The sequence below is a fragment of the Crocodylus siamensis genome, chromosome 6, assembly GCF_052110815.1.
Source record: "Crocodylus siamensis isolate JL-2025a chromosome 6, ASM5211081v1, whole genome shotgun sequence".
Taxonomy (NCBI): domain Eukaryota; kingdom Metazoa; phylum Chordata; order Crocodylia; family Crocodylidae; genus Crocodylus; species Crocodylus siamensis.
Window position 1 is genome coordinate 44,550,630 of NC_143400.1, and position 71,328 is coordinate 44,621,957.

Here is a 71,328-nt window from a genome sequence, read left to right on the forward strand (position 1 = left end):
TGTATCTATAGACCTTTGAGTAATCTATAAAACAGGCTCAAGAATGGACTCATATGAGGGGGGACGGGAGAAGCGGGCTCAGAGCCGATGTGGAGGAGCTGGGGTGGGGGAGGAGTGGGACTGACAGGGGAAGGCAGCTCACTTCTTCCCTTCTCCTGCAGCTGCTGTGTTGAGCTGGGCCCAGTCGGGCCACGCTCGCTGTCTCCCCCTCACTGGCTTTCCCCCCAGTTGGGCCTGCCTCCTCCTGCATGTTGGGCCTGGATCCTCTCCGCCCCCTGCGTTGGGCCTGGACCCTCCCCCCACCCCATTGGCCCCAGGCCCATGCTCCCCTCCCACATTGGGCCTGGGCCCGCTCCCCCGCCCCCTGCATTGAGTCCAGGCCCACTCTCCCCCCCTGCATTACCTGCAGGGAGCAGGGCGGGGGAGGTGGGGGGAGACCAGCTGTGCTATATCCCCTGGGTCCCCACCATCATGGTGGCAGGCTGCTTTCTGCCAGAATGCTTCTTTGCGCTCTGATTGGCTGCTTGTCAGCCAATCAGAACATGTATAAAGCGTTATGGACAGACATATTCGGGCTTTTATAATATTAGAATATATATAATGGGTGTCAGCTGTGGGCCAAGGCACTGAACAGAAAGAACAAAATACATGGAATTGCACCAAGATGGTGCCAGTCTAAGAAGTGAGAAGACTAGTCCATACCAACAGAAAGGAGAGTGGAAGAAAACAATGAGACAATACTGGGCATTTTGATAGGCCTCAACGCATCAGTTGCCTCACTGTGAATAATAACATTTGGTTAGCTTCATAAGAAGTATGTGGCAATGCACCTTTGGGGCCTGCCACTTTAAGGGTAGGAGCAGGCAGCTGCCAGGTGCCTGATGAGGGCGGCCATTTTCAAACATAGGCCAGAGGGGCAGCAGTCTGTGCTGAGCAGCCAAGGAGGCAACATCAGGCTGCGCTCCTCCTGGAACGCCTTGGAGGTAAGAGTGAGGCTATGGGGGTGGAGGATGCTTCAGTGGTCCTGGACATGATCTGAAACTCTACCCCGCTGGCATAAGGAGGCCTAGTGGGTCTGCCAGTGGTGTGACAGCCCCACTTAAATACCAGGACCGTGAACCTCCCCAGTGTAAGGTGGACCAGGGCACCTAAACCCCAGCCCCCACCCTTGGGTGGGTTACTAAGAGGGAGGAGTGGGGCTACGCATGGCTGCAGCCACCTGAGGCTGCAGGGGTGAAAGACCCCAGAGGCCCCAGAGAAGGGGCAGTTGTAGAGTCCTAGAGGAGGAGGCAGTTGAGAGATCCTGAGAGAGCAGGGGTGTTGGTGGGCCCTCCCAGAGTAGGGGATGTCTTCATGACCTGAAGGACTGGGTGTAATTCAGGGTTGAGTAGGGCTGAAGGGAGGGTCTGAAAAGCAGCCCCAGGGGATATGTTGAGTAGGGCTGAAGGATGGCCAGAAGGGCAGCACGTGGGCCAGCCCTCCGCAGTATCATGGTGTTGTGTATAAGGAGCCCAGTGAGGGATCAGGGTGAAGTTGACCCTCAATCTGGTGAAATGGCTGGCCCTACTCACTAAGAGTCATGAGAGAGGCCCAAGAAACTGCTTGTTAGCAGCCAAGGTATAATTTGATAAGCCTGATGGCTAGAAAAATCACTTCAGGAGACAGCAGGGCAGAGTAGAGGGGGCACAGTATGGTGTGGCGAGCAAGAGCTCCTTTGAGAGGGGATAGAGTGCAAGCTGCCCTTGTGAAATGGGGGCGGAATGAATGTGTGCACGTGCGTGTGTGTGCGTGAGAGAGAGAGAGAGAGAGACCTGGTGGAGGACTAGGTTTGTTCTGGCTTGTGGCTGGGATTCTGATAACAGCTTGGATGCCGACTGCAAGGCATGGGCCACAGTGTAGGAAAGGTATGAAACCATGGATAGTGCCCCCTGGTACCAGAGCATAGAATGGTCAGCCTCCCGCATTTATCACCAGTTTTATTGTAATAGCAAAGTTGTAGCAGAAAAGACTGGGTGGACTGCCTTACATAGACAGGTGGGTGGGCCAACTTGAGACTCGGCCCTCAGCTTGCCCTGTCACAAAGTGGAATATGAAACTGGTATTGGAAGGAGGACAATGGTGGGTGGCTTTCTGGAAGGATTTGGAACATCCACAGTTCACCTATAATGACTAATTGAATTTTATTTTTTAATGTTTTATACTTTTCTCTTTCAGTTGAAATGAAAATTAAGTTAGTTGAAAACGTGTTATTGAAGGAGGGGCAGAATTTCAGTTAAAACCAGACCAATTATTTCTTTCTGTTTGGTTTATTCATTTGGTTGTTTTACTTTGGTTTTGATCAGGCAGTTAATGAAAAGACTCCATTATTTATCCAAGTGTAGCAATTACTCATTCATAAAACAAAACAAAACACTTTCTCTTGAACCCCCAGCCTTCTCTTTAGCGTCCAGTGTCTCCAACCTCATATTGGGACAGCAGAGTTAGCAAAGAGTCACAACAGGGAGCTTCCCTACCAACTTAGTCTGACCAGCACAGGAGTTACATAGAACATAGTTCCTACATAGTGCAGTTAACTTGTAGAACTTGTTGCCCCAGGAGGTTGGAGAGGCAGAGTAAAACCAGGACAGGTGCATGGGGGATAGGGCTATCAGGAACTATTAAATAAAGTAATATGGCTGTTTTCTCTAGCATCCCTAAACCCAATGATGTGTGATGCTGAGGAGGTATGGCCAGGGAATGGTCACACTAGACATGCTCTGTTCATATATTCTTCCTCTGAAGCATCGGATGCTTGCCATGTTCAGAGGCAGCATATGGAACACTAATCTGACCCAGGATGGCGTGGCTTATGTTCCCCAGAGTGAACTAGGATGTGATACTTATATTAAGTTTGTAGGCAGAATGTCTTAAAAGAAGAAGATACTTATTTAACTTTTTGTTTTCACCAGAAACTTATTATATCCTCTTAGATTTTTCTAGATATTTTAATCTCCCAGGGTGGCTGTGGAGCAAAGTAGGTACACCCTACCATTATAAAAGACAGAGTGAGTGAAGAGAAGACCTTTCTTTCCTGAGGACAGAGAGACAGTCTGGCTGATGTGAAGCCATGCTTTTACGCTGTTCTTTTCAGGATGACAGTGCTCAAGCCTTAATTGAAGGAAAAAGGTAATTATGAGAAGACTATGCATAAACTACAGATAAAGTTTGAAATTGTGTATGCCAGGGGCAAGTGGAGATGGTTAGGGACAGAGGAAGTATTTTCTCTAGAGGAGAAAGGGAAAAAAAAAGAAATATAGTAAGAAAAATGCTGTTATTGTTGGAAAAAAATTGATTTGCATTTTGTTTGAACAAATCTGCTTTTGCACAGCGACAAAATACCAACTATCAGGTAACAATTACCTCATTGCGGATGTACAATGCAAATGGCTCAGGACTGAGGGATGGAGATGGTTCCATCTCAAATTGCTTTATTTGGGGGCTAAAATTCCCATTCAGTTTCCTCATGCATGTGTAAGCATTCTCATCAGCTAACCATAACTATGATGTCTTTGATCATGTTTCTATTCACAAGGTCTCCTAAGCTCTTCACATTTAAGTCTTTTGCAAAGACCCATTTATGCTTTTCTGCTGTTAAAAATGTGCTCATCAAATCCTTAAACCCCTAGGCTGAGATTTTCAGAGACACCAAAGAAATGTAGTGGACCAAATCAATGAGAAATAGGGAAACAATTTCTTGAAGTACCTATGAAAATCCTGCCATTTTCCTGTCTCATAGAACAATATTTCTCATTGTCCGTGCCTTGCCATACTACGAATTTATCCTGTATCCTGAGACCATCACTGGACACATCTCCAATCAAGTGTGGAGGTAGCTGAGAAATATCACTGACATGGTTGTCATCACCACCACCCCTGAGTCACTTACAGTCTCACACAGGTAGTCTGTGGTAATGTAAGAGTGATGCTATAGCTATGATGATCTACAAATAAAGTGAGAGTCAAGGATTTCTTAGGGTGGTATCTTTTATCGGACCAACTATGCAGCTGGGATATAATCAGACAAGCTTTTGAATGAAAGAATTCTGTGTCAGGTTACCTCCATTGTAAGTGATGAATTTTGATATCTTCCATGTTACGGTAGTGTAAGAGTGATGTTGTAGCTATATCTATTGTGGACAAGAGAATGGATCGAAATTTCACAAATCCTTAAATAATGTTCTGGCCACTTCCTTTCTTCTTTGGAAGGGCAAGGTCATTTTACTGGAAACATAGGAAAGGTTGGGGAGTAGAGAAGATATTGTATTAAGACTTGTATAATCATGGTTAAATTCCTCTGCTGCCTTGTGGGGTCAGGCCAACACTCAGGATCTCAATATTGTGCTGTTAGAAAGGAGGGCATGGTGTACAATTGCGCACACACACACACAAATCAATTAGGTGTAGGCATACACCCCGAGCAGGCATGCACACACACACTACCAAATCAAGCCTGTGTACATCCCAAATTACCAGCCTAGGCACATGCATATCTATCACCAATGCAAGCGCATACACACTCTAATGATAATGACATGAAATCATATACAATACATATATACATACAGGTTAAATACTGACTCAGGTCACAGTGTGTGTGTGTGTTTGCCTGTGGTACTGATGCTTGGGGTGCTTGGTAACTAAAGAGCAAGTGGCAGAGATCAGGGGAAAATGAAGTGGGGATGGGGCAATAGCAGTGGCAGAGATCAGGGGAAAAGGCAGTGGAGATGGGGCAATAGCAAAGAAACAGTGGTTTGCAGGGAGGAAGGAGCTCAGGATGGCTGGAGCCACAGGAGCATGGGACAGGTGTTGGAGGTGGCAGAGAGCCAGAAGCAGAAGATGGAGAAATGAGACAGAAGTTAGAGGGGCGAGGAGTGGACATGGGAGCAGGGCCGGAACTGTAGTACAGCAAAACGCAACTCAGGGGTCCAAATAACAGTTTTATTAAATGAACACTGTACTGTACAGCTTGGCTCCCTCACACACTCACACAATGGTAGCAGAAGAAAAAGACTCAGTGGAAGGGCTGGAGTCCAGGTAGGGGAGAGAAACAGTGTCCAAGTCCTTGGTTAAAGAGAGGGTGGGGGGATAGCTGCCTATCCAGACTGGGAGGGGGTCATCAACTGTCAGCTGGAGTCTTTCTCCAGCAGGTGTTGTCCAGAGGGGGGTCGCCAGCAGGGCCTCTAGGTGGAGAGGTGGTGTGGTATGGTGCTGGTCCAGATGGAGAGGGTGTCCTACTGGGTCTGTATGCACAGATTTGAGCAGGACTGAGCCCCTTGAAGCAGAAGTGTTGTGGGAAAGTCTGGATTGGAAATGGTGAACCCTCTTACGGCTCTTGTCCCTACTGCAATTGGGAAAGCAGAGCTTGCTGCGCAGGCTGAAAATAGATGGGATTGTACCAAAGAAATGCCTGACTTACATAATCAATTTAGAAACAGTCCGTCAAACCCACACAATTTAGCTAACAACTCAGGCTATAGGTACAAACTTTGCTTGGCTGCTCTGAGGATATTCACTGCTGGCAAATTCTCTCTGTTATATCACAGGCCAGATCCATGGAAGTTTCTGTGTTCTTATAGGAACTCAGCAATATTCAAATAGTTTGAGGACACTTTAGTGATCTTCAGGATATTTTGTCATTCAGAATTCAGTGAGACCAGGATCAGGTAAATACCAAGGCGTTATGCTTGGTGTGTATGAGAGACAGGGAAAGCACAAGAAAACAGTTTTATTTAGGAATCTGCTGTGCCTGTGCTGGACCTTCGAACTTATTGTTGTTATATAGAGAACAACAGACGAAACAAAAAACAAAGCACAATGAAACAGCAAGGATAGAAATCCATTATACTACACTAGCCTCTGTACTTCTATTTAGCCTGACATAGGGAGCAAAATATCATTCTAATGGTACCTAATTCTGTCTCTCAAGGATTCACAACAGTAAACTGGAACCTAGCAAAAGCAGTGGCCAAACAACACCTGTCATGGTCACTAGACCAGACTTCCTGAAGAATATGGACAACTGTTTAAAGTGCTGGGGATTGTGGTAAAGACTTATTTTTTCATTGTTATTGTTTCTACAGGGAAAACTGAACTCATCAATGGAGGGAACAAATGAAACCGTTGTGTCTGAGTTCATTCTGCTGGGGCTTTCCATCATTGACGACCACCTGCAGGCATTCATCTTTCTCCTCCTTTTTTTCATGTACTTGGTTACACTCCTGGGCAACGCACTGGTCATTTTCATAGTGTGGGTGGATCACAGGCTTCACACACCCATGCATTTCTTCTTCAGTAACTTCTCCTTCCTGGAGATCTTGTTCACATCTGTTACAAATCCCAAGATGCTGCTGAACTTCATCACAGGCAGAAGAACCATCAGTTTCCCCATGTGCATGGCCCAGTCCTACTTCTACTTTGCTGTTGGGGCAATAGAATTTGCCATCCTTGCAGTCATGTCCTCTGATCACTATGTTGCTATCTGCTGCCCCTTACAATATGTCACCATCATGAGGCCAAGCCTCTGTGTCCAGCGTGTCCTTGGCTCCTGGGTGGGAGGTTTCTCAGTGATCAGCCTACACATGATCCTGATCTCCAAGCTGAGGTTCTCTGGACCCAGTGTGATCCACCATTTCTTTTGTGACAGCACACCATTATTCCAGCTCTCATTTGTGGACATCCACCTTATTAAGAACGTGGATGCTATGCTGCTGTCCACCATTGTGTTTAGCTCAATGCGTTTAACCATGGTCTCATATTTTTGCATTCTGTTTTCCATGCTGAGGATCCCATCAAGTCCGGAGAGGAAGAAGGCCTTTGCCACTTGCACTTCCCATCTCACTGTAGTCATGCTAACATTTGGTGGCTGTATTTTCATGTATGCCAGGCCAGTCCCTGGTCATACCTCGGATCTCAACAAAGGGATGGCAGTGCTGAACACCATATTGACCCTTTTCTTGAACCCTTTCATTTACACCTTCCAAAACAAGAAAGTTAAGCTCACCCTCAGAGATGCCATTTCACAGAATTGCAAAGCTGTCTCCTATATTCTGACTTGCATTGTTTTTCATGCAGAGACAAGGAGAAGTCAGGAGTAGACTGTCAAAAAGAGTGAGCCAGCCTGTCAACATGTAGCCTACTCAAGTGAAATGGTTGCTTTTCATTTTTTGTTTGTTTGTTTTATAAATGTTCTTGAAATCTGCTTTTTAGGAAAAGGATCAAAGATTCAGCTTCCCCAAATGTGTTGGACCATGCAACCAATGGGTAAACAAAATAAGTAAAAGTCATTCCAAACTGAATAGCCCATTGAGCTAGGGTGCTAGACAAAGGCACAAAGGGTGAGATGGACCTAGAGGCACAGTTACGCCATAAAACAGGTTGCAAAAATAAAGTGAATCAATCGTGGTGGTATGTCTCCTGCCGCTGCTAATCTACTTCATTGGGTGGAATGTGATCTGAGTGCCCAATCCTGCAGGACAACGGGCAAGCATTCCTTGCTTACAGAAATGCACCTCAAATTCCCTAGGGCACATCTCTAAGCAGGAAAAGCCAGGTTCCACGCCTAGAGATGTGTTTTGGTGCAAGGCATGTGTGTAAGTGTTGAATCCCAGCCTTCCCTGCTTACAGAGATGCCCTGGACACATCTCTATACAAGGGGAAAGTGAGCCAGGGGCACAATCCTCTATGGGAATTTCTGGAGTGTATAGGAGCACGCTGCTCAAAACATGGCACTCCCTGCCTGGGGCAGCTGGAGATTGTGGGTAGCTCTGACTGTTTGTGCTCTCACATCATAAAGCAAACAGACAAGTAGCATGATCAGAGATTATTACCACCTTTGTCACAGCCACAATCGTTGAGCATTTGTAGTGCGACAAGGGCAAGGCCAACTATTTGCTTAGCTTTTTGTGCTACCATAAAAATGTGAAGGTGACACAAAGATGATGCCTGTTTGCACCTTAGCCATCCTGAGCTAAAATGACCAGGTAAGCTAGTTATATGCAATCTTAGCCATGAGTCCAAACCAGAGCCCAAGCATACATCTCTCATGGATCTTAACAGAATTCTTCAACTGAAGTGGCACCATCTCGCAGCCCAGACCCTTTTCCTTCTTACACTACAGCACCCTTCATTGCTGTACTGAGGCACGGTGGTCAGTGCAGACTGGTAAGAGTGAAAAATCTCCATTGAGACTCCCCCCTGTCTCCTCCTGCTTCCTGCTCCACTGCCAGCTCCAGCTTTTTAAAAAATTGCCTAAGAGGTTTGAGAACCTGAATCCTATTTTTGGATTTTGTCTTTGGAGACCACCACCCCTAACCCCTGTAAAAATCTGTGCCCAAATTTGAGTTTAGTTGGCTTAGTTGTTTTATAATGTGATATGGGCTGCTCTAGCTATGTTAGGTCCCAGGTGTTTTACAGTGATCAGGCTCTTCCCAACACTTATTTATAGAGTCAGTGAAGATGAGATTTATTTGGAGGAAATGCAAAAATAAATGAAGACAGTGGGTTGTAGATAAGAAGAATCCACAACCTGTGGGTTGAACCTGTAGGCTTAATAAGCCCATAAATGATAAAGTATGAAGACATAGTTTGGACCATATGCAGTCCATGACTCCTCAGCTGCAGAATTAGCTCAGAATTAATTAAATCAACTTATTATAGGAAGAGGGAAATTTATGCATGTGTCTGGAGGTTATCCTTTTCCTATAATGGGGGCGGGTGTGGCACTTAGGCACCCATAGAAGATAATAGAATTGCTCCTAGTCTTTAGATTTATAACTCAACCTCTAGCTGCATTTTGGTTATCCACTAGATGAAATACATTTCTGGCCCTGTTTGATATGTGATGCATTCTCCATCACTTCAGATCTTTATCAAGACCAAAAATCTTGCTAAAAGACCTGCTATACCCCAAACACATGGTGGGCTTTAATGGGCTGGTTGATTGCCATAACCCAGTCACATCTTCAGACTCACAAGTCTATTCAAATTCTCTGCTCTTATTTTTACTTATTCCTTCTACAACCCACACCAGAATTGGGCATGGACCAAACGAATGAAACTGCTGTGGTTGAATTCATCATCATTGGCTTCCCTGGTCTCAGTCATAAGCTGTAGATTGTCCTTTTCCTGGTTCATTAACTCCTCTATTTGACTACACTGGTGCGTAACATGTTAATCATTTCCATAGTCTGCATGGACCACTGCCTTCACAGTCCCATGTGTTTCTTCATTAGCAATTTGTCCTTGAAGAACTGGTTTGCCTCCTCTATCAGCCCAAACTGATGGTGAATTTCATCTCGGGAAGGAAAACCATTTCACTCCATGGCTTCATGGCCCAGTCCTACTTCTACTTTATTCTGGAGATTACAGACGTCACTCTCCTGATGGTCATGTCCTTCAATCACTATGTTGTGCTATGCGACACTTTGCCATATGCCACCGTCATGAAGGACCTATGTCTGCCTCCAACTCTTTTTGGTTCCTGGTTGATTGGTTTAATGTCACAGCAGAGGTTCTGTGGGCCTGACATAATTAACCAATTCTATTTGCAATAACTCACCTCTTTTCCTTCACTGACTGACACTAGCCACCTGCAGAGGACGGATTCCATTTTGATATAGATTATGGGGTTGAGGTCCTTGTGCTTAATGGTGATCTCGTACATATGCATTTTCTCCTCCATCCTAAGAATGTGAATGGGTGTGGGGAAGCAGAAGGCTGTTTCCACTTGTGCCTCTCATCTCCTGATACTAGCAATATCCTATCAAAGTGGCACGTTTTGTATGCCCGGCCTACTAGAAGCATCTCCTTGCATCTCAATAAAATGGGGGCATTGCTGACCAGTGTCATATAACCATTCCCGAACCCCTTCATCTACAGCATCTGCAACCAGATGGTGAAGATGGCCCTGAGAGATGTCATTAGCTGAGGAACTACAAAATATTTACTCAGGTGTGATGAGAAAGGGAGCTGTTTAAGGATACAAAGTGCATGAGTAGTTTTTGGCACCTAGATCAGGCTTGATTTGGATTACCTTATTTGTGAAATGTATTTATTTATTTAAGTTACTTTGGCAACTAAATTCCATCTAGTTACCTTTTAGAGGCACTGCCAAGCGAGGTTTGGATGTGGCCCAAAAATCAACATCCAAAGGTGAAGAGAGCCTTTCAATGGGCTGGAACTGAGGTCTAGATTCCTCTTGACTGCAAAGGAGCATAACCATGATACAGGCAGACAGGGAAAACTAAATTGAAGTCATTCAGGAGTTGAAAGGCCACTTAAGCTCTAGGTTTGTTAGGTGCCTCCATTTTGGCCTAACAAATGTGTAAGCTCCTAGAGCTGAGCCTGAACAGAAATGGCCAAGAGCAGATATCCTATTCACATAAACCTTATCTAAAACCCTGTGTAAGCCAAATCTCTGGTTCCCTGGGCAAGTGTGTCTACCAGTGGATTATTTGGCAGTGGGTGAATGCCCTCATAAAGTTCTCCTCATGTGCCAGACAGGAAATCTAGGTTTCTAACCTATTTATCTGGGGTCATCTTCATGAGACAAGGGTGTAAGTGATACATCTTTGAAATCTGCCTTAAATAACTGAGGTACTTCTTCCTTCAAATGGACCCTGCCTATCAACCTTAAGTACATACTGAGAAGGCCTTGCATTTCCACATCTTTTGAGTGAAAGTGGAAATGTGGTGAATTTGGGGTCTTTTGGAGAAGATGCCTATCTGTTACAGTTTATAGTGTGTGATAACTGATCTATGCAGATATTTTTAGGAAATGAAAACATCATTCATGGAAGGACAAGTTAGTGACAATAAATCTAAAAAAATAAACATCATTAATTTTCTTTATTACTTTTTTATCCTTTCACCTGCAGGGTATGGATATATTATTTAATTTAGGAAAGTGATTCCCAAACTGTGACAGATTGCACACCACTAATTTAAAATGGTATGCCCTGAAGTACCAGCAGCAAATGTTTGTCATATCAAGTAATATAATAAATCTGTTAATATGTACTACTGACAGGTTGTCTGCATATCAGTGGTGGTACCCGTAACACAGATTGGGAACTGTAGATTTAGAAAATTATTTTTACAGCAGCATACTGTTAAACAGAAATGTCTAAGAATTTGCAAATAATGATTAGATTATGTTAAATATACTTTTCTAGTAAATGTGCTGTTACTAAATAAATAAAGTTTGTTGTGGGAGGTGGAGTTCAAAGTTCCAAGACATTTCCTAGTGCAGTGGCATGCATTGTTATTTGCTAAAACACAGAAGTCTTATTAGTCATCACCTGGGAATTAACTGGGGAAACTCCAGAGACAAACGTCCCAGAGATGTTGAGAAATCTCTGTCTCTCTCTCTCAACAATAAGTATTTTGAAAAAATAAACCAGGCCTCAAATAGAGCAGCCAAAATATCATAATCAACACACTCTACTATCATTCCAAGGCACTGGTCATACCACCTCCGTCTCACTGTTTCAATTCTCTGGTGCTGATAGCATCACAAATTCTCAATTTTATGGAGAAAGGGTGCTCTCATTGGCTTTGGGTAGACATTTCAAGAGATTTAAATTTACAAAATGGAGTTTAAAATGTTAAGGGTATAATATGCTTTATTTTTGGTAAGGAGACTCCCATGTAGTCTTCAAAAGGCAGACACTTATATTTTGTATTACGTGATTGGGCATTCCCACTTCTTTTCACTTACTGAAGGAATTGCCTCTTCATCCTCCAGTGAAAGGGTGTCCACTTGTCTTCTTATTTTTTTCTAATTTGCCTTCTATGAAGACCTAAATGTCTGCTATCTTTATAGTTTCCTATGTAGCAACTCTAACGATATCCAAACATTACCTCTGCTCACACTATATTCCTTTTTATCTCCTGATACTCAGAGGCGGGAGACATGGGGGTGGTTTTCTCCCCCCGCCCTTTTTTTTTTTTCTAAATGTGTGATTTTGTGAGGTTTCTGTAGAGCAAAAGAAGTAGGACTTACAATTTTGGAAGGCTCTGGATTCTGTGGCCACCTTGACCAATTCCAGGGGTCATTTACCAGTTGCTTAAGGACCAGTTTTCTACCCCTGAACATCTCAAAAGTGAGGCTGCATGTTTCCAAACTGTGGTGAGTAAAATGATGCATATTCTTAGGAACTGTGGGGGCAGGTTAAACATTGTCTTGTTACTGTGGTGAGACACAGCAAACAAAATACACAGACTGATGATTTATAAGTGTTTCGATACCAGTGTGATAATAAGCAACTGGAAGTTACAAAAAAATCAGATGCTGGTTTGCTTATGGTTTTGCATTAACTGGCAAACATGTTCCCCTGCTTCCCGTACAATTTAAAAATGGGATCACTGTTCCTGTGTTATAAGCCGACTGTTTTGCTTTTTGCAACTTCAGTGATGAGTACAAAACACACATCCATCTTACCTAGGGGGTTTGCTGAGTGGAAAGTACTTGCCTTGCTTTTGTAGACCATGGGAAACTACTATGATAGATCCCCATCGTAATACAAGAGATCTGTCTCTAGTTGGCTCTTTGGCAGGGCTGGACACAGGCATGGGTGAACCGGGCAGCTGCCTGGGGCCCGGACAAAAAGGGGGCCTGAAAATGGTAATTTTAATTATTATTATTATCATTATCTCTGTCAAAGAGTGGCCTGATACTAAAACATTACCTGGGGCTGCCAGGAGTCTAGGTAGGGTGCTACTCTTTGGGATTTTTTTTTAATTTTTTTTTATTTGTTTTCTGTGTGCCTGATATACCATTATGCCTAAGGTGGGAGTCAGAAATCTATCCAGTTTGTTCCCAACTCTCTTTCACTGGAAGTTTGACTCCTGTTCCATTTACCCATCAATGAGATGATTTTATTATCCTCAAATAATTAGAAGACTAGGCAAGAAGTAATGGCTTCCAGCTGCATGAAGGGAGAGTTATACTAGATATTAGGAAGAACATCCTAAATGGTTAAGCACTATGTAAAACAAATAGAGAGGTTATAAAATCCCTCTTTATGGAAATTTTAATTCCGGTTAGACAGAGACTTTTCTGGGATTGTTTAGGAAGAGATGATCCTGGCTTGAGCTGGACATTGGACTAGATGACCTTCCAAGGTTCCTTCAAACCCCATTTTATTATGATAGTATGGTTTTATTCAAGGAATTATCTTTTAGAAGAAATAAAAGGTTCCTATAACTGATAAAACCTCATAGATTTAAGACCCAATCAGATCAGTCTGGAGACTAATATAACTCTAATCACCATAGCACCTAATTGTCTGCCTTCCCTCCCCCAAACATTAACAACACTTAAAATCCATTGAATATAGAGGTAGTAAAGCCTGACCTTTGGTGGCATGATTGATAAGTAGGCAGGTAAATAGATTGGATAGGGATATAGGGATATGATATAAATAAAAGAATTCTCAAAAAGTGGGTTTTCTACAGGAGTGGTTATGCATATCTGTTCATTCATGTATCCAGAGGTACAGAAAATAGCTGAGTAACTATTCCCTTATCTATTTAGCTAACAAGGAAAAGACACATTAATAAATGAATACTGTAATGGAAACATTGAGCTTTTTTTGCTGATTTTTTCATGTATTAAAGTCCTAAATCTTTGTCTTCCCATGTCTCTGTCTAGATAAATATATATTTATCCAGACACCTGTTGGTCCATCCAGGATGTATGGATGGATAGATAGCTGGGACTGAATGAAAAGCTCCTGTGATAAGACCCTAATCTTTTTTCTGACTCTGGATTTATAAGGTACAAGCTAATCTTTTGTCACTCTTGCTCTTCCTGTAGCTCCAATGTGGGAGGGAAGAGAGAAGCCATGGTCATGAAGAATAACACAGTGTTGACTGAATTCATCCTTCTGGGCTTTCCAGTGCTTCAAGGTCTGCACATTGTGTTCTTCTCAGTTGTTCTGCTCGTGTACATCCTAACCATCCTAGGTAATGGCCTCATTGTTTTTATTGTGAGAGCCAACCACAAGCTTCACACACCCATGTACTACTTCCTGAGCAACCTCTCCTTCCTGGAGATCTGGTACACCACGACTGTGGTGCCCAAAATGCTAGAGACCTTTGTGGTCACGAAGACAAAAATCTGTGTCTACTGCTGCCTGGTCCAGGCATTTTTCTACTTCTTCCTGGGCAGCACAGAGTTTTTAATCCTAACAGTGATGTCCTTTGACCGTTATTTAGCCATATGCAAGCCCCTACAGTATGCCACCCTCATGACCAACAGGGTCTGTTTCCAGTTGGCCCTTGGGGCTTGGTTTGGTGGTTTCATGGCCATCTTGTTCCCAACTATTCTGGTCCTCCAGCTGTCCTTCTGTGACTCCAACATCATCAACCATTTCTACTGTGACATCGGACCAATCTTAAAAATAGCCTGCACAGATACGCACCTCATTGAGCTGCTAGGGTTTCTTGCTGCCATCACGGTCATCCTCTGCTCCTTGATTTTCACTGTAGTGTCTTACATCTATATCATTGCCACCATCCTAGCCATCCCTTCTTCTGTAGGGCGCCGAAAGGCCTTCTCTACCTGTGCATCCCATCTGACTGTGGTCTCTATACTGTACGGGGCTGTTCTTTTCATGTACCTGAGGCCCAATGTTCATTCCTCCTTGGGTTTCAACAAGATGGTGTCTGTGCTAAACACAGTCTTGACCCCTCTTCTGAATCCTTTCATTTACACAATAAGGAACAAGGAAGTGAAAGAGGCCTTCAGAAATGTACTGAGCAGAAAAAGGATGTAGGTGAGCCATGAGAGTTTTTCTGGCATGAAAAATAGTGGTTTCCAAGGCTGCCACTGTCTGAGGTGCATAAGGGGTGTGACACCTTATGCGCATGGTAATAGACTGTCTACCTCCATTGGGATGCATGGAATTTCCACTAGATACATATCAAGGGGACCAAGATGTCTCCAAGCTGTTCATAGCAGACAAGAGTCCACACTCTCTGCAGAGGGACAGCAATCATAAATTATTGCCAACTGATGCTTTTCTCTACATACCTGGAGTTGCTTTGTTTCAGGGACCATAGGCAGTATGGATATGTTGGCAAGGGATATGGGGTAGTGGAATCCCTGGAGAGTCTACATGCGCTGGTAGAAGTCCCTAATGTAAACACCTCTATTCTACAAATCTGAGCTTCTATCAAGAGCCGTTTCACTCATAGGGGTGGTTATACTCTCCCATTGCATCTCCATTCACTCTTGTATTCCTTTGCCCAAGATACTAAAAGTCCTCATATAGTGATGTTCAGAGGACTAGCAACCAAATAGAGTGCATGGAACAGGGGGGTTCCCCAGGAGTGGGAGAAGCACCGTTTGACTTGCCTCCCAAGATGCACTATATGGTGCAGCACTGCACTGCCTGAGTCCTGTAGCTGGACAGGAGCATTGAAGGGCTTCCCCCACCACAACAAAGGCTTGTGGGGAAGGAGGGGGAGGGAGAAAGGGGATGAAGAAGATCCCCCCATCCCCACTGCCAGGAGTCTTTGCAGCCATGGGATCATAATGGGGATGGCAATGACAGAAACAGTGTTGCAGACAATGAGCAAGGAGCACAGATCCACACAGGAGACTATATTTTGGTGCTTGTCACTCCCACAATGCACTGCACAAAGCACTTGACTGCGGGTTTCCACCACAGAGATCGCATAACGGTGAAATTACCTCACATAAGAATGTTTTGGTATAAAAAGGGTCATTGCATAAAAGCAAATTCGCACATACAGAATTCACATAAAGCAAGGGAAACCTGTTCTGCCCAAGTGCAGTGGGTAACTGTTATAGTGAATAATTGTTGACGGCACAGCCAGCTCTGTACCAGACGTGCTCTGAGCATCACTAAGATTTGACTCCCCTCAGCCCTCCTTCACCTCCAGCTGCTCAGGAAAAAGGCCTAAGCCCTGTTTTGTACCCATTTCCTTCTCAGCAGTCAGGGCTAACCCGGTTTTGCATTTGGCATGTGTAGGAGTTTAAGTTATGCTAGGCCATAGTTATGCTATGTCTTAGTTAAGACACTGCAAAGGGCCTCCAAGCAGCCTGAACACCAAGAGCAACAGCAGGGGGGTGGTTGGTGGGGAAACCTCCCAAATCCCTGAACACCTCAAACAACATCATGTTTTTGGTGTGCTGGATGTATTGAGCTTGAGGTCAGAGGGAAGCAGTGGACATATTTTCTGCTCTCTAGGATGACACATGCCCAGATGGGCAGCACTAGAGTGGCCAGACCAGTTCCTCTTGCTGAAATTCCTAGCATGTTTGCAATTAATTAAGAATTGGATGAAATGTGGAAACAACTCTGTGGGCAGGGTCCAGGGCCAAGGGGGAGGCTCTTGGCCTCTGGGGGACCCCTCCCCCTACCCCCCTCAGGGATCTGGTTCCCCTCCAGACTTGGGAGGCACCAGACTTGGGACCACACAGTAGACATTCCTCTTCAGTTATTTTCCAGACCAACAACTCTTCACTGTCTAGCGGTCCAGCTTCGATCAGAGGTCTTGGGGTGTATTGGCAGAATCCAATAGTCAATCCATTTAAATATTTGAAGGACAATTCTCACCTCTCCCCCACTACCAACATAAGTGTCATCTTTGGCACTTACCCACATTTTTCACCTCTCTAAATCCCTACTGTGGGGTAAACAAAGCTATTGAGCATAAGCATGAGGTTACATACATACTGGGCAGGAACACTGCAACTTGTAGGTGTATTCTTGTTTTGGATAGATCACAGCATTATTCCTGTAAAAGCCTTGCACCTGCAAAAGCCTCGCACCCAGCATGTGCCAGACAGAGGAGAGGGGCTGGGAATATATTATTAGATTCTGAGTAGAGAAGAGAACAAAATCCCATATTGCCCCTGGGTGGCCCTGCTGCAGAAATGGTCTGGCAGGGCTGAAGTGGAAGCACAGCTGTGACTGCACTGTGACTGTGACTGTGACTGTGACTGACTACACTCCAAGAGTTCTTGCACGGCTGTGAATAACATCCTGCCCACTGTGCCTGTAGCACAGTAATACATGGCAGTGTCTCCGGGTGACAGGCGGCTGAGTTGCAGGTACACGGTGCTGATGGAATTGCTGGTGGTGATGGCGATTCTGCCTTTCAGTATTTCTGCATAACTGGTGTTACCATTTGTTGGGTCAGCATCTCCAACACACACTGGGCCTTTCCTTGGAGCCTGCTGGACCCAGTGCATGTAGGTACTAGTGAGTGTGAACCCAGAGGCTTTACAGGATATCCTCACAGTCTCCCCAGGCTTCTTCACCATGGCTTCAGAATGAACCAGTTCCACGGCTGACTGCACCCCTGTGGAGAAGACACAATCGTTTCTGACACTGCAGACTTCTTCTCACTGATTTAGCTGGTGACTCTGAAGGCAAAGGCTCACTGGCTACCTTGACACAGGCCTACCATAGGACACATGATATCTATCAAAGATAAACTATTAAGAAGAAAGTCAAGAAGAGTGTCCACTGCTTCAGATGTCTAATCACCTGTACATGAGGACTGCCAAGCCAGCAGGCCAAATGCTGAACTGAAGACAGGGGCCAACATGACTGTATCATGGCTGTTTATGTGTGACTCTGGTGAATAAAGAGAAAATTGGGCTCAGCCCAGTGTATAGCAGAGAGAGTTGCCCCACAAAGGATTTCTCCCTTCTTTCCTGGGGAGGGTGAATGCTGGGATTTCTAGGAGCTGACCCAGAGCTAGCAGGGGCGTTGTAGGGGTTGGGGGAGTATGGTCAAGACCAGCCAGCTCTGCAGAATAGAGGTGTACTGGGGAGAACCAAGTGTTGACGCTCCCCAGGCCTCCTTTATCTTCAGCTTCTGGGTGAGAAGATGTAAGCCCTGATTTGTCCCCACTCCCTTGTCAGCAGACAGGCCTAAGCCCCTTCCTCATTTGGTACGTGTAGGAGTTTCAGTTACTGTAGGCCTTAATAATGCTAAACCATGGTTAGGCGAAGACAGCGCAAAGGGATTTGAGAGAAAAGAGGCTTACTGACTGTTGGCAGACTGATGAAAGGTACAGTGAGCATAAACAGTAGTTCAAAGTCAGAAACAGCAGTTAAACAAGTTAAGGAGTAAAAGGTGAGAACTTGCTAGTAAAGAAGTGATAACAAGAATTGAGCTGAACTCAGCAGGTGTGAGCTGAACTGAGCTAAAGAGACTCAAAATCAACAGGGAATGAGCTGGGGAAGCCCAAACTTAGCAGGGCGTGAGGTCTAGATGCTTGATCTTGGAAGTGGGGTGCTGCACTTGGCAAGGAATGAGCTGCAAGCTGCAGGTGTTTGGACTCAGCAAAGAGACAAGTTAAAAGGGCCATCTCTACAGAGCAAGATAAGAGTTGGCTTGGAGTGGGGCATCTTGGTTATAAATGTAAGGGTTGTGAGAGATACGCTGTTGTAGTAACTTCGGGGTTGCCCATGAATATGGTGTGTCATTACCACTATCGGGAAAGTTTTGCTGAGCTGAAGGGACTTCTGTGCAGACCCATAGCTACTGCTCTAAAAGACAATAAATCTTTCGGAGCTTTGATCACAAACATGAAGTTGAGCCAGGAGGCTGGTTACTGAAAGCATTGCAACCCAGGAGTCACAGCAGGCAGGAGACTAGTGAGGACTCTCCCAAATCCCCAAGGACTTCAAACAGCAGCATGTATTCTGTCTCCTGGATGTATCAAGTCTGGGGCCAGAGGGCTTCAGTTGGCATATTTTTCACTCTCTAGTGTGACACACGCACAGATGGGGAGCACTAGAGTGAGGAGACAAATTTCATTTCCTTTCAGTTACATCAGGAATGAATGACAAGTGCAGACAACTCTGTAGACAGGGGCCAGAGGCAAGGGACTCCCTTCCAGGCAGTGAGACAACAAAGCACCGATTTGATTAATTTCCTGTCCAAAGACTCTTGACTGATTAGCTGTCCATCTTCAAACAGCAGCCTTGGGGCATACTGGCAGAAACCAATTGCCATTTACACCTCTGAATCAAGTCCCGCCTCTATAAAATCAGTGTGATTTGTGGCCCTTACAGGTTTTCACTTCTATAAACCCCAACCATGGGGTACACGCAGCTGTTGAGCATAAGCAGGAGGTTACCCACCTACTGCACAGGTCCATTGAAACCTCTGACTCTATTCTGGGCTTTGCTAGGTCACAGTAGTATTGCTGTAAAAGCCTCGCTCCCTCCATGTGTAAAACAGAGGAGGAGTGGGGCTGGGAATATATTTTCAGATTCTGAGGAGTAGAGAAGGGAACACAATCCCGCACTGCCCTTCGGTGGCCTTGCTGCAGAAATGGTCTGGCAGGGCTGAAGTGGAAGCACAGCTGTGTCTGCACTGGCTGCAGACCAAGAGTTTTTGTGTGGCTGTGAATGACATCCTGCCCACTGTGCCTGGTGCACAGTAATACATGGATGTGTCTCCAGGTGACAGGCGGCTGAGTTGCAGGTACACGGTGCTGATGGAATTGTCCGTGGTGATGGAGATTCTGCCTTTCAGTGTTTCTGTATAATTGGGGCAACCATCTTCAGGGTCAATATGTCCAACCCACACCAGGCCTTTCCCGGGAGCCTGCTACACCCAGTGCATTAAGTACTCAGTGAGTGTGAACCAGGAGGCTTTACAGGATATCGTCAGTCTCCCCAGGCTTCCTTACCACAGCACCAGACTGGACCAGTTGCACTGCCAACTGCAGCCCATGGAGAAGACACAATCATTTCTGACGCTGTAGACTTCTCACTGATTTATTATCCCACTACTCCTGAATATCACCAATTTACCTAGTTTCCTTGTTGGTAGTGTTGGAAGGCACCTGAGCAGATCATCGAGACCGAAACCCTGCCACAGCAGGAAAGAGTACGGGGGTCAAACTGTGGTGGGCCAGTAGGGGGTGCTCCTGCTTTTAGCCACCCATCTCACTGCGCCCGACCACCTTCTAGGCTCCAAGTGCCTCACTAGGTGCCTCGCGTCCGGCTGACCCCCTTCCTGGAGCACACTCGCTAGCCTGGGGGTAACGTAAGCTGCCACCACATGTGGAGTGCCCCCTACTGGCCCGTCACACAAATGACACCGGGAAGGTGTTCATCCAGCCTCCTCATAAAGACCCATGTAGTAGGAGCCAACACCACTTCCTTGGAAGTTGGTTCCAAATCCTAGCCGTCCTGACAGTGAAGTAGTGCCTCCTGATGTCTAGTCTGAATCTACCCTCTGCCAGCTGGTGGCCATTATTTCTTGTCATCCTGGGTAGCGTTTGGGGGAACAGGGACCCCCAATGCCTGCTGGTCCCCCCTGACTGGTTTGCAAATGGCCACTAGATCCCCCCTCAGCCTTCTTTTGTGGAGTTGAACAGGTTCAGGTCCCGTAGCCTCTTCTCATAGTTCCTGCCTTGCTGCCCCCAATCATGTGAGTGGCCTCCTCTGGACCCTCTCCATGTTGTCCACATCCCTCTTGAAGTGCAGCACCCAGAACTGGATGCAGTACTCCAGTTGCGGCCTGACCAGTGCTGCATAGAGGGGAGGATCACCTTCTTGGATCTACTTGAGATGCATCTGTGGATGCATGACAAGGTGCGGTTGGCCTTCCTGTTTGAATCCCCACACTGCTGGCCCATGTTCATTTTGGCAGCAATAATGACTCCAAGATCCTTTTCTGCCTCTGCACTGATGAGAAGGGAGTTCCCCAGCCTGTAGGTACGCTGCTGGTTCTTCCTCCCCAGAAGCATCACCTTGCACTTGTCTGTGTTGAAACCCATCCTCTTCTCATCCGCCCACCCCTGTAACCTGTCTAGGTCCAATTGCAGCCTATTCCTCCCTTCTAGCATACCCACTTCTCCCCACATCTTAGTGATGTCTGCGAATTTGAACAGGGTGCTTTTTACCCCATCGTCCAAGTCGCTGATGAAGATGTTGAACAGTGCAGGCCCAAGGACCGAGCCCTGCAGAACCCCACTGCCCACATCCCTCCAGTCTGAAAATGACTGGTCCACCACCACTCTCTGGGTGTGGCCCTCCAGCCAACTAGTGACCCATTTGCCTGTGTAGGTGTCGACAGCCCAGTCTCCCAGTTTTTTAATGAGAATGGGATGAGGGACAGTGTTGAAGGTCTTCCGAAAATCCAGAAATACTATATCCACCCCGACACCTGCATCTAAGGATGTGGTGATTTGGTTATAGAAGGCTACCAGGTTGGTCTGACAGGACCTGCCTCTAATGAACCCATGTTGGTTGCCCCTAAGCATAATCTCCCCTACTGGACCCTTGCAGACATGCGCCAGAATAATTCTCTCAAAAAGCTTACCCAGGACCAAGGTAAGACTGACTGGCCTATAGTTTCCTGGGTCCTCCTTCCTCCCTTTTTTGAAAATGGGAACCACATTGGCCCTTTTCCAGTCCTCTGGCACCGTGCCTGTTGTGCCTAGGAGAGGAGGCTGGCTTTTACCCTGAGTGCTTACACAACCACTTTGCATAGTTCCCTGCCCAGCTAGGTGCAGCCAAAGATAAAAAGGAGCAACAGACTTCTGCCCCAGGCCGGTTCTGCTTCCTCTTGGGTTGGGCCATTCAGTCCCCAGTTGGTGACTCTAAAGGCAATGGCTTACATACTGCCTTAGGCACAGCCCTGATCTATACTGGTCCAAGAAGTCCCTGTGTCTCAGGGACATTCCTGTTTATCAGAGTTTCCTTTTCCAATGGAACAGCTGCCCAGTAATGTTGGTGAAAGCATTCCCTTTATTTAAAATTACAGTTAGGCTGCAGCTGTACCACTGAACAGCACCATACGTGGACTGGTGCCTGGGATGCTGCTCTAGGAAGTTGTAAAGACCCAGGTTCACACCCTCTGCATAAGGGGTGTTCTACAATGTGGGTCTTTTGCTTTGTGGGGAAGGAAAGAAAACTCTAAAAGTCGTATACAGGTCCCCCCCAACCCCCTCCGCAGAAAACCTTCTCCCAGCTGAAATTGTGGACAACACCTGCAGACAAATATCTGAATATCTAACAGAATGGAATAGGATGATAGATAGGTATTTTATTCTGCAATGACCCTCATGGATTTTCCATTGAAAAGATGCTGGCTTTTCCAGGGTTTTTTTAATGTCTATTATTCTGAGCTATGCTCATAACTTTTTTTATTACTATGGCACCATTTCTTTTAACTGGGTATGTCTACACAAGACATTTACTGCTCAATTGATTAATTAACTGTGCAGTAAAGATTGTGCATCTACATGTCCTCCCCTTTTAGGCTGGAGTAAACTAATTTATTCTTCAGCAGGACCATAATTGTAAATACTATCCTGAAGATGCTTGTAAATACTGCCTGCTGGCTAGCCCTGCACTGAAGCCACCGTGTTCCCTAGCCAGTCCCTCCACAGCATGTTGATCAGGCGGGGAGCAGTCCTGGCCTGGCAGGCTGTCCCCCTAGGCTCCCTGCCACTGAAGCTTCTCCGACCCAGCTCTATAGCACATGAATAAATTCAAGGGCTTGTCCTGAAACCTGCAAAATCCATCCCATATAATAGTGAATGTGCATTCTGAGGTTTTATAGGACATCTTCACAGACTGTCCAGGATTCTTAGCTATTGCACCTAACTGGATAAACTGAACATGTCAAATGACACCTGTAGAAAAAAGTATAATGAATGCTTGCTGTTCCAGACTTCACAAATTTCATAGATTTCACAGAGGTTATGGCTGGAAGGGACCTCAAAACTCATCAAGTCCAACCCCCTGCCCCAGGGGCAGGAAGTCAGCTAGGGTCAAAGGACCCCAGCAAGATAAGCATCAAAGCATTTCTTGAAAGAGTCCAGAGTAGGGGCTGCACCACTTCTGGAGGGAGTCAATTCCAGGTCTTTGGGGCTCAGACAGTAAAGAAATGTTTTCTTATCTCCAGACTAAAACAGTCTTGGAGGAGTTTATGACCATTGGTCCTTGTTTTCCCTTGGGGTGCTATGGTGAAAAGACATTCTCCCAGATCCTGATACACACCCTTTATGTACTTATAGGCAGCCAGCAGGTCCCCCGCTGAGCCCCAAGTCTCTTTCAGCAGTGGTGCTAGCAAGCATAATGCTGCCGAGCCGACAAGTATGCTGCAGGGTTTTTCCCCCGGGTGGAGTACCTTATATTTATTGGTATTGAATGTTATCAGGTTTCTATCTGCCCACTTACTAAGTTTATCCAAGTCAGCCTGGATCACTAGCCTGTCTTCAGGTGTGGACGCTTCAGGTATGCCCCAAAGTTTAGTGTCATCAGCAAATTTAACCAGTGTGATTCTAACACCAATGTCCACATTGTTTATAAAGATGTTAAAAAGAACCGATCCAAGCACAGAGCCTTGGGGGACACCACTGGTCATGGAGCACCATGATGATTCAATTACCATCAACCACGACTCTCTGGGTCCGACCTCAGAGCCACTTTCCCAGCCATTGGACTGCGGTGTAGCCGAGGCCACAAGTTGACCAGTTTTTCCATGAGGAGGTCATGGGACACTAGATCAAAGGTTTTTTTAAAGTCCAAATACATGACGTCAGTCTCTTCTCCCTTGTCCAGGTGATATTTCACCTGGTCATAGGGGGAGATGAGATTGGTCAGGCAAGACTTACTCACAACAAACCCCTGCTGGCTATCCCTCAGGATGTTGCCCTCAGCCAGCTTATCCAGAAGGGTCTCCTTGATAATTATCTCCATTATCTTGCCAGGGATTGATGTCAATCTGATTGGCCTGTAATTCCCAGAATCTACTTTCCACCCTTTCTTGAAGATGCAGACCACATTGGCCTTCTTCCAGTCTTCAGGCACTTCACCTGAGTGCCATGGGTTTTCAAATATTTTTGTCAATGGTTGGACTATGAAACCTGCCAGCTCCTTGAGTACTCCAGGGTGTAATCTGTCAGGACCAGCTGACTTGAAGGTTTCCAGCTTTTCGAGGTGATCCTGTACTAGATCAACACCGATGCTGGGTATATATACGCCCTCACTCTGGCCATCCTGTGTCTTACTAGGCAGGGCAATCCCATTGGACTGATGAAAGACTGATGCAAAGTACCCATTAACCAGATTGACCTTTTCCTGGGTGTCAGATATCAGCTGTTCCATTTGGTTCAGCAGGGGTCCAATGTTACCCTTGATTTTTTTCCAACCCCATACATAACTGAAAAAAAACTTTTTGTTATCCTTGATATGTGAAGCCAGATGGAGTACGGTTGCAGCCTTGGCTTTGCTGATCCACTCCCTGCATGGACCAGTGCTGAGTACTTCTTCTTGGTGGTGCTTCCAGCCTTCCAGCCTTTGTAAGTCTCTCTTTTGAGGTGTAGGAGGTCCTCAAGTTCCCTGCTGAGCCAAGGCGGTTGCTGTGCCCTTTTGATACCCTTCCTCCAAGATGGGATGGCCATCCCTTGTACTGTCAGGATCACTCCCTTGTGGAGCAACCACTCCTCTTGGACTACTCTTCCTGTTGAGCCATGGTCTCTTAGGTCCTCAACGAGACTCCTGAGCTTGTGAAAATCAGGTTTCCTGAAGTTGAGGAATTCTGTATTGCTGAGTGACTTGCCAGCTATGCAATGACTAGTAAAGGTGATCAGCCCATGGTCACCATCACCCAGCTTTCTGTTGATTCTTAGGACACCGACTAGATCAACCCCTTTGGCCAGTACCAGGTCTGGCAATGCTTTACCTCTTGTCACCTTTATTCCTGTTCCTCCAGTATCTTAGTAACTCTTTATGTTTTCAATTTGCCAGGACATATTGCCATTTAGCAAAGTTAAATTAGCATCTGTCACACAATTTTTATTCTCTGAAACTGAACCAAACACAACAAGATCACTTCTGTGACAGTTAATGAATGCTATTCTGTTTGAAGAGAGAAAAGAAAGTGTCCAGGTTTTAAATAAGGAGTTTCGACATTGAGTCTGCATAAACTTTCAGTCCAGTTAGAAGAAGTGGACTTAAGTGTCAAGGTCCTAAGAAGAAAAATTTGTGTGCTTTCTAGAGCAATAGGATCCTGAATGATCAGGAGATTTTAGGTGCTAAAATGAAGCCAGATTTTTTAAAATTAACCTCAATGGTGATGCATGCAGCCCTGCAGAGTAAACAGTGGTCTGCGTTAACTTGCTTTGAAATAAGAACCATGTGTTATAATCTGTAGGATGGAATTCACCATTAATTGAGATCTGTATACATGTAAGCAATTAAAAAGAGTGGACTGACTTAAAGATGTTTAGTAGAGTGCTGGTGTGTTTGACTCGCTCTTTCCCCTGGTAATAGTATGGGTAATTCCCTTAGAGACCGAGTCTTTCAGACCTTCAGGATAACCCTACAATAATTATTTCTAGGCAAGGAAAAAATGTTTGGGACTCATTCTGAAGCCTTCTGAAGTAAACCAGACCATTTCTCTTGACTGCAGAGCCTTCAGCCTTCAACAAGGTATGTTAGGCATCTCTTAACTTCCATGCCAGTTTACTTATGAATGGTACAACACACCACTGTCTGAGCAGAACAACTGATTTGTCTTTGTGTTCTTCCATGAACCATCCCTGAGGAGTTGAAGAAGAGGCAGTGGTACCTTTCAGGTCTTTCACAAAAAAAAGATTTTCTACTTAATACAGTTCACAAAGGATAAATATTATGCTGAAAGCATCATAGCTTAGAAAGTCTTTTTTGTTTTACCAGAACCTGCTGAACAATTGCCTTTGACTAACACAGTTTATTAAATTACAGCTACTTAAATTTAGGAAAGTTACTGCAATGGTTTATGTATATATTTCCAAGCACATGGGAGCAGGAATGCAACTGAAGGATATCAGAAATCATTGCAGTAACTTTTCTAAATTTATACACACACACACGCGCGCGCGCGCGCGCGCGCCCTTATATTTTTCATCCAGAACCCTACAAGTGAGCATTTTTTAGTATCTATCTATTATTTGCCTGAAACACCTATTGCACTGGGGTTTCACTTCAGACAGAAAAAAAGCCAGCTGCTGCAGTGATGGGGATACAGAAGTGGGTGGATTAATGGATAAAGTGATAGATACACGGATAAATAGATTGATAAAACCGGAAAAAATAGTATTTAATTTGCTACAAAATAAATTGTAATACCCCTACCAGTGACCAGTAACTTATTCAAGAAATGAAGTCTCTGTCATCCCAGATCTTCAACAATGAAAGGAAACCCATTCACTGCTTGCTTCTGTTTCTCTGTCTGGTTTTTTGGGCTTGGTTTTGGTTTTGGTTTTGTTTGTTTGTTTGACTGATTGTTTGTTTTTACTGGTCTATGTATGGCCCTCACTATACAGCATCACAAATTCACTACTACATTTTAAAACACAAGCAGAGGTAATTAATGGAGTGACTGCGTACAATCAGTTGAAAATGTTGTGGAAAATGTTACTAAATCTTAATTATTCTCTTTTTGAACTTCACAGAAATATTGCACAATGAATTTATTTCTTCATCTATCCAAAATGCATGGAGTGTACAGGGACTGGATAGACAAATAGGGTCATGTACCAGTGTCCCTGAAGTGACATTTTGGAAAATTTGCCCCTAACTCTGTTGCCATCCAAGTCAATGGAAATTGGACCACAATTTCATTGACCAGTCAATAAAATGACTTGATTTAATTACATTTACAAAGGATGTAGCAAGAAGAAGTGTGTTTCAGTTGCATTAAAGGAGTTGAGTGTTACATATTTGGAAGAATGTCCTGATTGTGAACATGGTTAAGCACTGTTAAATGTTATCTGAAAAGATTATAGAAACAATCTCTATGGGAGTTTTTTAAGTGCAGGTTAGACAAACATTTATCTGGAGTGCTTCAAATAGGAATGTTCCTAACTTGCTCAGGACCTTGCAGTATGTAAGGTTTAGCAGTCACTTCCAGCCCTATCTTTGTATGATTTATTTCAAAAAGGTTTGTTCTTGTATTGGAAACATCTGGGTCAATTAACAGATAAGACTTCCATAGATTTAAGATCCTGTAAAATCTATCTGAGTAATAGCCTGGCTTCCATCACTGAAGAACCTGATTGTCACAAAAACGATCAACAATCCTGAAAATACACTAAATTCTAGTGAAGTGTCATAGAATCATAGGGAAATAGGGCTGGAAGGGACCGTACAAGGTCATCTAATCTAACCCCCTAATGAAGGCAAAACCATTCCTGACTAAACCATCCCAGTAAAATGTCTGTTTAACCTCATCTCAAACTTTGAGGCTATCACAGTAGGCAAAATCAATCTCTAAACACCTCTTCTCTACTTCTCAGAAGGATGGATAAGGAGAATAGAACATCTGTGACCGAGTTCATCCTGCTGGGCTTCCCAAATCTGCGGATGTGGCACAAGGTCCTATTTGTTTTTATCCTCTTCATATACATCCTCACACTGGCAGGGAATGGCCTTATCATTGCTATTGTGAGAACTGACCAGCAGCTGCAAACTCCCATGTACTTTTTCCTGAGCAATCTCTCCTTTCTGGAGATCTGGTACACCACCACCGTCGTCCCGAAGATGCTGGAGACCTTCCTGGTGGCCAGAACCTCCATCTGCCTCTACTGCTGCCTGGTCCAGTCCTTCTTCCATTTCTTCCTGGGCATCACTGAGTTTCTGATCCTGACTGTCATGTCCTTTGACCGCTACATCGCAATCTGCAAGCCGCTGCACTACACTTCCATTATGACCCATCAGATCTGCTCCCTGCTGGTCATGGGAGCATGGACACTGGGTTTTGTGGTCATCTTTTCCCAGGCAGTACTGCTCCTACAGGTCCCATTCTGTGCCAGAAATGTCATCAACCACTTCTACTGCGACATTGGACCAATCCTGAAGCTGGCTTGTGCAGACACACGCAACATTGAATTGCTGGGTTTCCTGGGCTCCATCACCATCATCCCCAGCACCCTGCTCTTCACAGTGGTATCCTATTTCTATATCATCACTACCATTGTGCGCATCCCCTCTGCTGGTAGGCGCCAGAAGGCCTTCTCCACCTGCGCCTCCCACTTCACCGTGGTCTCCATCCTCTACGGAGCTGTTGTCTTCATGTACCTGAAGCCCACAGCTCACTCCTCCTTTAGTCTCAACAAGGTGGTATCAGTCCTGAACACACTCCTGACCCCCTTACTGAGCCCATTCATATACACCATAAGGAACAAGGAGGTGAAGGCTGCCTTGAGGAAAGCTGTGAGCAAGTAAGAGCCTATTTCAGGATGTCCACAGTCCCTCAAAGGTGCAATAACTGAACTCAAGTCCTGGGTTTGCCCTGAGCAAATTGTGGGCCGAGGCCAAGGCTTTGATGCAAAATAAGAGATGTATTTTTATAGTGAAGTGACTGTATTGGTATAAAAAATCGAATGAGGGAAAAGAAGGTGGTTTCACTTTATCTCAGTTTTGTTTGAGGGTAGAGGGTAGCTGCACTGTAATAAAAGCTACCTGACACTTCCCTCCACTACACCATTATGTCAAGGTAGTATTATATTTTGAAAAAGCTATATATAAAAACTTGCCATTTTTATAATCAAGGCAAAGCCAAGGTGGAGGGCAGATTTTCAAATGCAAAGATCAGAGATAGGGGCTTATCCTCCACTGGTTTTCAAAAAGTCAGTCACTTAAGTACTCTTTCTGCTTTCAGATCCTGAGAAGAAGTCCCCATACAAGACAATGAAGTCCTTGCCATTGATTCAAATAGATATGGGTTTTCACTGCACTCAGAAGCAGTGGGGAAGAGAGTGGCTTTGTAAGGCAGTGATTCAGAAGGTTTGTTTTTGATGCTATGCTACACTCCTGAGTCTGAATACAAGGCCCTTGAATTGGGATTTCAAAATGTGTGACCTGCGGGACAGTGACAGAACAGTTGACATATTGTACTACAGCTCTCCAGCTTTGAGTTTGAACTGTAACCCAAATTTATGTTAAAGACTGCCCCAGAGAAGTGCAGGAGTAGGTTGGTATGAGTTTTTTTGGACTTGGGGTCAAAAGGTGGCCAGCTGTGATGCCAACCATATCACTTTTATATGTCACCGGCTGTAATCACACCATTCTAGCCCACTTGAGGCATTGATCTGGCCCTTGATGAAACCCATATGGTTTAAAATGAGCTTTGCACCAGAGTTCTATGTTGTTTTACATGCTTAAATGACATCTGCATGCTTAAATGACATAAGATCATAGAAAAGTTAGGCTGGATGAGACCTACAAGGTCATCTAGTCCAGCCCCCTGCTCAAGGCAGGATTATCCCTGACTAAACCATCCAAACTAAGTGTTTGTGAAACCTATTTTTGAAAATTTCACAGGATGGAGATTCCACCACTTCCCTAGGTGGCCTGTTCCAATGTTTGACCACCCTCATAGTCAGGAAGTTCCTACTAATCTGCAGCCTAAATCTGTCCTGCTGCAGCTTGAGACCATTGCTTCTAGTTCTGATCCCTACGGACACAGTGAAAAGCCCATCCCAGAGGAGGTGAAGGCATATGTGTAGCCATGTAACTGCTGTCCATGGAACTCAAGCATTATTTCAGTTTCCATTCCACCCTGCTGAAAACTAGGTGTGACCTGATTTTTAGGCACGTCATGTAAAATGGGATTCTGCCCAAGGTGTTCTTTAAAGCCTCTGGCTGCAACGTTTGTTCCATTGGTTTGTGTCTGTGAAACACGCACATGTGGAAGACAATTAAATTTTCAGAAATCTGACACACTGTCTATTGGCAGATACACTGATCAGTGGCACAGATGAGGCCAGGCCCTTGATTGGTGTGCACCAGCAAATTCCCCAGGAAACTGGTGAAGTGGTACAGCATAAGACTAATGAATAAGCCAGATTTACTAGGATCAGAGGTTGCAGGCATGAAAATACAGATTTTTTTGCCAGGGGAAATTATTAAATAAATAGAGGACTACAGCAGATTATATTTATGATCTAAAATACATAAATATGAAAGAATATAAAAATGTTGCACTGTTGTTGTCATCTGAAGGGAAAGGAAAATAAAATAATACTTCTGTGTTTGTGCTGCTCATCACTGGTGGTTGTACTATTTATGTACTTGCATTCTTCAAGCCATTCCAGGTTTAGAGCTAACATTTTGGTGCACATTGTCACCACCATCCTGATTCCAGGTTTGTGCTCTTTCAGCTACCCCATCAGAAGCAAGGCATTCAAAGGGGCAGTGAGCAAAATGTTGAACAGAAGAACCCTGCCTCAAATTCCATATTTTAGGGTCCTCAAAACCAGAGGCTTAAGTCAAGATAATCTGGGGCTTTAAAAGATAAACTTTATATGTATACAGGCTTACTGTTCCTGTTACCCCAGCATATAAGCTATCTAGCCATACTCGTCCCAAGTCCCAGGCTACACTGGTTGCAGTTCCACACCCTTACTCAACCCATTTCTGGCTAACTGACCAGGTCATATTGGTCCAAGTGATCCAGCTATACTAGTCCCAGTTATGGAGGCTGCATCTTTGCATCCCACAACCCTGGCACTGGTCAAGAGGCTTTTGAGCCCATTGGAGAGCAGCAGTATCGGGGGAAAAAAAATTTCAGCTCACAAAACCTGCACATCCAGGTTAAAGCTGAAGCAAATACATCCAGCCTTGAACTCGTAGCCTTCAGGTCCTGAGCACTAGGCCTGTGCAAACAGGGAACTATTTGCTTCAGATTCAGCTTATTTGGAGGCCACTAATTCAATTCGGAGATTTGGATTGCTGTTCCAAACCTATTCGGCCAAATCAGCTTTGGAAGATTTGGCGCCGATATGGAGAGATTCAGAGATTCGGCCAAAAACTATAATGGGGAAACAATGAAATACCTATAACTTTGTCATTTTTTTTCCTAATTCAGATTAAACCTGAAGGGATGATAGACCCTTCTGAGCAAATGAAGCTTTCCAAGGTTCAAGGAGATAGATGCCAGGGGTTCTGGGAAACTGCACCTGAAAGTCTTGAAAACAAAACTCACGTCAAGTGTATGCATTAAGTCACAGTGAGGTGAAAACTGCACAGGTGGTGGCTTCTGATGAGAGCATGAAGCTTACCAAGTTTCAATGAGATAGGTGCAGGGGTTTCTGGGAAACTGCACCTCAAGCTGCCAACAAGCAAAACTCATGACATGGGTGACGCTATGTGTGCATGTTAAGCCATAGCATGGTGAAAACTGCAGGGATGCTGGCCCCTGCTGAGGCCATGAAGCCTGCCAAGTTACAAGGAGATAGGTGCAGCGGGTTCTGGCTTCTGGGGCCCTGCACCTCTGGCTGCTGACAGGTAAAACGTTTCACAGCCGGCCCTATGAACTTCACTTCTTCAGCCTCCTCGCCTAGGTACATAAATTCATGGACTTGGTAAAGATTAGACAGTGGTATTCTGACACACTGCAACCTCCCAGACTTCTGACTCCCCCCGTACCTCTGCATTTTTACCAGCGCTGCTACATCTCCCTTACCCGCCCCCCCAGCCTGTCCCTCACCCCCTGATGCCTCCATTTCCATTTTCACTGACTGGCTTTCTTGTCTGCATTATGTACCAGGCCAGCCTCTGGCTTCTTTCCTATTCTTTCCATCCAGGACCAACAGACACACAAACTGCAGGTGCTTACTCAGCCTGATAAAGGGTTTTTCAACACAAAAGCTGGTATCCCAGGCAGCTAAGCTGAGCTCACCTGGAGACTCACAACTCCACTGTAACTAGCAAGCCTCAGGCCTGTCAAAGACGTGACAGGTTTGGGCTTTCCCCATCCAGGACTGTGTGCATGCATGAATTATCTGGAGGTTATGGTGCCTTTCACCAGGGGATCCTTGGTCCTGGTATTTATGGGCTGCTGCACCACAAGAAGTCCTACCAGGCCTCCCTTACCATGGCAGAGTGCATTTTTAGTGGTCATTCCCAGGACCTGGGGCCTCCTCCTTCCCTACAGCCCCCGTACATACCTCCAAGTTCATCCTGACACGAGAGCTCAGCAGGAACATGTTCTTCTCTTGCTGGCTGGTGATGCAGTGAGTGCCACCTCCAGCTCTGAGAGCAGGGCAGTAACAGTAACTGGTGTAAAAAAATCAAATGGAAATAGGTCCAGACAGAGTGAGGAGGGTGGCACTCAGTCTGTCTGCAGGTGAAGCTTGGGGAACCCCGGCAGTGGGAGATTCACTCTGAAGAACACCAGCTGCTCCACCAAACCAGGCTCCAAGCAGGTGCGGTGGGGTGTCACAAGATCCCCAGCAATGCTGAACACCCTCTCACTTGGAACACTGGTTGGTGGACAAAACAGGGGTTGCTGGGCAACTGTGGCCAGATCCTGACACATCTGGCTGCAGCTTGCCAAGTAGGCCAAGGGGTCACAGTCCAGCGGCTCCATGTCCCCAGTGACACAGGTAGGCACCGAAGCCTCAGCGATACCTGCCTGAGGCTGGGGTCTGGTGTGTTTGGACCCCAGCATTGAAGCCATGCCCTTGGCCCACATTGGCAGTGACTGGTGTGAAAGAGACTGACTGGTGCTGGTGCTGGTGCTGGTGCTGGTGCTGGTAGTGCTGTCATGGGAAAGTGGATCCCCCTCTTCCACATTGCCTTACCTCTGCCCTTCCGCCTCCCTGACTCCATTGACCAGCACCTGCGTCCAGTGATTGAGGATTTTGGTGCTGAGAGTGCACATGCTCCCCTTCACCCTTAGGTTGCACATGCCCACCAGCATGTGGACCATACTGGAGCACAAGGGATCCAGCCATCTCCTGACGCCCTCCTTCAGCCACCTCACCAGTGCCTGCATGTCTGGTGACAGCAGCTCGCCCCAGCCAGGAACATGGATCCCCTGGAACTTCTCCATTCAGTTCTCCAGTTCCCTCACTATGGATCTCACCTGGTTAAGGAGGTCATTTCTGGCACTGAGGGTCTTGGCGTCCTCAAGGAACAGCTCAAAGACCACCAAGATCTGGGAGATAGTATTCCACTCCACTTTGTTAAGGGGGCCACTGATCCCAATCTTCCTGAGCCAGGCCATCTCATGGATGGCTTTCTGTTGCTCCACCAGCCTTTCCAGTATCAGGTATGTGGAGTTCCACCGAGTCTCCACATCCTGCACAATTTTGTGCTGTGGGATGCTCAGATCTGCCTGTTTCTCCCACAGCATCTTGCTCCCTTTGACGCTGCAGTGGAAGTAACCTGCCACTTTCCTGCATTTTGAAATGAGCTGGGTGGTAGTGGTAGCACCATCACTGGCAGCCCTGTTCCCCTCCAAGGTGTCCCTGGCTATGAGGTCTGTGTGCCACACAGTGGATGCCAACAAAGCTGGCCCCATTGGCCCCGTTGTTGCTGACCATGAACCTGCGGGAGAGCTTGGCCTACCCAATGAGCCACTCCTGTACCATGTGGTCCATAGCCACCAGGATCTCCCTTGCCATGTGGGATTCATCCAGCACCTCAGCTTGGAAGAGAGCCCACTGATGGCCTGACTGTTTGTATCAGTGACCTGTGACAGAGAGGTAGGCATGATCGCCACCCTGACTGCTCCAGATGTCAAAGGTGAAGTGCAAGGCTACCCTGCCTTGCGCAACTCCTCCCTCAAGTGCTCCCTGCATGCCTCATACAGGGAGGGCACCACCATCCTGAAAAAGGTGGTGCATGCAGGCACTTGGTAAGATGCATCCACAAGTGCCATAAGCCGCCCGAACCCTGGCTGCTCAACTATGGGGAAGGGCTGGCTATTCAGAACAAGCATCTCCCCAATGCTCTGGGTGATCTCGCTCGCTCCTGCAATGTGCTCCCGCCCTCTCTGTCTGCAGCTTTTCTCCACCACTCCAGGATGGCCTGCTTCTACTTTGGGGTGATGGGGGCTTTGGAGAAAGTGGGGGACTTCCCTTTGGGCATGCTCGCACTGGTGCCAGGCTGAGCAGGAGGAAGGGCAAGGGAGTGCTGCCTCCTGAGATGCAGCAGCATCGCTGTGGTGGTGAAGTGTTTTACCTCCTTGCCCCAGCTGATCTGCCTTCGGCAGTGCTGGCAGACAGCAAACCTGGGATCAGCTACCACTTCAAAATGATCCCGTACTACACTGCTCCCCCGCTTCTGGGCTGAGGCTGGGGATCCTGCCTTATCCCCCTCCTCAGGATTTTGAGGCACAACAACAGGAAGGGCTGACTCAGCTGAGCCACTTGCCTCCACAGCCTCAACCTCAACATTCAGCTGCCTTGAAAACCTTAATGCCCTTCTCCCTGTGTCTGCTGTGGAAAGTGGGAAAGGGCTTCTGTATTACAGATGGGAGGCCTAAGGCACAGAAAAATTAAAAGTCTCCTTTTCAAAGATGAGTTTAGGAATCTTTAGATACATACAGACACCTCCTGAGACGGAGCATGTTCAGACATCTCATTGCCTTTCAAATTCAGCCCCAGATAAAGAAATCAATCTGTCATGGAGCTCTCCAGTGCAGACAGCCAAATCTAAGTCTCCAGTGTACTGCACTCCTGCCATAAACACTGGGCTGTCCTTCTGTAGGTGCCCATCTTCAGCCATGTCTACTGTTTACATAGCTTCAGCACTGTTCTCCGTGCACTTTGCACACACCTACAAAAGTTAGCCTTCCTGCCTTCCCCAAACCAGGGCTGACTATGGATGTAAGATATGTGAAAAATGAGAGCTTCTTGATGCTCCATATCTGCTGGATGGTACCATGGGCCAAGAAGGGGTTTCCCAGCTCATCATATCCAGCCTCCTGCTATCACTGGCTGGCATATCACACCATGCGTTGAAAATAAACACACTGCGTTCTACCTTACAACTAGGTTTCTTGCTCCCACCAACTTTATTGGAAGCATGATCCAGATACCCAGTGCTCTCATGGTTAGAAGTCCTTCTAGAATGGGCTGGATTGATCCCAAAAGTCTTTCTTTTCTTGTTCTTAATGGTTTACCTTTTCACTCTCTCTCTCTCTCCTTGTACTCTGTCCCCTGGAAAACTGTTCTCTGCCTGCCTCAGAGTGTCTTTCAAGACATCTCGGACTTTCTTATTCCTCAGAGTATATATGAATGGGTTCAGCAAAGGTGTCACCACTGTGTGCAGAAAAGCCACCACCTTGTAGAACCACGATGCATGACTCTTTTCTGGTAGTATGTACATGAATATTGAACAGCCATAGAAGATGGAAGCCACTGTGATATGGGCTACACAGGTAGAAAATGCCTTCTGGCGGCCTGTGGCTGATGGGATGTGCAGAATGGTGGTGATGATATAGACATAAGACACTGTTGTTAAGAGCAGAGAGCCCAGAACAACAATAGAAGAGGATACAAAGCTCAGCATTTCCAGGAGGACTGTGTCAGTACAGGCCAGCTTCAAGACTGGAATGATATCACAGAAGAAATGGTTAATGACATTGGGGCCACAGAAAGGTAACTGGAAGAACACAATTGCTGGGTAGAGGACAGAAAGGAATGCCCCAATCCATGTCCCCAAGGCTAGCTGGAAGGTAAACCAACCGTCCATGATGACAGAATACCGCAGAGGGTTGCAGATGGCCACATACCGATCAAAGGACATCACTGCCACCAGGATATAATCTGAGGTTCCCAGGAAGAAATAGAAGTAGGTCTGCATCAAACATCCAAAGAAAGAAATAGTTTTGGTGCCCAATAGGATATTTAGCATCATCTTTGGGACGATGACAGTGGTAAACCATATGCCTGAGAAGGACAAGTTACAGAGGAACCAGTACATTGGCATGTGCAGGCGGTAATCATTCCACACCAGAGTAATGATTAAGATGTTCCCCATTAATGTTAGCATGTAGGTCAGGAACAGAGTGAGGAAGATGAAGACTTTTATCTCACAGATGCCGGAGAATCCCAGTAAGATGAATTCCTTCACCATGGTTTGGTTTTCAGATCTCATGGCTTCCATTGCAACATGCCTGAATGAACACAAGAGAGACACCATGCAAAAAGACTCTCTCTCATGGAGGTGGATATAGGTCCCTAACTGTGTTCCTATTCCACCCTGCCTAAATCCTGAAAATAGATATTACCTCACCTGCTGTTTTAACATGCCATCACCTTAGCCTGAAGCTGAAGTTGCAAAAGCAATAATGAGGACACGTCCAGACCTTGCACTACCTGGTTTTTCAGAGACTTGAACCAGGTGAAATAGAATCACACTTAGGTGCTGAATAGGTAAAGTGATCTCCCATAATTGTGAACTAAATTAAGATTAACTCTGCAAGCAGTGAAAGGGACAATTCTCCTGTATGCTTTGTGATATAATTCCCCTGAAGTGACAGGGTCCAGTTCAGCTAGTCCAAACTGGTCCACAAAAATTGGGTTGCAGCTCATTGTAGTTACACCCATGGAAATCAGGAGTAGCTTCAGAAAAGGTTGATCCTCTTCTCACTCAGGGTGGAAGGAGGAGTGATTCCACTAGATTAAACCAAAAGGGTGTTCTGCTCATTTATCCTTGCATATTATTAGCAACTCCTCTGAGTTTCATGCACGTACAAATGAGGGGAGATTCTGGCAAGGAAAGTGCTCACTTGATTTATTTTTCTTCCAAGCTTGATAATTTGGGTGAGCTGGACTAAAGGAAGACATGCACCCTCATCCATTATCAGAATCACGCAGTAATAGGGTTGAAGTATGGAGTGCTATCTAGTCCAGCCCCATGGACAGATGCCATATTTGCTGTTGTTAGACTGTCAGACAGAAAACCTCCAGTGAAGGAGATTACAAAACTTCCCTGGGAAGCTTCTCCTATTTTCCTCCTGTTCTTACAGGTTGACAGTTTGCTTGTTTTGTTTTTATGTTATTTTTAATGTTCCCCCTTGAGTGTGAATCTAAACAGCTTTCCTGAAGTTTAAGCCCCTTGCCTTGTCCTCTGTCCTCTATGACAAGGGAGAACAATTTCTCATCACATTTTTAGGGCAGCCTCTCAGAGGCCTCTCTTTCAACTCCCCTTTTGCCATTCCCTTTCTTAGGTTCTTCAACCACTTATAAAGAACCTTCACTACATCAAATGTTATCACTGCTCTGTAGACAGCCAGCTAAGTGGTGCAATGATCCAGGTGTTAGGGACACATACTGGGAATCAGAATATTTGGGTTCCTGTTCTAGCATTGCTAGCGACCATGAGCCCAACTCTGCTGGGTTTTTCTAAGAAGCCTGAAGACATTGGGTTCCAGTCTTTATTGAAATTCCCTGAAGGCATTGGTATCCTTATTCCCTGAAATACGTTTGAAAACCTGGTCTTTATCTTTCTCTGCCTTTTTTTCCTCCAACTGTACAAAAACAGTGATCTTTGCCTCCCCCTGAAAGGTGCTTTAGTCTCTGTTGGTAAGGATCAGAATTCACCATTATTACCAGTTTAATTCTGTCCCCTAACAAGCAAATTTATTATTTATAACACCCTGCAAAACATCAGATCTCTATGGAAGCAATTCTTACAATTTTTTTTAAAGTTATCCTGCCCCTCACTTTACCCTTTCCTAATTTATACTCCTTGGTATATAGGCACATAATGAAAAATATTATCCATTTATCCTTGGAAAACAAATAGCAGTAATGTGTTTCAAAAGCATTTAATGGGTCAAAAGTTCCAAGGGAGCTTCAGCGTTTGAGTCATGTATGTATACTTGAAAAATATAGGCTATGTCTTTAAAGGGTTTTTTAGTATTTTCCTGCTTTGAACACAAGGAACTCAAGAGAAAATATAACCATGCCCCACACCTCTCTCTCTCTACCTTAATTTTAATGTGCACTGCAAATCATGTTCCAGATCTTCTGCTGACACAGCTATTTCCTGCCTAGTCTGCCTACACTGACCTCTGGAGAACTTACAATTTAGTATACATTGTTAAAACACCCGTAGATCTGTTGCAAATGTGATGCCATCCTATAATATTAATACATACATATCATACTTACATAAACAGAAGTTTTCAGCCTGCATTCCCAGGGCTGTGTTGCAGAACAGCTAGTTTGTGGCTACAGTCGAGCACCATAAAATAAAATGCATCAACAATATTAGTATTAACATTAACATACAGTCACAAAGTGAGTAACTACACTCCTGGTTTAGCACCTTTTCCAGAGCAGTGAACTGCTCTCCCCCTCATTGTACTAGACAAAGAACAAAACTAATAGTACTTCCCCAAGAGATTATTCTCAAATGCTGAAGGATTTTTAATATTATTATTATGTAGAAAATAAACTCAGTTTACTAAGGAAGTAGCTGACTTGGTGAGATCTAATAACCCAGAAATCAGGTTAAGGAAAAGCTGTTCCTCTGGGTAACCTTCATGCCGTATGGAACATCCTCAGAGAGAATATTCATTTAAGGAACTACATTTTAAATGAAAGGAGGGAAATCCAGAGATTTAGTAGAAAATCACAGAATCATCGGGAAACAGAGCATTCATGGCTCTTCAGCACTTTGGACTGATGCATGCATGTTTATATTGTTGCTCATTATATATTTCTGGCACCAGGTGGAGTTTGCATGAGCTCAGACAGAGGTGCCAAACATCACTAAGGAATTTCAGTTCTTAATTGGCTGTATTTCCCAGGTGGGGCACCAGCACCTTACTCTGGCTACATGTTGGGGCAACTCCTTAGGAATCAAGAGTTACATCTGTGCAAAAGGCAGAGTGAATGGTGAGTCTACTTAGATAGACTAGCTGGGACCAGAGAAGACTCTCCTCCTTCATTTAATCAGTGGGACAAATTCCAAAAGTGATATGGGCAGGTTCTTTTATACTTCCCCCCCAAAACACCTGGACTAGACTGCAACAGAGAGAAAATACTGCACTAGCTAGATGCAGGTCTAACATGTTAATGTCTTAGCATCCTTTGCAACTAGTTGCCAGCATAAAAGATGGCAGTCTTTAAATATGTGCATGTGAAGTGCAAAGTATACAAAGTTCAATTGGCTTATGCCTGGAGTCTCTGTTTTAGGGTAGTGGAATGTGCATAGCCACCTTCGGATGAGAGGAAAATGGAGTGAGAAAGGCATTAGTTGGAGATGTACAATGTGAGAAGGGTGGAAGGAGTACCTTGGCACAAATGGGTTAATGGAGGGGGCGCAGTTTGAGAGAAAGGAGCCATAGAGAAGAACAAACAGAAAATCCAGTATTGATGTGACAGAGAAAAGCTTTCAGGTGGGGGTCCCACAACCCCTGTTATAGCTGTTCCACCTGTCTACACACTGGAAGAGAATTCTGATCCAAATCTCAGTATTTTGCACTAAATGATGCACATATCAGTTTGGTTGTGATCCTGGCCATAACTTACATTTCCAAAAACCTGAAACATTTCACTTTGATGATCATCCACGTTTTAAAAGGCTATGGAGAAACTTGAGAGAATCCAGAGGAGAGCCATACCCATGATCAGAGGGCAGGAAAACAGGCCCAAGAGAGGCTGAGAGCTATGGGACTCTTCAGCCTGGAAAAGCGCAGATTCAGGGGGGACATGGTCGCTGCCTATAAGTATATAAGGGGTGTGCATCAGGATCTGGGGGAACGCCTGTTCACCAGAGCTCCCCCTGGGATAACAAGGTCAAATGGTCACAAACTTCTCCAAGACTGTTTCAGGCTGGAGATGAGGAAGAACCTCTCTACAGTCTGAGCCCCCAAGACCTGGAACAGACTGCCACCAGAGGTGGTGCAAGCACCTACCCTTTACTCCTTTAAGAGTCAATCGGATGTTTATTTTGCTGGGATCCTGTGACCCCAGCTGACTTCCTGCCTCTGGGGCAGGGGGGATGATCTTCCGAGGTCCAAATCTATGAAATCATCTGACTTCAACATAGCACAGCATAATGTAATGTGATATAATGCAATCAAGGGTAAAAGCCTAGACACAATATTTTGATAATTAATCAGAGAAATGTACATGAAATTGAGGCATTTGCAATCTGAATTCACTGAGCTGCAGTTTAGACAAAAATTGATTCAGCTGAAAAAAACTTTTCAAACAGTTGGAGACCTGGTACCCTGACTAGGGGTGACATTCTTACCCTTCAATCCCATCTCCCTTGCCACCAGAAAAGCTATATTTGGGAAGAGTTTGGCTCGTGATATATTAGCTGATAGAGATTATGAATGGAAGATATGACCTTGCTTACACCATGGGTAAAAGTCTATCCCAAGGGCTCCCAACTTCAGGGTGCAACCCAAATCAGGGTTTTAGGGGGTTCACCCCTCGCTCTGCCCCTCCTGTCTGCAGGGCTCTTCCGGAGCACAGTCTGCATGGCTTTTGCTGCTGCTGCCCCCCATGATCCCAGCCTGGCCTGGGCTCTACTGGCACCACTAGGCATGAGTGACTCGGTGGCGGGGACAGGGGTTGTGCCCTGGATTTAGGGTCACAGCAAAAAAAGGTTGAGAGCCCCTAGTCTATCCTTTCCTTATTACCTAATTTCAGTTTAGGCCACCTGAAGGACATGTTTGGCACTTACAGGCCCTGAAAAATTTGGTTCCTGTTCATGTGAACACCTGGCCCTAAATCTCTTCTACCTCCCAGAAAACCAGTTTCAAATGGTGATCCAAAGAGGGCACTAGGGAATTGCTGAGCTGTGCTGTAGTGGTTGGATTAGCATTTCTGGAAATCAAGAAAAGAAGCCACTGTGCGAGGGAGGCCTGGGTTCTGATCACGCCGGTTTTGGTGTGAAAAGAAAACTTCGGAAGTCCCATCCCACCTCCTCACTGTATTCCAGGGAACACATGGCTAGTTTCTGGGGCTGTGTAGTCATTTTTTGTCATCCATGCATGAAGGGAAATACAATGTCTCTCTGAGTAACTGGGAAAGGCGAATCCTAAAGGTGTAATTTGCTTTGTCAGACAAGTTGAAGGTGGTTGTGTAGGCTGAAGCCTCAGAGAAGTGCTAGAGAATTTATCTTCATGTTATCACTGTGAAATATTAAATTATCATCATTTCCAGTGCCCAGATGGGAAACAGAGACTTAAGAGCTATTGACTGACCTTCCCCAAGGTCCTAGAGGGAGCTTAGGGCTGAGTGAAGTTAGACCCAACCTCTGGAGTCCCAGCCTACTTCAACCCCCTTTCAGCCATCTAAAAGAGTGGCCTGCGGGGAGCAATTCTGCACTACATCATAAGAGAATAGGACAGAAGGGAAATGGCCTTTAATACCCAAACTGGCATTGCTCATTTCCTTCACAATTTACCTAACACTCCTCTGATCAGCTCTTTAGTGCCATTGAGGTCATGTCTGTTTACACTTCTGATGTGGATTTCAATTGTTTTTTTGTTTTTTTTGATTTTGTGCCTTGGGCAAAATCAACCAAATCAGTTCTAAATTCTACGTATTGAGCAGAGATCAATCATTCAGGTCTGTGTGGTGCTGCTACTGACAAGTATTCTCCCTCCCAGAGTCTTCAGCCCTGGGCTTCAGATACTGCCACATCCATGGCAGGCATCCTACATGCAAGTGCCAAGCCCAAAGGCTTGGGGTTCCTATGCCTCCTAGTGTTGCTTGCCCCCAGCCAAAAGGCCATAGGAGCAAGCTAGAGGGAAAGCCCAAGAGCTATCCCTTGTTACTATAAATTATGTGGTCAAGATCTCCCATTGGGAGACGTTAGTAGACTTGTGCAGGGGTGGCTGCCCACAGTGCAGTGGGCAGGTCTCTACCCTCAACTACACCAAATCCTTCAAGGCCAGGAAGAAGGGTATTTCCCCTGCTTGGTCAGTAGAACAACCTAGGCCAAAACCGTCACCACGGGATCTTCCCAGCCAGGTAAGTGATGTGGACTAGAATCACTAGCTGGTTCAGGATGTGCAGGCTGTGGAAGAAATGCAAACACACTAATGAACCCTCAGTCCCAGGAGCTTTGCACTGTCAGCGTATGACGGTGAGCTGTAAACCAGGAATTAATGGCCAAGCCATAAAAGTGGTTCAATTCTCAAGAACTGAGATGTCTAATGGATAAACTATTGTGATGAGGATACCCTCAGTTCCCCTTTTATACTTGCTTCTAATGAACAGTTAAGGGCAGAGTTTCAGGTTTTCCAAGTGACAGTGTCCTAGAAGGAGCGTGCTTGTTTGAATTTTGTATAAAACTGTACTGTTAGGACTCTGAGAGGAAATGCAGCAGCATTCTGCCCACAGAAGACAGAATGCATCCAATATTGCTAGCTGAAACCTCTTGACCTGGGTCTAGTACACCCCTTTTGGAACAAAGTCCTTTAGTAATCCTATGTCATTTGGAGCCTAGACTCTGCAGCGGTTACATTGGAATCAACCTACAGTGGTGGAAGTCAGAGAATGGGAGATCGACAAAGAGCAGAGGCGGGTATTAAGAGACAGAACCATCCCCACTTTGTGGCTCCTGATGGGGTCATGGTTAGGGCAGGCAGGAGGTTGTTTCAAAGACGCCAAATGGAAACATGCACCAAGGTCCCTTTGAGTGTTAGGACCTATGTCTGGCTTAGACTTCAAGGAAGCCCAGTCCTAATGCTAAAATTTTGACTGTCTGTCACAGTAAGTACTGCCTCAGTCCAAGGAAAGTCGTTCAGACTGTTTGTGGGTTAACTTGAAAGTGAAAGTGAAGAATGCAGTGTGGTTAAACTCCCTACCATCATGAACAAGAGCTAAACAAGCTGGTCTTGCTAATGCAGTTCACGGGAATAATATTCTATGTCTGATAATCACTTCTCATGATTACTGTATGGAACCATGGCTGAAGTGACAATTAAGATGATAACTAATTAAGGATGCAGGAAAAATATTATGTTTCACTTGCATCAAAATGATTCTTGAAAAATAGATTAGGGAAAATAATAACAAACAAGAAAAGGAAGTCATTCTGATTTTTTTTCTTAGAACATGTTTAGTGTTATAGTACAAGAGTGAAACCAAAAAACACATTTCTATCCAATTTCTTGGTTTTTTAGTGATGACCAACAATAACAGAAGGAAAGAATGAAAGGATGAATGAACAAACTTTTTATTTAATTACCAAATTCCCCAAATCACTGTAAAGACATTACCTCACTGGGGTGGAAGGGAATGGAAAGGGTAGATGAAAACACTGAAGCCAGCTCCAGTGAAAACAGAAATCAGAAGTGCTGAACATATTAACCCTTTAAGCCGTTTTAAAAATAGTAATTTTGGCATCTTCTTGTTTCATGATGCCTCTCTCCCAGTGAGCTGGGTGATTTCAATGAAGTGCTAGGAAACTTGTAGCTTTGTCTATCAATCTGTTTTAAGCTCAGTGTAATGAGTAGGCTGTTTCCGAATGCAGGAGTCAGAAAGGAAAGCAGAGATCACTCAGTAACGGATCACCTACCCAATTTTGATGTTAAAAATTTCAAGTTATGGGGAGTCCACTATCTCCATTAGGATCCCTTCCTTCCAGGCTTTAATTTTCATACTTGTCAAATATCCATATCATAGTTTTAGTGGGGATTTGTCTTCATTTTCCATAACATGAATGCTCTTGTGGCTTTACTTGATTGCACGTAAACACTTCTCAGAGACATTTCTCCCACTTTGGCACTGGTCAGCAATATTCAAGTTGCTGTTCATCCTTCCCTTTGATTAGTTCAAGTAGATGCAGGTTGGAATTAGCCTAAACGATTTCTAGACATATCCAACTGAAACTCAGTGAACATCAGACATAAGTCCACTTAGGCACTTTTGAAAAAAAACTTAAACCAGGGTCCTTTGCTTTAATAAGATGTTTAAAAATGCTGTGTTTATAGCATCATTTTTCTCTTCCATGTGCAGAATGGCTCAAGATGGACCCATAGAGAAGGAGAACCAAACCACAGTGAAAGACTTCACCATTGTTGGATTCCCAAACATCAGTCAGTTTAAAAGCTTTGTCTTCCTCATTCTTCTGGTTATCTATGGACTGACACTCATGGGCAACATGGTGATCATAGCCTTGGTGTGGAGGGATTATCGCCTTCATTCCCCCATGTACTGGTTCCTCTGCAACTTGTCCTTTTCAGGCTTTTGGTTCACCACCGTCATCCTCCCCAAAACTATGCAGAGTCTCATGTCAAAAAACCACATCATTTCTTTTTCTGGCTGCATCACCCAAACTTATTTCTATTTCTTCCTGGGAACGTCTGAGTACATCCTAGTGGCTGTGATGTCCTTTGATAGATACATTGCCATTTGCAAGCCATTGCATTACCCTACCATCATGAGTGGACAGCTGACGCTGCAGTTGGTTATTTGCACTTGGATGGGAGCATTTGTATCAGTTTTGTGCCCCACTGTTCTTGTGTCCCAGTTACCGTTCTGTGGCCCCAATGTCATCAACCATTTCTTCTGTGATATAAAGCCTCTGTTGAAGCTGGCTTGTGTGGACACCAGTCTTATTGAAAGGGTCATCTCCACAATCTCAGCCTTTGTAGTGCTTAGCTCACTGTTGCTAACAACAGTGTCCTACTTGTACATCATCCACACTATCCTGCGTATCCCGTCTGCTATAGGACGCCAGAAGGCATTCTCCACCTGTGCAGCCCACATCACGGTTGCTTCCATCTTCTACAGCTGCTCTATTTTCATGTACGTCCTGCCCCAAAAGCTGCACTCCTCGGAGTTCTACAAATCAGTGTCCTTCCTTCACACTGTCATCACTCCTTTGCTCAACCCTTTCATATACACGCTGAGGAATGAGAAAGTACAGATTGTATTAAAAGAGACTCTCAGGCAGGGAATTGGGAATGTTTCAAAAAGGTTCTGACACATACATTAGAGCTATTAGATTAAGAGATTTTAAAATAGGATTAAAAGTGATGTTCTTTAAATTTCTGTCTGTGTCTAACTTCCTTGAACAATTTAGGAAAATAAGTGTTCTGCTCCCCTCCAAATATTATTCCAGCATTAATTTGTACAGTTTAGTGCAGGGACAAATCAAACAACAACTATGGTTGTGCTCCTTCGCCTTCCTGAGAAGGGTTGGTTAAAATTATCCCTTTGTAACTACCAGCTGGTTTTCACCTGAGACTCTTAAATCTTCTCAGGCAGACAAATCATTCTGCATTTCAGAAATATTCTTTCACTCTTCATTCTTCCTTCCCCATGTTACAAGGCATGCATTGCTTGATTTATGAACAGGGGGCTGTGTTACACGCACAGGACTGGGATGCAGGTGATCTGTGTTCAGACAGAAGTTCAAAAAAGTGTTTCAGAGTCCTCTACTAAAATGCAATAGCATTTTCACTGGAAATCATTCAGGATCTTTTGAAATACCAGCTTATGTTACCCAATAAGTTGCCTACTTGGGTGACAGGAACAGAAATAAATCACTGCATCAAATCAAAATGTCCCAGTTTCCTACTGGATTAATCACATACTGCTAGTCTAGACATTGTGAACTGAGTTATGGACCACCTACCATTAAAGGAATAACTTCTAACTGATCATGGCTTAGAAGACAGACTTGCTTCCTCAAAAGTACAGAGACATTGGACAATAAACCTAGGCAATTTTTGGTCCAGTTTTTTAAAGCAACTCATGGTTTAGCTTGTTGGCCACAAGAAATTTCAGAAGCGACTTTTAACCCAGCTTGCATTCCTTGCAGGGGAGTGAAGGGATCCAGATATTCTTGTAAACCTCCCCAGGCTCCTTTCTATGCTGTAGGTACCTATAGATGTCCCTGAAAACTATTTCAGTACCAAAAGCCTTATCATCCATCCCCTTGGTTCCATGCTGTGTCGATCTCAACATGGAACAGAAACTTTACAGTGCTATTTAGCCATTTTATCCAAGACCTTTTTAAAGGACAGGTGCAGCTGCTCCACTTCAGGTGGAGTGATGGAGAAGCACTGGACAGTGCCTGGCTTGTAGCCTGATGGCTGGAGCATTATGCTAGGAAGCTAGATGTATTGGATCAAACCTGTTGCAGGTAGGAGGAGTCAAAATGGGGTCCCTGACCCCTTGGCAAAGAATCTGAAACACAAGACTCTTGAGTTAAAAGGTAAGGGTCCCCCCTTCCCTACTTTTGGGTACATGGGCAGGAGGAAAGAGGGTCTCAAACTGTGTGGAAGTAATAAAAGCTGCAGTCATGTGTAATCATGGATGCATATGCACTTTTCAGTTTGTAAAATGAAATAAGATGTAATCCCAAGATTATCTGAGCACTCACCTGAGTGGACAGCACATATCTTTGGACCCTAGAGGGGAGCTGTTATGCGAGGGAGTGATAAACACAAGGCACCTGAAGCTCTGTTGTCAGGGAACAACTTTGCCCAGCATCAGTGCAGGGGCCTTGGATCTGTGTCCCTGCACAAGTCTTAATTTCAGGCAAAGTGAAAAAGAGAAGAGGAACTGAGAGGAGACCAGGCCTTGAGAGGCTTTTTGTATGGGAGGGACTGAGGCAGGGAGCACTGTGTTTGTCTTGTACAATAGTAAGTAGCTGTGTCTGCAGCTGTGAGTCTCACAATCTGCAGCTTGGCTGTGGAGCCGTTGGTGGATGGGGTGACATGTCCTTTGAAATCATTTGCAATGTAGGTGTCATATCCCATCCTGAAGGCCACCATCCACACCAGGCCTTTCCCATAGGATTCTTGAATCCAATGCATGTGGTAGTAATTGATATCGAACCCAGAGGTGTCACAGGTGAGGGTAATGGATTCCCCTGGCCGAGCAGAGGCAGAACCTGGCTGTGTTAAAGTGATCACTCCCACAGTACCTGGTGAAAAGGAAAAGTTGAGCACATCACAGGAACTGACCATCTCCATTGAGCAAGGACTCCACTCTGCATGCAGCAGACGCTACAGAGGACAATGCCAGAACCACGGAAATCATCAATTCCCTTGAGATCTAAACCACTCCCCAGTCTAACCAGAGACAATGTAATGGTGGTCACCTGGCAAGAGGCAGCATGAGATAATGCAGACATAATGAAGCAAGCCCATGATGGCTGATCTCCCCTTACTTTAGGGCAGTGGGTAAGTGTAAAAAACTCCTTGTGCTGTTCCAGTTCTTTCATACCCATGGGTCTTATATCCTGCAAAGCAGGCAAATGATTTTGCATGTCAAAACTTGCACTTCTTCCTCCACTCTGTATTCTTCTCCTATTCACCTATTCACGCCCATCTGGTTTAATTAGGATGGTGACACAGGAAATGTCAGTTCAGACAGGAGGTTTGAAAAGCCCTCTCTCAGATATCTGTGGCCAAACCTTTATTCTCTTTGCAAACCCTTTCCCAGTCTCTACAACATAGTCCCTGTCTCATAGGATGAGAGGAAGGAACCAGTTGCTTCTGAATGGACCATTATATCAATTCAGCAGGGCTTTCCTGTGAAGGTCTCCAATAAAAGGTACAATTTTGAATGTGGAAGCCAGCCATGGAACAACCTTTCACTCTAGGAATGTCCTTCTGATCCCTGATAAGGGAGAGAGGAATTTTTTTTCCCTCGCATTGGCTGAGATTGTAGGCCATTCAATGAGTCTTCCTGAAGTTGCCCTTATAAATTGTATTTTGTATAAATACGGGATAGTATCTCACTTAAAAACTCAGTTCTCTGTGCTACAAGGCATGCAATGCAAGCAGTGCATGCAGTTGGGAGGGCATGGGCTGTGGAGAATACAGACTTTCTAGCTGTGACTGGGAATGGAACGGGATCCCATGTGCTAGTTTATATGTCAGTGTGCCTGCCCTTCCTTGGAGCTGTCCATCAGCAGGAGAGGTGAAAGGCCATTGACATCACCTCAGTTTAAACCACTGATTCATACTGAGAACACTAGGCTGTTCAGGATGTGCAGGTTGTGGAAGAAACACAGACACCCTAATGAGCCCTTGGTCCCAGGAGCCTTGCCCTGCTGGTGTGTGATGGTGAGGTGTAAACCAAGAATTCATGGCTGAGTGAACCATCATAAGCGTTGCTTTCCTATTCCCAAGAGAAGAGGTCTTTAATGGATAAACCAGAGGGAATTTATACCCCCAGCTCCCCTTTCAGGTTTGCTTCTGATTAATAGTTTTAGGTACAGCTTTGGTTTCCTGAGAGAGAGAGGACTAGGAGGGGGACAGTTGTGTGAGTAACGAATAGAGCTGTGCTGTTAGGACTCTGAGAGAAGCCCAGTAGCTTTATGACCATAGATTGCAGAATGCCTCTGGTATTGCCAGCTGCAATCTCTTGAAATGGGTTCAGAATGCCCCTTATGAAACAAAGCCCTTTCAAAGTCATATTTTCTTTAGATACGAAATGTGCAGTCATTAAATTGGCACTCAGCTTGCACCGGTAGGAAATACAGCAGGAGACCAGCAAAGAACTTCTGGAGGCAGCTGCTAGGAGATGTAGCAAGTGACACCTTCATTAGTCCCTTCATGGCTCATTATGGGGACCTGGCTAGGGGGCCAGAAGGTAGTGATATTGTTGAGAACAGGCTCTGCTCAGTCTGGGATTTTCCAGTGAGCTAAATAGAGGCCTTTACCAAACTCTCATTGACCATATGCACCTGTAACTGCCTCAGTCTTTCAAGAAAGCCTCATCCCAAAACTCAGTTCTTGAACCTCCAGCACAGTAAGTACCACTCCAATCCAAAGTAAATCACTCAGACTGTTTCAAGGTAATCTTGAAAGGTGAGCACAGAATTCAGCACAGTTAAGCTCCCTGCCAACCTGAAGAAGAGCTAAACAAGTCAATCTTAATACAGTTTAGGGGAACGGTATATTGCCCATGTCCAATTAAGATCAAAGCACTTTTTCAGTCCAGTTGATTCGATCCTGTGTGAAGTAATGTTTAATTTTATAATTAAAGTTGCATTCAAAAAATTGTTCATATTCATTTTATACTTGAATATTAGATTATAGGAGGGAAAATAGATGTGAGAATCTGAAATGATACTTGTATTCTTTGTCTCTGAAAGTGCTTGCTTTGTCATTGAAATTGTACAGGAGAAAAATCAGAAAACCATTTTCCCCCAAAATATATCTATATAGATAGATAGATAGATCGATCTCCACCTATATATCTCTTTCTATCTATCAATAGAGATATATAGGTCAGGAAATGTAATGTAAATGAAAGAAAAGAAGAAAAAAAGATATTTTTCTTTATTAAATTTTACAGTTCACTGAGAAGACAGGAGCAGTTTGGGATGAGGTTTGAGTGGAGAAGTTTTGGATGAAAATATCTGAAACCAGCACAGCTGTCCTAACAGTACAGTTTCTATTCATTAAGAAGTTCATATTTCTAACATGAAAATAAATTATGAAAATTGTAATACTGTATTATAATTTTGTTCTTTGCTAATTCCATGGTGTCTATCTGTGCCAATATGCTAGGTTGCTTATATTGGAACCCAAAGAATTCTGCAGCTCTATCTAGAAAGTCATTTCAAGAACATTTAAATGAGTGACCTTTTTACAGATCCACAAATCATTAACAAAAGTGGAGAAATTCATTAACTGCCATATCAAAAGTTTCCTTACATTATGAAGATACCCAATCTTGATACACACACACACACACACACACACACACACACACACGCACACACATATATTACAAGACTGGGTATCTTTCCAGGTGATGGAAAGTCTATCATCTCCATTAGGAACAGTTCCCCTTGTTTTTAGTTCTCTTCCTTTATGTTGGATATTCAGTCAGGGATTTTTTCTTTTGACAGTCATTCACTGGGTTTTGCTATGCTCTCTCTCAATAAAACATGTCTTCCTGCACTGGATGTTATAAATGATATTCTAAATGTCATTATCTTTTCTCATTCATTAGAGTGGTAGGTGTGCGCATAGGTTGAAAGTTCGCAACAAAGTATTGTATAGACATTTCCCTTTAAAACTCAGTAGGCAATCACATCTAACTCCCCTTATAATTCTTACATTGTTCAAGCTCCATTATTTCAATAAGATACTAAACCCCTCCCCCCCCCAACCTAACAAACAAGCTCATGGCATCTTTCTTCTCCTCTTTGTGCAGGCAGGCTCAAGCTGCAACAATGGAAAGGGCAAACGAAACCTCAGTAAAGGAGTTCATCATCGTGGGATTCCCCAACCTCAGGCTGTTTAAAATTCTTTTCTTCCTCATTCTTCTAGTAATCTATGTCCTGACGCTCATGGGCAACATGGTGATCATAGCCTTGGTGTGGAGGGATTGTCGCCTACATTCCCCCATGTACTGGTTCCTCTGCAACTTGTCCTTTTCAGGCTTTTGGTTCACCACCGTCATCCTCCCAAAAACCATGGAGAGTATTGTGTCAGACAACCACATGATTTCTTTCTCTAGCTGCATCACCCAAACTTTTTTCTATTTCTTCCTGGGAACGTCTGAGTACATCCTAGTGGCTGTGATGTCCTTTGATAGATATATTGCCATTTGCAAGCCGTTGCATTACCCCACCATCATGAGCGGACAGCTGACGCTGCAGTTGGTTATTTGTACTTGGACGGGAGCATTTGTATCAGTTTTGTGCCCCACCATTCTTGTGTCCCAGTTACCATTCTGTGGCCCCAATGTCATCAATCATTTCTTCTGTGACATAAGGCCTTTGCTGAAGCTGGCTTGTATGGATACCATTTTCATTGAAAGGGTCAATGCCACATTTGCATCTCTGGTTGTACTTAGCTCACTGTTGCTAACAACAGTGTCCTACTTGTACATCATCCACACTATCCTGCGTATCCCGTCTGCTATAGGACGCCAGAAGGCATTCTCCACCTGTGCAGCCCACATCACGGTTGCTTCCATCTTCTACAGCTGCTCTATTTTCATGTATGTCCTGCCCCAAAAGCTGCACTCCTCAGAGTTCTACAAATCAGTGTCCTTCCTTCACACTGTCATCACTCCTTTCCTCAACCCTTTCATATACACGCTGAGGAATGAGAAAGTGCAGATTGTATTTAAAGAGACTCTCAGACAGAGAACTGGGAATGTATCAGAAAGGTTTTGGCATGCAAATCAGGGCTATGAGATTAGGAGATGTTAAAAGAGGGTTAAGAACTATGTTTTTTAAATGTCTGCCTGTGTCTAATATTCTTGCATTTTTTAAGAAAACAAGTCTTCCCTTCCACTCCAAATACGATTCCAGCATTAATTCATACAGTTTAGTGCAGGGACAAATCACACAACAACTATGGTTGTGCTTCTTTGCCTTCCTGAGAAAGTTTGGTCCAAATTACCCCTTTGTAGTTGCCAGCTGGTTTCCACCTGAGATCCTTAAATTTTCTAAGGCAGACAAATCATTATGCATTACAGAAATTTCCCTTTGCTCTTCATTTTTTTTTCCCTGTGTCCCGGGCATGCAATGCTTGTGTTATTAACATGGGACTGTGTTACAAGCACAAGGCTGGGATGCAGTTAATCTGTATTCTGCAAGGAGTTCAGAATACTGCCTCAGAGTCCTCACTGAAATGCAATGGTATTTCCACTGGAAACCATTCAGGATCTTTCGAAATGACAGCTTATGTTACCCAATGAGCTACCTACTTGTTTGATAGGAGCAGAAACAAATCACTGTATCAGACTTAAATCTCCATGACTCCTACTCTCCTACTGGATTTATCACTTAATGCTGCAGTGAAAATTGTAACACTGAGATTCAAAATCAGTTACAGACCAACCTATCCATAAAGAAACTGTCCTCCTGTCTGTTTGAAGTTGGGTTTTTTTTTTTCCTCAAAAGCACAGAGACCTTGGACAACAACGCCCAGGTCAGATTTTTAAAAAATTGTTAAGAAACTCATGTTATAGATCGCTCACCAGAAGAAATGTTGGAAGTGACTTTTTTACCCATCTCCTGTTCATCGCTGGAGGTATTAGTGATCTAGGTGTTCTTGAATACCTTCCTGGGCCCTTCTCTCTTACTTAGGTACCGATAGCTTTCCCTGCAAATTGTTCCAACCACCCAGTGACAAACTAACCAGTACCAAAAGCCTGCTCATCCATTCTCTTGGAAGGATAACCAAGAGAGGCAGTTCTGTGTGGTTCAGTAAGAAGGATGCTTCTTCCCTGGAAGGAGAAGGGGTTGGGGTTCCATATTGTTCCCAACGCAGAATAGGACAGAAATTTCCCCAGTGCTCTTTAGTGATTTTATCCAAAACCTATTTAAAGGACAAATGTAGTTGTCCCACTTGGACTGGAGGGCTGGAGAGGGCATAGGATTATGCCTGACTTTTGTCTTGGTGGGAGAAGCATTGCACTAGGAAGCCAGTTGTACAGGAGCAAACCCCTTGCAGGTAGGTGGGGTCAAGGCCCTGGCTCTTGGTAAAAAACCCCAAACACAGGACTCTTGAGTTAAAAGATGAGGGTGCCTCCTTCCCACCTTTTTTGTATGTGGACAGGAGGAAAGAGGATCCTAAACCGTGCACAAGTAACAAAAGCTGCAGTCACGTGGATGTATATTCACCTTTCAGTTTGTAAAATGAAATGAAATGTAACCCCAAGAATTTCTGAGTCTAACCTGTATGGTCAGTGTGTATCCATGGGTACTTGGTAGGAGCTGTCAAGTGAGGGAGGTGTGAACTAGGAGAGTCATTGGATGAAAAGAAAAAAATCAGAAAGACATGAAGAGACTTCGCAAAGATGAGAGGAGCAAGCTGGTAGCCAGGCCCCTATGCTGGAAGTTCTCCTTTGAAAAAGGGGTGAATATATCACAAAAAACAGCCTTACATTTTGACGAAACTCAGCTAAATATGCATGCAGCACAAGGTGTCTGAAGCTCTGTTGTCAGGGAACAACTTTGCCCAGCATCATTGCAGGGGCCTTGGATCTGTGTCACTGAACGAGTCTGAATTTTAGGCAATATGAAAAGGGGAAGAGGAGCTGCAAGGAGACCAAGCCCTCAGAGGCTTTTTGTACAGCAGGGAGTGAGGCGGGGGGCATTGTGCTTTTCTTGTACAATAGTAAGTAGCTGTGTCTGCCAATGTGAGTCTTGCAATATGCAGCTTCGCTGTGAAGTCACTGGTGGATGGGGTCACATCCCCTTTGAAATCATTCACAATGTAGGTGTCATGCCCTGTCCTGAAGGCTGCCATCCATACCAGGGGATTCCAAGGGGCTTCATGGAGCCAATGCATGTGGCTGTCATTGATACTGTAGCCAGAGGTATAACAGGTGAGGGCAATGGATTCCCCTGGCCGAGCAGAGGTAGAACCTGGCTGTGTTAAAGTGAGCGCTCCCACAGTACCTGGTGAAAAGGAAAAGTTGAGCACATCACAGGAAGTGACAGACTCCACTGGGCCACGACTCCACTCCGCACACAGCAGACACTGCAGAGGACAATGCCAGAGCCACAGAAGTCATTTATTCCCTTTAGACCTAAACAACTCCACAGTCTAACCAGAAAAAAAATGTAATGGTGGACACCAGGCAGGAAGCAGCATTAGATAATGCAGAGACAATGAATCAAACCCATGGTGGCTGAATTCCCTTTGCTTTAGGCTAATGGATTAGTGTAAAACACTCCCTGTGCTATACCAGTTCTTTCATACTCATGGGTCTTATATATTGCAAAGCAGGCAAATGATTTTGCATGTCAAAACTATCCCTTCTCCCTCTGCTCTGTATTCCCCTCCCCTTCACCCACTTACCCCCATCTGGTTTAAGTTTAGTGGAGATACAGGAGAACTCCATTCATAAAGGAAGCATGAGGAGGCCTCTCTCAGACATCTATAGCTAAACCCAAATGATTTGGACTGAGAACATCATTCCCTTTGCAAACCCTGTTCTTGGTTCTACACCACAGTGCCCATCTCATAGGATGAAGGGAAAGGACCAGTCACTTCCCAGTAGATCATTATCTCAATTCAACTGTATTTTCCTAAGGAAATCTCCAATGGAAGGTGCAATTTTGTGTGTGAAAGTCATTTGTTGAAGAGCCTCTTGCTCTAGTAATGTCCTTCCAATCTCTCATAAGGTAAAAAGGATGGTATGTTTCCTCACATTGTTTGAGAAGGTGGGCCAGTCAATGAGTCTCCCTGAAGTAGCAACTATAGTATAAGTTGCATAATGTATAAATATGGGATGGTAGCACACTAAATATCGGGGGGGGGGTTGCTACTTTTAGTTGGGAGGGGAACAGACAGTGGGGAGAATACAGACTTTCTAGGTGTGACTGGGAATGGAATTGAACTGCATTTGCTGGTTTCTATACCAATGTGCCTTGCATTCCTTGGAGCAATTAATTAACAAAACGAGTGCAAGGCCAATGATGTCACATCAGTTTGACCTGTTAATTCATATTGGGAACACCAGCTTTTTCAGGGCATACAGGCTGTTAAAGGAATGCAGACACACTAATGAGCACTTGGCCCCAGGAGCCTTGCCCTGTCCATGTGTGATGGTGGGGTGTAAACCAAGAATTCATGGCTGAGTGACCCATCACAAGTGTGGTGCTCCTGTTCTCAGGAGAAGAAGTCCTTAATGGATAAACAAGAGGGAGTTTATACACCCAGCTCCCTTTTTCAGGTTTACTTCTGATGAGTAGTTATAGGCAGAGCTCTGGGGGGGTTTTCTGAGAGAGGACTAGGAGGAGGACAGTTGTGTGAGTAATGAATAGAGCATGTGTTGTTAGGACTCCAAGAGAGGTTCAGTAGCTTTACAACCATAGACTGCAGAGTACCTCTGCTACTGCCAGCTACAATCTCTTGAAATGGGTTCAGAATGCCCCTTATAGAATAAAGGCCTTTCAAAGTCATATTTCCTATAGTTACAAAATGTGAATTTATTAAATTGGCACTCAGCTTGCACTTGTAGGAAACACAGAGCTGGAGACCAACAAAGAGCTTCTGGAAGCAGCTTCTTGGAGATGCAGCAAGTAACACCTTCATTAGCCCCTTCATGGTTCATGCTAGGGATCTGTTTAGGGAGGGCAGTAGAAAGTGATAAATAGGCACAGTTCAGGCAGGAGAAAGTTGAGAATAGGCACAGCTCAGCCTGTGATTTTCCAAGGAGCTAAATGGAAGCCTTCACCAAACTCCCATTGAGCATGTGCACCTGTAACTGCCTGAGTCTTTCAAGAAAGCCTGGTCCCAAAACTAGGTTCTTGAACCTCCAGCACAGTAGATACCACTTCAATCCAAAGTAAATCACTCAGACTGTTTTGGGGCGAACCTGAAATGAGGCCACAGAATCCAGCACAGTTAAGCTCCCTGCCAACTTGCAGAAGAGCTAAAGAAGCCAGTCTTAATGTAGCTTAGGCGAATGATATATTGCCTATATCCAATTAAAATCAAATCACTTTTTCAACCGAAGTTGATTAAACCCTGGGCAAAATGATCCCTAATGAGATAACTATTTGAAGGCACGGTGAAGATTTGACCATTAGATGAGAAAAAGGAATGATGAATGTGAACAACAGAGATGATACCCAGTTTCTTCTTCCTTGAAAGTGCTTGTCCTGTCATTGAAACAATACAGGAGAATAATTAAAAAATAATTGGATTGGTTTTTGCTCAAAGTAATGTCAATCAAAGAAAAAGAGAAAAGAGGATTCTTATTTTTCTTTATTACATTTTACAGTTCACTGAAAAGACATTAGCTGCTTGGGGTGAAGTAGTTTTGGATGAAAACATTTGAAAGCAGCCCCAGACAAAGAAATAATTAGGCTGTAGTTAAAGAAGGGCATACATCAGAGTCCTGTTAGCACAGTTTCTATTTATCAGGAAGAAGTTTGTATTTCTAACATGAAAATACATTATGAAATTATGAATATTATAATTCTGTTATTGGCTAGTTTCTTGCCATCTATCTGTGCCAATGTGCTAGGTAGTTTATACTGAAACTGCCTGAAGGGCAGGGCTGGGTTGACACTTCTTCAGAAAATCTTTCTTTTCAAGTTTCTGAGTTTGCTTCTATAATTTTTTTAAGTTTAAATGTTTCAACTTGGTGTTCTTTTAAATGCCTTATTCTTAATGGGGAACATCCACCATATTATATGGCAGATGGATTTTTCTGTTATTTTGTGGTTAAATTACTAAAAGTCTGCCTGTACAGTGAAAGCTTTACTAAAACAAGGTAATGAACGGTACTTCCTCATTCTAAAAATGAAATTCTTATCTGAGAACAGTTCATGTTTCACCAACTGTTGGAGAAGTCCAAAGGTTATTTATTCAGTGATGTATTTTGGGGTAAAACCTATTAGGAACTAAAGATCATCATTGAAATTATGTATATTTTGTTATTTATGGTGTTTATTTTTTAAAACTTTTCAAATGATTGTTTATTCAAAAGTTATTTATAAAGGAAATGAAATTCCTCATTCTTAGTTTAGCAGTATATTTAAATGAAATCTAAAGAGAGAAGAAAATATAACAGGCAAGTGCTGGGTCACTTTTAACTTTCTCTTTGTGGGAAGATCACTCAGCTAAATCTGAGCGGGCGCAAAGTTTTCTCTCGTGCGTGGATGACCTCTACCTGACTCAAGAAGTCTATGGGCCAATGAGAGGCAAAGCGCTGCTTGACCTGGTACTGGCTATGGGGGATGACCTAATCGGCGACCTAGTGATTGATGGGAAGCTGGGTGACAGCGACCACGAGCTGATCACCTTCACCATCCGCCGTAAAGCTGGCAAGTCAGTCAGCAACACAAAAGTCCTTGACTTCAGAAAAGCTGACTTTGACAAGCTCAAGAGGCTTGTCGGTCAGGCCCTCAGGGACCATGACCCCAGGAAGATGGGAGTTCAAGAAGAGTGGTTGCTTCTCAAGGAAGCAAACCTCAATGCACAAGCTAAATCTATTCCGACACGGAGGAAAGGCAGCAAGAAGGCACAGCAGCCCTCCTGGCTCTCTAGGGACCTAGCGGACCCAAGGGATGACGAGGTCGAATGGTCACAAACTCCTGCAAGACCGTTTCAGGCTGGACATAAGGAAGAATTTCTTTACTGTCCGAGCCCCCAAGGTCTGGAACAGTCTGCCAGCGGAGGTGGTTCAAGCACCTACATTGAACACCTTCAAGAGTAAATTGGATGCTTATCTTGCTGAGATCCTATGACCCCAGCTGACTTCCTGCCCTTTGGGCAGGGGGCTGGACTCGATGATCTCCCGAGGTCCCTTCCAGCCCTAATGTCTATGAAATCTATGAAATCTATGAAACCCAAATAAATGTGTAACTCTAGAAAACCATTTCAAGATCATTTAAATGAGTGACCTTTCAGGTAATAAAATAAGGAAAGTGGAGAAAATCAGCTGATATGTCAACAGTGTCCTTATATTATAATGTAACCCAATTCTGATAAAAACAAACAAACAAGCAAACAAACAAACAAAAAAAACCTCCAGGTGATTGGAAGTCAATCATCTCCATTAGGAAATTTTCTCCTGGTTTTCCATTTTTTTCCTTTATGTTGGATATTTAGTCAGGGATTTTCTTTTTGACAGTCATGCATTAGGTATTGCTATGCTCTTACTCAATAAAGCATGTCTAACAGGTTTTTTCCTGCATTGGCAGTTATAAATGATATTCTAAATGTCATTATTTCTTCTCATTGATTAAAGTGGTAGGCATGGGTTTGGGTTGAAAGCTTGCAAAAAAGTGCTGTGGAAACAATTCCCATTAAAATTTAGTAGACACCCACATCTAACTTCCCTTATAATCCTTATAATTCTTTGAAAAACCTTAGCTTTGAAAAATGGCACAGGGGACACAATGGTGGAAGTCTACTACAGACCTCCCACTCAAAGTCCTGCACTTGACCAGGAGTTCACCCAGGAACTGACTGAGGCCGCTTGCTCCAGGACCTTGGTTGTCATGGGGGACTTCAATTACCTGGACATCTCCTGGGAAGATCACTCAGCAAAATCCAAGCGGTCGCAAAGTTTTCTCTCATGCGTGGATGACCTCTACCTGACTCAAGAAATCTATGGGCCAACGAGAGGCAAAGCGCTGCTTGACCTGATACTGGCTATGGGGGATGACCTAATCGGCGACCTAGTGATCGATGGGAAGCTGGGTGACAGTGACCACGAGCTGATCAGCTTCACCATCCACCGTAAAGCTGGCAAGTCAGTCAGCAACACAAAAGTCCTTGACTTCAGAAAAGCTGACTTTGACAAACTCAAGAGGCTTGTCGGTCAGGCCCTCAGGGACCATGACTCCAGGGAGATGGGAGTTCAAGAAGAGTGGTTGCTTCTCAAGGAAGCGATCCTCAATCCACAAGCTAAATCTATTCCAACACGGAGGAAAGGCAGCAAGAAGGCATAGCAGCCCTCCTGGCTCTCTAGGGACCTAGCGGACCTCCTGCGGCTAAAAGGGAAAGCCTACAAAGGATGGAGGATGGGATTCACCTCCAAGGAGGTTTATTCTGCACTGGTCCGGTCCTGCAGGGACCAAACCAGGAAAGCCAAGGCTGCAACTGAACTCCAACTAGCTTCAGGCATCAAGGACAACAAAAAGTCCTTTTTCAGATATGTGTGGAGCCGGAGGAAAAGCAAGGGCAATGTTGGACCCCTGCTAAATCAGATGGGGCAACTGACAACTGACGCCCAGGAAAAAGCCAACCTATTAAATAGGTACCTTGCATCAGTCTTTCATCAGTCCCATGGGACGCCCATGCCTGCTATGGGACAGGGAGATCCGGGTGATGGGGATCCCCTACCCTCCATAAATGCTGACCTCGTGAAGGAACACCTTGAGAAGCTGGATACCTTCAAGTCAACCGGCCCTAACAATCTGCACTCCAGGGTACTTAAGAAGCTGGCGAGTGTCATAGCCCAGCCCCTGGCACGGATCTTTGAAAACTCCTGGCGCTCTGGTGTAGTGCCCGAAGACTGGAAGAAGGCCAATGTGGTGCCAATCTTCAAGACAGGGAGGAGAGTGGATCCGGCTAACTACAGGCCCATTAGCCTGACTTGTATCCTGGGGAAGATCTTAGAAAACTTTATTAAGGAGGCCATCCTTGATGGACTGGCCCAGGCTAACATCCTAAGGGATAGCCAGCACGGGTTTGTTGCGGGTAGGTCTTGTTTGACCAATCTCATTTCCTTCTATGACCAGGTGACCTATCACCTGGACAAGGGAGAAGAGATTGATGTCATATATCTTGACTTCAAAAAAGCCTTTGATCTGGTATCCCATGATCACCAAACTGGCCAGTTGTGGCCTTGGCTCCACCACGATCTACTGGCTGGGAAACTGGCTCCGTAGTCGGACCCAGAGGGTTGTAATTGATGGCAGTCACTCATCATGGTGCCCTGTGACCAGTGGAGTCCCTCAAGGCTCTGTCCTCGGACCCATCCTGTTCAACATCTTCATTAATGATGTGGACATTGGAGTTAGGAGTGGACTGGCCAAGTTCGCCGATGACACCAAACTTTGGGGCAAAGCATCCACGCCAGAAGATAGGCGGGTGATCCAGGCTGACCTGGACAAGCTCAGCAAATGGGCGGACGAGAACCTGATGGTGTTTAACACCGAAAAATGCAAGGTTCTCCACCTTGGGAGGAAAAACCTGCAGCATCCTTATAGGCTTGGCAGTGCTACGTTGGAAAGCACTATAGAAGAAAGAGACTTGGGGGTCATCATTGACCACAAGATGAACATGAGCCTCCAATGCGATGCTGCGGCTAGTAAAGCGACCAAAATGCTGGCGTGCATCCACAGATGCTTCTCGAGCAAATCCCGGGATGTCATTCTCCCCTTGTACTCGGCCTTGGTGAGGCCGCAGCTGGAGTACTGCATCCAGTTTTGGGTTCCACAATTCAAAAAGGATGTGGAGAAGCTTGAGAGAGTCCAGAGGAGAGCCACGCACATGATCAGAGATCAGGAAAACAGATCTTACGATGACAGGCTGAGAGCCATGGGACTCTTTAGCCTGGAAAAGCGTAGGCTCAGGGTGATCTGATGGCCACCTATAAGTTTATCAGGGTTGACCACCAGGATCTGGGGGAACGTTTGTTCACCAGAGCGCCCCAAGGGATGACGAGGTCAAATGGTCACAAACTCCTGCAAGACCGTTTCAGGCTGGACATAAGGAAGAATTTCTTTACTGTCCGAGCCCCCAAGGTCTGGAACAATCTGCCAGCAGAGGTGGTTCAAGCACCTACATTGAACACCTTCAAGAGTAAATTGGATGCTTATCTTGCTGAGATCCTATGACCCCAGCTGACTTCCTGCCCTTTGGGCAGGGGGCTGGACTCGATGATCTCCCGAGGTCTCTTCCAGCCCTAATGTCTATGAAATCTATGAAATCTGAACTTGCCCAAGCTCTTTTATTTCAGTTAGATATGGGGAGGTGGGCGGGGAGAGGAAACACGCCCATGGTATCTTTCTTCTCTTCCATGTACAGGTGAACTAAAGCTGTAACAATGGAGAAGGAGAACCAGACCTCAGTAAAGGAGATCATACTTGTGGGATTCCTCAACCTCAGTTGGTTTAAAATTCTTGTCTTGCTAATTCTTCTGGTAATCTATGGACTGACACTCATGGGCAACATGGCGATCATAGCCTTGGCCTGGAGGGATTATCGCCTTCATTCCCCCATGTACTGGTTCCTCTGCAACTTGTCCTTTTCAGGCTTTTGTTGCACCACCGTCATTCTCCCCAAAACCATGCAGAATTTCATGTCAGACAACCACAGGATTTCTTTGTCTGGCTGCATCTCCCAGCCAGAAACTATTTCTGTTTCTTCTTTGGCACTTCCGAGAACATTGTGGTGGCTGTGATGTCCTTTGATAGATACATTGCTATTTGTAAACCATTGCATTACCCCACTATTATGAGTAGACAGCTGACACTGCAGTTGGTCATTTGCACTTGTAGGAGAGCATTTTTATCAGTTCTGTGCCCCACCATTCTTGTGTCCCAGTTACCATTCTGTGGCCCCAATGTCATCAACCATTTCTTCTGTGACATAAGGCCTTTGCTGAAACTGGCTTGTATGGATACCATTTTCATTGAAAGGGTCAATGCCACATTTGCATCTCTTGTTGTGCTTAGCTCACTGTTCCTAACAACAGTGTCCTACTTGTACATCATCCACACTATCCTGCTAGCCACACTAACCCATTTGCTATAGGGCACCAGAAGGCATTCTCCACCTGTGCAGCCCACATCACAGTTGCTTCCATTTTCTACAGCTCTTCTATATTCATGCACATCCTACCCAAAATACTGCACTCCTCAGAGTTTTACAAATCAGTTTCCTTCCTTCACACTGTCATCACTCCTTTGCTCAACCCTTTCATATTCACGCTGAGGAATGAGAAAGTGCAGATTGTATTTAAAGAGTCTCTCAGGCGAAGAACTGGGAATGTCTCAGAAAGGTTCTGACATGTAACTTAGTGCTATTGGATTAGGAGATTTTAGAAGAGGATTAAGAAAAAGATATGCTTTAAATTTCTGTGTGTGTCCAACTAGCTTGAATGAGTTAGGAAAACAAGTATTCTTCTCCCCTCTAAATATGATTTCTGCATTAATTCGGACAGCTTAGTGCAGGGATAAATCAAACAACATCTATGGCTGTTCTAGATTACCATCCTGAAAAGGTTTGGTTCATATTACCCCCTTGTAGTTACCACCTGGTTTTCCCCTGATATTCTTAGCTCTTCTGAGGCACAAAAATCATTTTGCATTTCAGATATATCCATTGACATTTTCTTCTTTCTTCCCTGTCTCACCGGGCATGCATTGCTTGCATTAGGAAAATGAGGCTGCATTACAGAGGACGAGGATGCAGTGGATCTGCATTCAGCCAGGAGTTCAGAACAGAACTCAGAATCCCCCACCAAAACACAATATTTCCATAGGAAACCATTCAGGTTTTTTTGAAATGCCAGCTTATGTTACCCAATGATTTGCCTACTTCTGCAATATGAACAGAAACAAATCACTGTATCAAATTAGAATGTCCATTTCTCCCAGTCTCCTACTGGATGCATCACAAGATGCTACAGGAAAATTTTAACACCGAGCTTCAAAATAAATTACAGACCAACTTATCCATAAATGAACTGTCTTCCTAGCCCTTGTCTGTTTGAAGTTGGCTTCTTTCCTGAAGTGAGACGAGACCTTGGACAACTGAATCCAAGTCAGATTGAAAAAAAAAAAGGTCAAGTAACTCATGATGTAGCTATATAGCCAGGAGAAATTTTGGAAGTGACTTTTCACACAGCTCCTGTTCATTGTTGGGATAATTAGTGATCTAGATATTCTTCAAAACCACCCCAGATCCCTCTTTTTCACATACAGATATCACTGCCAACTGTATTAACCACCGTGTGATGAGGGCGACATGTCAGGCAGCCAGGGAAAGATGAAAATTAATTTTCTAACATTTTTAGGGGCCCCATGGGCCTGATAGAATGGCCTTGTGGGCTGCATCTGGCCCATGGGCTGCATTTTGCCCACCCTTGAGCTAGGCAGTACCAAAAGCCCTTTAATCCAGTCCCTTGGAAGGGCAGTTGCCAAAAGAGGTAGCTCTGCGTGGTTCAGTGAGAAGGCTGATGATGCCCTGGAAGGGGAAGGGGTTCGGGTTCCACGATGCATGCAGCTCAAAATGGAACAGAAGTTCTCCACTGTTGTTTAGCCATTTTACCCAAAACCTATTTAAAGGGCAGGTATAGTTGCGTCACTTCAAAAGGAGGTCTACAGAGAGCAAAGAATGGTATCTGACTTGTGGCCTGGTGGGAGTGGCATTGTGCTAGGAAGCAGACTATACAGGATCAAACCCCTTGGCAGATAAGGGGAGTCAAACTGGGATCCCTGGATCTTTGGAAAAAAAAGAAAACAAAACAACCCAGACATGAGAGACTTGAGTTAGAAGGTGAGGGTGTGCCCTTCCCTTCTTTTGGGTATGTGGGCAGAAGGAAAGAAGTATTCAAACTCTGTAGAAGTAACAAGAGCTGCAATCACCTGGATGCATATGCACTTTCGGTCTGTACTATGATATAAGACTTTACCCCAACAATTTCTGTTCTCGGTATGCATCAATGGGGCCTTGGTAGCAGCTGTCATATGAAGGAGGTGTGGGCCAGGAAAGAGATGAAGGGACTTCCCAAAGATGAGGGGGGAGCTGTATGACAGAACCTGATGGATTTCCAGTGTCATGGAGCAGCTTGTAGCCAGGCCTCCTCCCTGGAGCTTTCTTCTGAAGAAAGGGGTGAATATATCACAAAAGTCAGCCTTACGTTTTGAGATTAAACCTGACTCAGTGTGAATGGAGCACAAGATACCTGAAGCTCTGTTGTCAGGGAAAGATTTGGCCACTATCAGCGGGGGCCTTGGATCTGGATCCCTGCACAAGTCTGAATTTCAGGCAATGTGAAAAGGGGAAGAGGAACTGAGAGGAGACCAGGCCCTCAGAGGCTTTTTGTATGGGAGGGGTGAGGAAGGAAGCACTGTGCCTCTCTTGTACAATAGTACGTAGCTGTGTCTGCCAATGTGAGTCTTGCAATCTGCAGCTTTGCTGTGGAGCCACTGGTGGATGGGGTCACACGCCCTTTGAAGTCATTCGCAATATAGGTGTCATACCCTGTTCTAAAGGCTGCCATCCACACCAGGCCTTTCCCAGGGGCTTCACGGAGCCAGTGCATATGGTGGTCATTGATATTGTACCCAGAGGTGCCACAGGTGAGGGTAATGGATTCCCCTGGCCGAGCAGAGGCAGAACCTGGCTGGGTTACAGTGACTGCTCCCATGGTACCTGTTAAAAAGGAAAAGTTGAACAGACATAAGAGGTGACAGCTTTCATCAGGCCAGGACACCACTTGGCATGAAGCAGACACTGCAGAGGAGAATGCCAGAGCCACAGAAGTCATCGATTTCCTTAAAACCTGAACTACCCCCCAGTCTAACCAGAAACAATGTAATGGTGGTCACCTGGCAAGAGGCAGCATGAGACAATGCAGAGATAATGAAGCAAACCCATGGTGGCTGATCTCCCTTTGCTTTAGGCTACTGGGTTAGGGTAAAAAAAATCCCTCTGCTGTAACAGCTCTTTCATACCCATGGGTCTTATATCCTGCAAAGCAGGCAAATGATTTTGCAAGTAAAAAGATGCCCTTCTCCTTTCATACTGTATTCTCCTCCCCTTTACCCACTTGCTCCCATCTGGTTGGACAGGAACCCAGGAGATCTCATGTCAGAAAGCAGGTCTGATGTGGCCCCTCTTGCACATCTACGGCCAAACCCAATTAACATGCACCGAGTACTTGATTCTCTTCTTAAACCCTGTTCCTTGCTCTCCAGTATAGTCCCCGTCTCATACGACGAGAGGAAGGGACTGTATGCTTCCCAGTAGATCATTATTTCAATACAATATTGCTTTCCTGTGGCTGTTGCCAACACAAGGTGCAATATTGTGTATGGATGCCAGTAGTAGAAGACGCTATTGCTGTGAGTATGTCCTTCCGATCCCCAGTAAGGTTGAGAGGAATGTTTGTTTCCTCGCGTTATCTGAGATCTTGGGCCATTCAATGAGTCTCCCTGCCTTTGGCATTATAGTTGTATAGCATATAAATAGGAGATGGTAGCACAGTAAATCTGAGTTCTTTGTGCTACTTGTAGTTGGAAGAGGGGCAGGCAGCAGGGAGAACACAAACTTTCTAGCTATGACTGCAAAAGGAACAGGAAGCAGGCATGCTAATTTCTGCACCAACGTGCCTAGTCTTCCTTGGAGCTGACCTCAGCAGGAGAAGTGTAGGACCACTGGTGAATTCATGGCTGAGTGACTCTTGAACCTCCAACACAGTAAGTACCACTTCAATCCAAGGTAAATCACCCAGGGTGTTTTGGGGTCAACTTGAAAGGATGGCACAGGATCTAGCACAGATAAATTCGCTGCCAACTTGAAGAAGGGCTAAAGAAACCAGTCTTAACGCAGTTTAGGGGAATGGCATATTGCCTGTCCAATTAAGAACAAATCACTTTTCATCATCAGTTTATTAAATCCTGGGAAAAGTGATAATTGAAGACTCATGCAAAATATTTTTTATTCATTTCCAATCTATAGTTGAACATTAGATGAGAAAAAGGAATGATGATTGTAAAAAGCAGAGATGATACTTGTTTTCCTTTTCTTTGAAAGTGTGTCTCTTTTTTTTTCAAAATCTCCAAGTGTGCAATGAGAAAATAATTTTCCCCCAGAACTGCTTTTTCTTCTATTAGGACTCATAAAAATGTGAATGAAAGAAAAGGAGAAAGGAGGACACTTTTTTTTTTCTCTATTAAATGTTACAGTTCACTGAGAAGACATCAGTGTTTGGGGCAAGGTAGGAATAAGGAAGGTTTGAATGATAACATTGGAAACCAGCTCCAGTTAAAGTAGTAATTAGGAAGAAATGCTCATGTTTCTAACCTGGAAATCCTTTATGTAATTTTGACTATTATAATTTTGTTGTTTGCTTGTTTCTTGGTGTGCATCTGTGGCAGTTTATATAGAAACCAAAGGAAATCCCTAGCTCTATTTAAGAAGCCAGCTGAAGATCATTTAAATGAGTGAACTTCTTGGAGATACACAAATCAGAAAGGTAAGGGGGGCAATTCAATAGCTACTAAGTCTACAATTTCCTTTTATTATAAAGTTACCTGATCTTGATTAACCCCCCCCCCCCAAAAAAAACAAAACAAAACAAAACAAAACAAAAAACCCTCCATGTGATAGAAAGTCCACCATCTTCATTAGGAACTTTCCCCCTGGTTTTGAGTTCTCTTCCAGGATGTTGCATATTCAGTAAGGGTTTTATCTTTGATAGTCATTCTCTGAGTATTCCTCTGCCCTTACACAATAGAACATGTCTCAGAGGTGTTCTCCCTGCATTGGCCCTCATAAATGATATTCTAAATGCCATTAGACCTTCTCATTTATTATTTAGGATAGCAGGGGTGGGTATGGCTTGAAGGACTGGAACAAAGTATTGTGCTGACAATTCAACAGACACCCACATTTAAAGTCCCCATATAACTCTTTGAAAAACGTTGTATCTTAACTTAGCCCAACTCATTAATTTCAATAAAATTTGGACAAAAATTATGCTGATGGCATTTCCTTCTCTTTCTTATACAGGAGTGCTCAAGATGTAGCTATGGAGAAGGAGAACCAGACCTCAGTGAAGGAGTTCGTCATTGTGGGATTCCCGAACATCAGTCAATTTAGAATTCTTGTCTTTGTAATTCTTCTGGTAATCTATGGACTGACGCTCACAGGCAATGCAGTGATCATAGCCTTGGTGTGGAAGGATTATCGCCTACATTCCCCCATGTACTGGTTGCTCTGCAATTTGTCCTTCTCAGGATTTTGGTTTACCACTGTCATCCTCCCCAAAACCATAGAGAGTCTTGTGTCAGACAACCACATGATTTCCTTCCCTGGCTGCATCACCCAAACTTATTTCTATTTCTTCCTGGGCACGTCTGAGTACATCCTAGTGGCTGTGATGTCCTTTGATAGATACATTGCCATTTGCAAGCCGTTGCATTACCCCACCATCATGAGTGGACAGCTGACGCTGCAGTTGGTTATTTGCACTTGGATGGGAGCATTTATATCAGTTCTCTGTCCAATCATCCTTCTCTCCCAGTTTCCATTCTGTGGCCCCAATGTCATCAATCATTTCTTCTGTGACATAAAGCCTCTTTTGAAGCTGGCTTGTGTGGACACCAGTCTTATTGAAAGAGTCATCTCGATAACCTCAGCCATTGTAGTGCTTAGCTCATTGTTCCTAACAACAGTGTCCTACTTGTACATCATCCACACTATCCTGCGTATCCCGTCTGCTATAGGACGCCAGAAGGCATTCTCCACCTGTGCAGCCCACATCACGGTTGCTTCCATCTTCTACAGCTGCTCTATTTTCATGTACGTCCTGCCCCAAAAGCTGCACTCCTCGGAGTTCTACAAATCAGTGTCCTTCCTTCACACTGTCATCACTCCTTTGCTCAACCCTTTCATATACACGCTGAGGAATGAGAAAGTCCGAATTGTTTTTAAGGAGACTCTTAGACGGAGAATCTGAATCATTTCACAAGTGGTTTGAGAAGCTCAGCTTTATAACATATAAGTTACAGGGAGCAAAAAAGGCAGTGGAGATTAAAAATAATCTGTTTAAAATTTCCTTGTATGCCTCATTGCCTTGTATGATATCATAAAATGTGAGTTTTCATGTATCTTCCCCCATTCCCCATAATATTTGTAATTATGGGCACAGCTGACTGCAGAGAGAAAACTAAACTGTGCCTGTCTTTGTATTATGTTGCTTTCCTGAGACTGCTTGTGTCAAATTTTCCCTTTGCAGTCATCTGCTGGTTTTCTCATGAGGTCATTGTATCTTCCAAGGCAGACGAATATTTTTTTTCATTCAGAAAACCTCCCCCTCACTTTTCTCTTTCTTCCTTGCAGTCAGTGCTTGTGGCATAAGTGCAGGGCTGTGTTTATAACAACTGGACCAAGGTTTAGGTGAGCTGAAATCTGAGAGGAATTCTGAAAAGTCTTCAGAGGACCATGAGAAGCAACCTTCAATTCTCCTCTGGTTTAAGGCCTGGAATTTGGATGTCCCCATCTCTTGAGCCAGCATTTTTATCACACTCTGTTGGGGTTAAAAGAGGAAAGTCTCCTCTTGTAAGATGAGTCAGTTGGGGTTTTTCTTAGGGTATAGTTTTGTAACTTAGGATCATACTCTGCATGTGCATTCACAGACGCATACATATCTGACTAGTCTGTAGCCTACTACACATTTTCAGTAGCTGTTACACATGCACACTGCATGGGTAATAGTAATATTGCAAACAGATCCAAAATGGCACTTTCATGGATGGGTGTGTGCCACATAGGTGCACCAAGGGTGAGAGAATTTTAGCCCGATCTAGGATCAGAACCTGACCTATTCCAGTGCCATGAAACAATCTTTGTAGCAGCAGGACATGGGCCACTGGTTCCCCTGCTTCATCTGTGGCAGGTTAGGGTGTTATACCTTGTGGTTCTGTCAGGGTTGACTCTGTCATTTTGCTAATAGGTCAACTAATAGGTTTGTAAAGGGAGATTCTGCCTCAGGCAGAGGGTTGGAATACATGATTTCTGAAGGTCCCTTCTAGCCTACTTTTCTATGATTCTGTGGCTGCATCCACATGAGCAGCAAACTGCACAGTTGTTACTGTACAATCATTTGCTTAGGCAAGTACTAAATGATTGTGCTGTAACTGGTGTTACTGCTCAGTACTGTTGCTACATATTTGTTCTTCAGGCTTTTCCTGATGTTCCTGCGCAGTAACAATAAGCTACTGTGCAGTAGCTTGCTACTACTGAACAGTAGCGTCACATCATGGTTAGTACCTGGCTACACTGCTGCATGGTTGCAATGAGCTATTGCTCAGTGGCTCGTTGCTACTGCACAGTAGCATCCTATTTAGCTGTACCCTTTGATTCATGTAATAGTCAGTAACCAGCCCCACCCCCTGGAAGGCTTTCACTGAAAGAAGGGATGTTAAAATATCAGGAAAACAAATCTCTCTCCTCCTCCCCTACCTCTCCCCCTGAAAAACCTTGAATATTGTGGGTGAAACTTTATTCAATGCACTGTATAGGATACAGCACAAGGTACCCGACATTCTGATGTCAGGGGAAGAATTGGCCTATATCAGTGCAGTAACCTTTTATCTCCCTCTCTAAGTTCTTCCTGCAACTTCCTGCTATCTGAAACAAGGCACCGCAATAGATCCATGCCCCACCAACCTTTTTGTACAAGATGCGGTGAGGCAGGGAGCACTGTGTGTCTTGTACAATAGTATGTAGCTGTGTCTGCAGCTGTGAGTCTTGCAATCTGCAGCTTGGCTGTGGAGCCACTGGTGGATGGGTTTATGCGCCCATTGAAGTCATTTGCAATGTAAGTGGTGGCTCCTGTTTTGAAAGCTGCCATCCAAATGAAGGCTTTCCCAGGGGCTTTACGAAGCCAATGCATGTGGTGCTCATTAATATTATACCCAGAGACTGCACAAGTTAGGGTTGTAGACTCTCCTAGAGGGGCTGAGGAAGAACCTGGCTGAGTTAAAGTGATTGCTCCCACTGAACCTGGTTAATAAATGAAAACAAACAAAAACACAGACATCACAGCATCAGATCAATCAAGGATTTCATTCTACCTGCAACAGTCACTTGAAAGAAACATGCAAGACCCATTGAAGCCGTCAATGCCCCTTGGCACCTTCACCATTCCTAAAGCTAAGAAGAGTCATGATGGGAATAATCACCTGGTGAGAGGAACCAAGAGATAATGCAGAAATAATGTAGCAAAAACATAGTGGGCAATCTCCCTTTGCTTTAGGTTATTGCGTTGATGTCAAATATTCCTATGCTGTTACCATCTGCTCCTCAACTGAAGGTATTATAGCTTTGAAGGCAACCAAACTGCTTTGCATACTGCAATTTTCCCTTCTCCATCCTCTCTGTATTCTCCCCTCCATCCACTCAACATTGTCTATTTTTAAGTATGCCAGAGCCCCAGGACATCTTAGTGAACACAAGGTGTTTGAATAGTGCTCTTTCAGCTACTAGTGGCTAAAATCTATCAATATCCTACGGGATTCATGTACCTAATTCCCTTAGGACCCTTTAGGGGGCACAATCCTGGCAATATATTCCTTATCTGATAAGGTGATAGGAAATAACCAGATAGACGCCACTCTTTCATTCAGTCCACTATTCAGCAGTGGTCCATATTAAATATTTCAATGCTAAGTGCAACTTGAGTGTAGACATTGGGTTTGAAATAACCTTCTCCATATGGGAACATTCTTCCAAAATCTGACCTGTTCCAGATTGTTTTCTTATCTCAGAACAGGTGAGATCTTGGACATTTTACCCAGTCTTGCTCAATTTGGGTTCCCAACTGCTAGGCGACGAAGGAATTTTTCTGTCATCCACAGGTGCTGTGAGAATAAAATCAGAATGTGTTTGAGGTTAGCACTAGTACAACATTATTAGAAAGCATGGAGCCATATAAGCCAAAGTTTTCCTATGTGCTAGATCGCAGCAAGTTTGCCCTGAAAAGTTTTGGCAGGTACTTAAAAAAAGAAAAGAAAAGAAAAAGCATATGATCATAGAAATATTAGGTTGAAAGAGATGTTGGATACTTCATGGGTCTACACTTCCTCCTCTGAGATGGGACCAAGTGCATTTAGACTGTCTATGTGCTCTCCAGTAAAGGCCTTTTAAGTTATAGGGAATTTTAACATGCCAAATAATAGGGCTGTGCAAAATGGCTATATTTAGTTTTGGTTTTGGATTCAACCTTTTTGGAGGACAGTGATTCATTTTGGTGTTTTGGATCACTGTTCTGTTTTGATTCGGTCAAATCTGTTCTGGAGTTTCAATGTCATTTCGGAGATTCAGATTGGCCGGGGAGAAGCAGGCACAGCTGGGTGGGTGCAGGTTCTCCCGCGGCTCCTCTGGCTGTGCCTGCCTGTCCCTGAGTGGAGGGAGCTGTGGGAGAAGCCCTCATGGCTGCCCTGCCTGGCCCCAGCCTCCCACCTCTTAAAAAAAAAAAAAAGCCCCACATTCACTAGCCGCAGCAGTGCTGATCAGAACCTCTGAGGGCTCATGACAGAGACCCCCTGTGCAGCACAGGGCAGTGGGGGGCAGCAGGGATTGTCAGCTAGCATGGTGGGGATGCAGCACAGTTGGACAGGGTGCTGCACGCTGTCTTGGAGCTGGGGCTGCTGGGGTTGAGCAGTCCTGGGCTCTGGATGACTGCTGGAGCTGCCCCATCTCCCAGACAGTGCACGGCTTGCTGCACCCACACCATGGGGGAGCTGCTGCATGGGTGCCAGATGAGGGTGAAGATTCCCAGTGCCCCCCACTGCCCCACACTGCACAGGGGGGACTCTGTCATGAGCCCTCAGAAGCCAATTGGTAAGTGTGGGGCTTTTTTTTAATTTAAGCACCAGGAAGCTGTGGGATAGGAGTGGGCAGTAATGGTGTACAAAGTGGGCTGTATTTGGTTCAGATTCAGATTCAGCCTGTTTTGGGGGAAAGTGATTCGATTTGTTGATTTGAATCACTGTCCCGATTCAATTCTGCTGAATCTGAAGATTCAGTGCTGATTCAGAGAATCAGCAATTTGGCCATAGACACAGCTTTAAATATTTTTTCTACATACCTCAGGGTACCAGGTGCAGCTCATGAATACTGTGATGCTGGGATGGATGCAACGTCCCACAGGAGCATGGGGGAGCAGGGAGCTGCATGCTTGGGGGTGGACCCAGAAGTGGACCAGAAGTACTTCCAGTCCACTTTTGCTGCTGAGTGCATGGGGGACTCCCCCCCTGGTTCAGTGATTACCTACGGGGAGACCCTGGGTGCTCCCCAGGTGCCCCCCAGACCCAGGAGGCACCACTCATCAAGCCAGGGGGGCAGGGGTGGGTCCCCTGCATGCTTCATGGAAGACCAAGAAGTG

The 71,328-nt window shown here is 44.7% G+C and overlaps 6 protein-coding genes and 1 pseudogene across 6 annotated transcripts; 6 read left to right on the forward strand and 1 right to left on the reverse strand.

Moving 5' to 3' along the window:
• The first annotated feature begins 6,137 nt into the window (after positions 1-6,137).
• On the forward strand, positions 6,138-7,133 carry LOC149862483 (olfactory receptor 6E1-like). The gene has a single exon (XM_090053935.1). The coding sequence runs from the start codon at positions 6,138-6,140 to the stop codon at positions 7,131-7,133; it is 996 nt and encodes a 331-aa protein (XP_089910061.1).
• A 6,750-nt stretch (positions 7,134-13,883) lies between these two features.
• On the forward strand, positions 13,884-14,816 carry LOC149862484 (olfactory receptor 6X1-like). The gene has a single exon (XM_090053143.1). It carries the CDS (start codon positions 13,884-13,886, stop codon positions 14,814-14,816), a length of 933 nt encoding a protein of 310 aa, XP_089909269.1.
• A 12,518-nt stretch (positions 14,817-27,334) lies between these two features.
• On the forward strand, positions 27,335-28,258 carry LOC149862485 (olfactory receptor 6X1-like). Its single transcript, XM_090053936.1, has one exon. The coding sequence runs from the start codon at positions 27,335-27,337 to the stop codon at positions 28,256-28,258; it is 924 nt and encodes a 307-aa protein (XP_089910062.1).
• Positions 28,259-34,942: 6,684 nt separating this feature from the next.
• On the reverse strand, positions 34,943-35,932 carry LOC149862486 (olfactory receptor 6M1-like). Its single transcript, XM_090053937.1, has one exon. The coding sequence runs from the start codon at positions 35,930-35,932 to the stop codon at positions 34,943-34,945; it is 990 nt and encodes a 329-aa protein (XP_089910063.1).
• Positions 35,933-43,762: 7,830 nt separating this feature from the next.
• LOC149862487 (olfactory receptor 6M1-like) lies at positions 43,763-44,731 on the forward strand. The gene has a single exon (XM_090053938.1). The coding sequence runs from the start codon at positions 43,763-43,765 to the stop codon at positions 44,729-44,731; it is 969 nt and encodes a 322-aa protein (XP_089910064.1).
• A 5,220-nt stretch (positions 44,732-49,951) lies between these two features.
• LOC149862488 (olfactory receptor 6M1-like) lies at positions 49,952-50,938 on the forward strand. Its single transcript, XM_090053940.1, has one exon. It carries the CDS (start codon positions 49,952-49,954, stop codon positions 50,936-50,938), a length of 987 nt encoding a protein of 328 aa, XP_089910066.1.
• Positions 50,939-65,967: 15,029 nt separating this feature from the next.
• On the forward strand, positions 65,968-66,918 carry LOC149862489 (olfactory receptor 6M1-like; annotated as a pseudogene).
• The last annotated feature ends 4,410 nt before the right edge of the window (positions 66,919-71,328 follow it).

Excerpts from the sequence above, each read along its gene's own strand:
- LOC149862483 (XM_090053935.1), top strand. The coding sequence starts at position 6,138 with ATGGAGGGAACAAATGAAACCGTTGTGTCTGAGTTCATTCTGCTGGGG.
- LOC149862484 (XM_090053143.1), top strand. The coding sequence starts at position 13,884 with ATGGTCATGAAGAATAACACAGTGTTGACTGAATTCATCCTTCTGGGC.
- LOC149862485 (XM_090053936.1), top strand. The coding sequence starts at position 27,335 with ATGGATAAGGAGAATAGAACATCTGTGACCGAGTTCATCCTGCTGGGC.
- LOC149862486 (XM_090053937.1), bottom strand. The coding sequence starts at position 35,932 with ATGGAAGCCATGAGATCTGAAAACCAAACCATGGTGAAGGAATTCATC.
- LOC149862487 (XM_090053938.1), top strand. The coding sequence starts at position 43,763 with ATGGCTCAAGATGGACCCATAGAGAAGGAGAACCAAACCACAGTGAAA.
- LOC149862488 (XM_090053940.1), top strand. The coding sequence starts at position 49,952 with ATGGAAAGGGCAAACGAAACCTCAGTAAAGGAGTTCATCATCGTGGGA.